The sequence below is a fragment of the Haplochromis burtoni genome, unplaced genomic scaffold (assembly GCF_018398535.1).
Source record: "Haplochromis burtoni strain Fernald_Lab_line unplaced genomic scaffold, NCSU_Asbu1 Contig_37, whole genome shotgun sequence".
In the NCBI taxonomy this organism is placed as follows: Eukaryota; Metazoa; Chordata; class Actinopteri; order Cichliformes; family Cichlidae; genus Haplochromis; species Haplochromis burtoni.
The window spans coordinates 155,294-226,094 of record NW_024582398.1 but is presented as its reverse complement, the minus strand read 5'-3'; the positions used below and the strand labels follow the sequence as shown (position 1 = coordinate 226,094).

Sequence of the window (70,801 nt, the reverse complement as noted above, 5' to 3'; positions counted from 1 at the left end):
TCTCAGATGCAAATCGTGCACATAACTGCACAGAGTCAAATAAAACACCATGTGCAATGTGTTTGTTTAAAAAAAACAAAACACTTGGTAGTTAAAAAATTAATGGAAATGTGAGCTAGTTTAGATAACTTTTATCCTCACCTGCTATGAGCAAGCCAGTCTATTTCTTGTTTTCGCCTTAATGCAATGAATTGTTATTGAATATTGCAAATTCTTTAAATTATGCCTTTCATCATCTCAGTCCTCCAACACTTTTACTTGACTCTGCCTTTACTTTAGTTCATTATAGCAATTCACCAACTCGTTTTTCACAAAGAGTCCTTTTAAGAAGAATAAAGGGTTTGCCTTTTAATGCACTTGCATGTGTACAGCTGCAGCCATGTGATCATGAACCATATCTGTAACTTTAACAATAATTTTGGGCTGCTGGGGTAGTTTATTTTTTATTTTTGCAGTTGGTTTGCTCATAGGGGGAAAAGCTTCTTCTACTCCTCTGTGGTATGAGAACACGAGCAGTTTCAAAGAGCTCTACGTTCCTTGTGCTCTTCTGCCACCCGGTGGCCACTGGGGAGAACAGAGAAAAATCTCCAAAGAGGTTTTGCCTGGAGAGGTTGATCATGTCTCATCCTGCATCAAAATCTCATGATTGCATCTTAGGAGATTCTTAGCCATCAGCCTGGAAGGCAAAAAATAAACCTCTCTTAACTCTCTTTTCTTCACATTCTTCTGTCTTCCCTTCTCTTTATGTCTTTGTCAGTGGCATGACAGCTGATACCCCTTTAAAGACTAAGACAATTAACTTTCTTGCGGGTGCAAAATAAGCAATAAGGGGCTTGCAGTGGGGGTGGGCTGGGACTCTTAAAGACAGAAAAGGAAGCTGTCTGTTTACCCACGTCATCATTAAAGTGACGACCAACACTCGCCCAATGGGCTCATCTGCATAATTGAATAGAGTTAAGAGTTTCACCAAAGCCCATGATTTCAGGCGCGCGTGTGTGTGTGTGTGTGTGCGTGTGTGTGGGTGTGTGTGTGGACTCTGGAGACTCAGTTTCTTCCTCTTGGTACAAACGTCATCATTAGACCTCCTTAGCCCAGCACATAACAAAGAGTTAGCTCATTACTGACAAAAATATCTTTGCTAATGTCCCCCTCGCTTTGTCCGTTTCTCTTCTAATCTGTCTTGGCACAAGTGACTTCAAATTCATGATGATAACATGGAGGAGAGAGCGAGAGAGGGGGAAAAAGAAGAGAAAAGAAATGTGCACAGAGGAACTGGAAGAGAAAAAGAAACAGCTTCAGTGACATGGCCACACTGTGTGTACAGAGATAGGCATGCCAAAATACAGAGAGAATAAAAAGAAATGAAAGAGCTTTCTTGCTGGCAATATTCCTGCCAACATCTGTCACAGGCAATGCTGGCTGTGTGAAGGTGTGTCTGTGTGCTATACAGTATGTGTCTTCCATGCGTATGGCTGTGTATTTGCTCCTTAATGCGAACGGAATACATATTCATGTCGCGCGAGAGCGTGTACATCTGTGTACGTATCCAGCAAACGTGTGTTTACGTGATTCCATCTGAATGTCTGCAGGAGTATGCATTCACACGCATGGGTACTTGTGCATGTACCTCCAAAGCCTCCCCTCCTCATTTCCTGCATATTTTGTATACGTGTGAGAACGAGAGACTGCAGTTTCTATGCGCGCGAGGCCGACCCATACATCCAAAGCTTCCTCATTTACCCCGTATTTGTAGGTGTGTGTCTGTGTGTGTGTAGGTTTTGCGCGTGGCGACGTGCATATGTGTGCGCACACTCCAGTATGCCATTAAGATGAGCTATGACAGCTGTAGCCTCTTCACCCTGCAGCCCTCCTTTCTGCTTCTCGAAATGTGCCTCCTGCTTGTCATAGAGGATCTTGGCCTCTCGCTACCACCACATATCAAACTGATGAACAGAGGTGGAGAGAGTGCAGCAATATTTTACTCAAGTACAATCACTGCAACTTCAGGAAGTGGCCCTTTTGAATAGTGTCGCAAGGCTGGCTTCAGTCAGAGCTGAATGAGATGATAGAAAAGTGCTTTTAAATGAATCACGGAGAAGTAGGCAGGAAAAAAAATAGGTTGTGTTACACTCAATAATGCTTTTCAAGGAAAATAAGAGATGAAATAACTAGTTAATTTCTACCTTTGGTCTTGAGTGTATCTAACAGACGAGAGGGGCTAAGAGGGGAAGTGAGGAATCTTGATCGCACACATCAGAAAATACAGATAAAAAAGGGCGCTATAAACGAAAGAAACGGATCTCATGAGAAGCATTGGATTTGTTATTTAGCGGCGATGTGAAAACAACTTATCACACCTTTTCTAGCTCTGTCACAATACCTGCAGCCAAAGGAAAGAATTTTAAGGTCAGTTATGAAAGATGTCAGAACGTCTGCTAAGCCGTTACTCAGAAATGAGGTATAAATTCCACTGAGCAGGGAGACGTTAAGAAAATGACAATTACAGCAAGGACGGTGGAATAACATCGTAAATTTTTAGGGCAGTAAACATCAAGCTTTCAAAACAGCTTTTTTGTGTATTCTATCAAAACTACAAGCGAGTCTGGCATGAATTACAGTATCTCTGACTCTGGATAGCCTTTAATGGGCCAATTTTTAATTTGACTGGCCAGATGTGAGCCTATCTTTTTGTCTGGACGTCCTTATTTGGCCTTATATCTGTTTGGTAGTGTTGGAGTAACAGGCACGAAGGTTATTCCTCATCAGGTCATGCATTGCATTCTCTTTTTTTCTTTCAGTACCAACCTTAATGCCTCTACCTCCCTCTGGGTGCTGTTCCTGCCCAGTTTGATCCAGAACTTTTTATCCATTTGTACCTTGCTTCTGATGTCCTGAACATCAAGAAGGACTGACATACCTTCATCTTCTAGGGTAGCCAACTCTTCCCTGTTCAAGGTGCTTTACTACATGTGAGACTAACTGACCACGTGTTTTATTAGTAGCATACTCTTTTCCTAGACCTGAGATTTAAAGTGCATCGCATAGTTTACCAGCTGTCTACAGTCAGCAGATTCGGTGGTAATTTAAATTTAGCGTTAGCGGAAGAGTTAGCATAAGCGCTGCAATGACGTTTTATCCAACTTAACTGGCTTTTTCTGCCCCCTAGTGGTCACTTTGCTAACTTCAGAACACTTACGTCAGTCTAGCAACACCTCAGCTGTTTGCTGTGCTCCTTTCAGATGTCTGGATAATCCGTGGGGATGATTGACATGAAGGCTTCTCTTACAGGTCAGGGAAAGTTCATGAACCTAACAACCAAGCAGTGCCTCAAAATGTGGAAAACAAATTTTACACTGTGGGCCACATGCAGCCCACTTTAATTTTGAATGGGCAGGTGTTCTGGGAATCCATCCTACCTGACAAACCATCCTACCTGTTGTTTCTACGCATGCACACAACAAGAAATTCAGTGGCGAACCGTCCTACCTTTGTGAATATAAGCTACAAACATACTCTGACGGGTAAAATTAAGTGCCAAACCATCCTACCTTTGTAAATGTGACGTACAAGCATACTTTAACAGCTATAATTAAGTGGCAAATCGTCCTACCTTTGTTAATATGAGCTAGAAGCATACTTTAACAGCTAAAATAAGTGGCGAACCATCCTACCTTTATGAATATGAGCTAGAAGCATAATTTTACAGCTAGAATTCAGTGGCAAATCATCTTACCTTTGTTAATAAGAGCTAGAAACATACTCTGACGGGTAAAATTACGTGCCAAACCATGCTACCTTTGTGAATGTGACCTACAAGCATACTTTAACGGGTAAAATGAAGTGGCAAACCATCCTGGCTTTATGAATGTGAGCTACAAGCATACTCTGATGGGCAAGGTTAAGTGGCAAACCGTCATACCTACTTACATTTGTGCTGGAATTACTCTGTGACAGCAGAAATGTACATAAACTGCTTATGGTAGGACATTTAGCCAAAGTAGGACGTTTTGTCAGAACACTGGACTAGTGAATTTACCGGTTTGGGCTTAAATTGTAAGAAATAACTGTGTAAAATTACAGAAAAAGTTCTCCTGTAATTATAAAACACAAATACTTTGTTAATTCACAGAAAATCTTTGTTTTTATTTTTACTGCAGTCATACATTTCTATAGTTTATAATTTAAAAAAAAAAGATTTTTCTGTAATTGTTTAACTGTTACTTAATTACGTTGTTGTAGTATGAATGGCAATGGGAAAGGTCTTTATAAGAAGAAAAGAACAGTAAAAAGTCCAAAATTTATGCACTCACTTTTTCCAAAGCCATCAAGTTGAATTAGTCTTTGCCTGGCCGATTCAAGCCCCCTGGGCCTTATGTTTGACGCCCCTGCCTTAAACAGTGAAGAGAGATGAATGAAGAGCTGCACACCTCTCAGGTTTCAGTCACAAATACTTCAACTAAATCCAAGTTTTCTCTGTATCTATACACTTAGTCTCAGGATCACAGTTTTCAAACAAAGTTATCCTTCTTTTCTCTTCTACCTTGTTAGCTAGCGCACATGAACTGTAACGTGAAGTAAACACATTGTGTATTTTAGCTAACATATTAACGGACTTTTCACAGAAAATGGTAATTTTTTTTAAGTACTGTACCGCTTTCAGTAGCTAAATTAAATGCAAACAATGGCAGAATAACTGTCATACAATATAGTGAGACAATACCAAAAGCTAGCTTCCACAGCGAGTTTCTCTGAAAGTGCTCGGCAAAAAAGTCAAAAATTCTCCACCTTCTCGCATAAATGAATGAACATAAAGAAGTAACAATTAACCACAACATGTTGCTAAGCTTATCGTGCTTTTTGTGCGGTAATTACCTTCATCAGGGGAAAACCAGAGAGGAGATGAGTGAAGAGATTACCACTGAGCTGAGATTCCTCCTACTGGAGCCCGAAGGCATTACCAATGGGTCAAAGCACAATCAAACCAGGTAAAACCCTGTATTAGCCATTTCTACTCTTTGAATTCTGGGTGCACACTTCTACAGCAGCACAGTCAAAGTAACTGTCAAGGTAACAGTAAAATTATGTTATGACATAAAAGGAACAAAATTATATATATATATATATATATATCCACCACACACAAGTGAATAACAGAGAGGGGTTTTCAAACGCACGGTGCTTGACATGGATGATGCTGAAACTTTGTTTTTAACGCTTCGCTTCACTTCAGCTCATCTTCATCTAGCACACAGACCAGGTTTACCGCATTTTTGTACACTGCATCCATCAATAGATGCTCTCTGCAGGTAGATGCAGGCACTACCACCACTAAACAACAATTTCTCCCGTTCATTGCTGAATTTCTCCTTGATTCATCTGAAAAATAATTTGGAGCTGTTGAAGACAAGGTAATGATAACGTACATACTACCTCGGTTCAGCCATTTAAAAATGAAAACAAACAAACAAAAAACGAAACAAAATTCCAAAACAGCTGAGTTGCTCTTTTTTCATTATTATTAAAATAGCATATTTATAGGTAGAGGCCTGATCTACCTTCCATTTCAGTTGGTGGCACTGTAATGTTGTTTCCAAACTGTCATTAAATTCAAGAATAAGAAGAAAACGGGTTAAAGTTTACGCAGACTTTATATGACCCTATACTCTTTGAATCGGTGAATGAGTAGAAGTTCCATTTACCACATGGTTCACTCGTTATAATGTCAGTATTTACTGTCAGGTTGAGTTCACTTACTCTAAAAGTAAGTAACTGTAACTGGAAAACACCGTGCCTACAATGTTACACACCGAGAAGCACATATCCAAGAAAGCCCTGGACATGTATTCACTGGAAAATAATAGATGCAGTTCTAGCAATCAATGGTAATAATGTTTTGATGATACCTGAGCATGTTAAGTTCATTTAAGCACTCTGTAATTTAACATCATTATTCTTTATAAACCTCATAAATTTCAGCAGATTATAAAATTAATGTAACTACTGTTATTTCATTTATTGCAAACCCTTCTGCTGTTACAAATAGTAATCCCATATGTGAAGATTGAGCTTGAACTCTAATCGATCATCATCGTTCACAAAGAGTCAATCAACACAGTGTTAAAATGAACATTTGATCCTGGTCACCAGGTCAGGTTTTAAAAATCCACACTCGAGCCTTTCCATCTATAAAAGCAGCCTCCTTCAACCCCAACCTGATCTTCTACACCCGGGTCGCCCATCGCAGAGCTCTTCAGCTCCAGCCGAGGTCTCTCTCCTCTCAGCCATCTCTAGTAGACAGCTGAGCTTCAGCTCCTCCTCTAAATGTCCATCTAAAAAGAGCAGACCTGGTGATCGTCTGGTGTCCTCTCGCCACACATCTCCCCTGTTCGAGAAAGCCTCAGTGCTTCCGCTGGGCTGATTGGCCGGCTCAGTGCAAGGACCAGATAGGATCTTTCTATTTGCCCAGCGGCAGGGCTGCCTCTCTATCAGCGCTACCTCTGGAGGGGGTTTATCTGGCCTGCTGATAACAATGTTTTCCCCTGCCTTGTTCCCCTCCCTGATGGTTTGTTACACTAGTAAATGGGAGTCAAGGCTGGGGCTGAGCTGCAGCAGCAGTCTGCAGTCCTACGCTACTCCTTGTAAACAAGATTGGCTCAGTTTGCTTTTACCGCTCAGTCATGTGTGTGTTTGTGTGTGTGTTTAAGAGAGAGAGAGAGGGAGATGGAGTGAACAAGAGATTAAAAGAGAAACTGTGAAGAAAAAAAATCTTTTACACAATAAACACTTCTTCAACACCAACACAAATTAGCCTGGATTACAAATTTGTGAACAGACTTTTCAGCATTCAGCATTATTTTTACACTCCTGCGCGGCGCAGTCTAAGTTCTGTTTTTGCTGCGCTGCTGCCAGTACATCTGTCGCTGGAGAGTCGCCAGCTTTACAAATCTGTGCAGAACAATATGCACCGGAGTTCACGGAAGCGGCACTAAATAGCGTCTGTGTCAGATGAAACCTTGGCCGGTGCAGGATATAGTACTTAGCAGAAGTGCACCAGAGTATAAGTTGTAGATCACTTTCCGAGCTTGGCTGGAGCAAAACCTTCAACATGCTTTTTCATTCATGGCGTGGTGGGAAAAGCCTCGTGTTCTCTGCATGGCCGAAACATCTGTAAGCTGTTGCAGAAACAGAGCCCAGAGGAAAACATTTACCTAACAGAATACTAATTCTTTCAGGCCCTCGTGTCAACACTTCATAAATAAACTTGCACATATGGTATTGTTTTCTTAAGGTTGGTCTGGGAGAACCATTCTGGCTGCTGTAATCTGCCACATCTACCCATGAGGTTTTCTGAATGTTGCTGCAAAGGTTCTTTTTTTTACTATAAACTGTCTCTCATACTGTGAACACCTGTCTGCTGCTCACAGTTCCTTCATGGATTGTTCTTGCTAAGACTGATTTAGAGTAAATCATAATCCTGTCTCTAGATGTGAAAATACTGAGGGCAGTGCCCATATAAGATGATGAAATGCTTATAAGTTTAATTAATTAATCAAAAAAAAAATCTACCTGCCACAACTTTTCCTTTTTTTCTTAAAATAAATGTTTAGCTACGCCACCGTTTTCTGTCCAGATGTGTATTATTTATATGTAAGAAAAGCTTTTGGTGTTAAAAAAAACAAAAGCAAAATCTTTCAAACGTGGGGTTTGAGACTGCAAGAATGGCATCCAGCTAATGGCCTACCATCACCATCTCTGTTGTAGCACAGTTAAAACTCTGCTTTTATGTTCCCACAATGAGTATGTGCATTCCTCTTTGGGATGACTGTCCTAGATTTAAAGGCTTGTCAGACACCACTAGCCCTTTTATTTTTCCATAAACTTTTTTTAATCTTTTGCATTTTACACTGGGGGATTGTTTCTGCTGGGATACTGTTGCAACGGATTATACGAAAAATGTCCACAACTGGGAGTTAAAATAGAAGCCTCCTTCATCTTTGCCTTGCAGCATCTTTTGTTGTGATGCCTGTGTGCTGCAGCACTGGAGTGCAAAAGTATTAAAATACACACGAATTACAGAGCTGCAGGTTTAATGTCAGGCACTGCAATGCGAGTAATCGCTTTACTGAAGGCATCACCGTGCAGCTGATAGTGCTAACAGTTAACAGCCTTTCGGTAAATGTCATAATTAGTTGTGAATCTGCAGCTAATCAGCGCTCCTTGGGAGCCAACTAGGTCACTGTTTGTCTGAGATGGAAAATGGAGATATTCAGCGCTGACAAGTAATTCTGTGATTGTGTCAGCAGCTAAGATACATAATTCAGTGCATTTAAACTGGACCTGTCTGGTGAAGTGAGTAGCGCCTGTGTTGTTGCTTCAGTACATCTGTCTCCTCGTCACTTCGGGAGTCTGACATCTCTCTCAGCGCCGTGGCACAATGGAGGAAAGTGCACTTCCGTGGCGCAGGTAAAAACCCGCCAAGGGATAGAAGGCCCCCTCATGAATAAATGATTGTGACACGCAGCAATAATTTGCATCCGTGTAAAAGTGACGCATCAGCGCTTTTGTCTGCCAAGAAGTCTAGAGGTGTGTTTTTTATTTTATTATTTAATGGAAAATGGCTTTCATTAACAGTGGCAAAGCAAAAGGTGTTGACAGCGATGCACCGACTTGTCAAGCCGATCACAGCCTGTTTTTCAAGCCGATCACAGCCTCTGCCTTTTTTTCTCTAATTAGGCATATGCTGGAGGCATCATAACAAACACTGAAACAGGTTTGTCCTTGCCTAATCCGGGGAACTAATTTTTAAGGTTATTATGCAAATCGATACTGTTTACAAACATGAAAGCCGGCGTCCTATTTTTGATCTGCCACATCGGTTTTCGATGGCTTAAAGCCCGCCTCAGCAGGTGTCATGTCAATAACAACCAGCAATCGATCAGCGGCCGTCTGAGGGGGATTGGGACAGCAGGGCCTTGAGGTGTGGAGGGGGATTTTCATCAGCTAAAGGCTCAGGCACAGCCACAACATTACATTGTTTCTTCGTGGACACGCAGACGACACTGTGGCCATTGTTATGTTAAAACAGCACAGATGTTTATGGTTTTGTGGGACTTCTCATTTCACTGTGGAGACTTAGGTCTAAGAAGGACCTAACATCATTTTAGGGTCACACAATTACGACTCTATGATCAATACTAGCCCCATGGCCTCGCATAGTGCTTACACGGACAATAAGATCTAGTTCAAGGTCTCAGGAAGATTAAAACATGCATTTGTTTGCTTATAAAATAAAGATAAAATTACATAAAACAATGCAAAACTGTGTTTTGGTGTGATATGACTTCAAATGATAAATATTCAAGCTAGCCTTGATACTTTTGGCAGCTCTTCTGTGGAGTTATCAATATCACTGGCCCCTGTTTCTTAGTGAAATCTGACATTGACTCTGTGATCCTGACGTCAGAGTTCAGCGAGGACTATACCCTCAGGTTCAGGACATCTATAGGTAGTTATTGCTTCACAAAATATGCATCTGTTTAGAAAAAACTGGTCGCGGAAGATGGCCTGAGGTTTCTTCCTGTTAAAAGGGAATTTTTCCTTCCCACTGTCACCCAACTCCTTGCTCATAGGGGATCATATGATTGTTGGACTTTTCTTTGTATATATTATTGTAGGGTCTTCCTTACACGATAAAACACCTTGAGGCAACTATTGTTGTGATTTAGTGCTGTATAAATAAAATTGATTTGAATTGAAAACTAGGCTAAATTTGAAATATACATACAGCAACAAAAATGCTCCGCCATATAGAAGAATGGTTTGTCCCATCAAGCAAATATTAAATATTTTTAAAATTCCCAGACAGAATAGTCTTAATAAGGTTGAAAGGAAATTTAATACAAGTGGCCTATATAATAGTCCCCATTTGGTTTACCTAAAATCCTCTGTTCTTATTTGTATTTATGTTTACAAAAGATAGAGAAAAGATATTTAAAGTCTGACTTAAAGGCTTTAAATAGTCCAAAATAGGAGACGGCACTTCTGAGATTATGGTCCATATGGTAATTGTTGAACCAGCACGAGACCTGGCTGTATGCCAGTGCTGTTTGCATTATTCTTTGCCCTTTGATGTATACCACATTAGCCATGTAATGCACTCGGAAAAGGTTTGAGGCAGGCATGGGAGTCAATCTACACTCAATTTACAATAAAACAAAAGCGCAAGTTGGGTTTGCAGCTGGTCTTTTTCTGAATTCTTGGACTTTACTTCGACCTGTTGTCAATTGTCACACGTGACGACTAAACATCTTCCTCGGCTTTTTCGGTTCTGCGAAAAGAGCAGAGCTCCTTTTGATCTGTGGTGCACCACAATGTGCACCTGCCCGTCACATGAAGGGATCAACAATGTACATCCATGATCAACACACACTGCAAGCTGTGTTGGCCAACGCTCAGCCTCCACTTTCCCTGGATCATACGTACCAGCCTTTAGCCTTCAGAACTTCAAAGCTCTAAAGGCTAAAGAGAGATGTATTGTGTATACTTCCTGCCTCCGACATGTTTGCCCTCCTTTCCCTTCAATGGTAAATACATGTTGATAACTTTTTTTATTCAGCCTGGAAACAAAAGGTCCAAAATGGGTCATGTTTAATTGTTAGTTTATCCTTTATTTTAAATAATATATATTACTTTACTTGAATATGTTATTAAAAATTTGGCCTGAATCCTAATGTAAGTGTTTTATGAGTTGCAATATTGCTGCAGTAATCATGTCTTTTTACCTCTCTGCCATGAAATTACATTTTTAGTTGTAAAAACTACAGATCAGTTCCCAGGTTTTAGCCTTTTCCTTAACTTCGATGTCAGACATTTCCTCGTAATTTCAGTAGAGCTTTTCATTAAATCAATCAAAACTCTGCTTTTCTGAATTTTTAAACTGCAAGTTTTCAGACTGAAACAAGAGCACTTCTTCTTCTTCCTTTTTTTACCCCTGCCTTTCCTCTACATGCTCGGTCAAGTTCACATCTTTGGTTTTCCTCCTGTGATTTCAGTCCAGCCATTCATTTACCAAGTAATTTATTCATACATTTTTTTGAAGCATCGCTCAATAGCATCTGACCCTGGTGCCCCATCATCCAACTCTCCCTTCCGAGACAGAGCACAAGTGTTCCCTCAAGAGTGAGGGAATGCGGGTCAGAGGCGGCGTTTACTTGGGGAGGAAGGAGAGGGGGGGGGGTGTGCACAATTTTCACATTGCGCCAGCGTTAAGCGGGTAATCATAATGTGATAGTGCTCTAGCTGCTGGGGTCATGTATGCTTATGAATGTTAAGGAGGACTGTTTTAAAGGCCTTCAAAATTACCCCTGATATCAAACACTGACCTTTTGTTGAGACTCCAACACACTATGATGATTAGAATTACAATGTGTGCAGTTTTTTTTGTTGTTGCCAAATCAGGGAACGCTAACCCCCCTTCAAACTTCCTTGTATTTATGTAAAAAAACTGTACATAGAAACAGATATTGACATATAGCTAGGTAGACACCTAGATAGCTAGAGGGATATGGATTTTAAACAATGTAACAAAAGTTGTAATAGTAGTTGGAAAGATATGCCCCATTAAACATCGACACATATTCACTGTCAACATGGGCGTTTACCAGAAGTAACTAAATGATCTCTCATTTGACACGGAGTGTCGGCACCGTCGCGAGGTTACCAATTAAGCTCCATGTGTCTTGAAAGTTTTACTCAACAGATCAAAACTCATGCTGCTATGTTGCACTTTAAATTAAAATACAAAGAGATTTATAGATCTATTTATAATATTCCGCATCACCTTGTTTTCTTTTTCTTTTTTTTCCCTTCACAGTAATCCCGCCTTCAAGTGCTATGAAACTGGGGCTTGGAAGTTAGAATACACAAGACTTTGTCACCAATGAAAACTTTCAGTTAACTCGACGAAGCACACTTCCAAAGGAGTTCAGCTCTTATCAGAGAGCAGGATAATTGTTGAAACAGGTGTAGATGTCGAAGTGTCAGCGTGCCGCTGTCTGTGTTCTGGTCCCTGAACCAACCTCTGCCTATGACTCCATCTCATAAGTCTTTCAGACAACCTTGGTGTGATTTCTTGACAAAAGCGCGCTCGCTCTCAAGGTGCACTCGAGAGCGATATAAAAAGGGACAAAGACAGAGCCTGAGAGAAGATAGGAGAAGAAATGGATTTCTTCTCTAATTATGCAAGAAAAAGAGACTTTGTGAAGATAAAGTTGGGTGACACAAGGGCATATTGAGGGACACACTCACTTTAGGAAGATTTTTCAAAGTGGGAGGCACAAATGGATGTTTGTGCTATAAGCTATTGCTGCTAATTGGTACAAACTTAATGAATGCAGGGTGCTGTGTGGAGACAGATGCTTTGTGCAATGTGGCAGATTTCAGTGGCTGCGCGTCTCTCTCCATCGCTGGAACATCAAGAAGAGGAGAACATTTGGCAGGTCACGAAATTATGCGAGGAAAAGGGGAAGCCCGGGAAAAAAAAAATGTAAACAGTTGTTTATTTTTTCGTTAATTTATGGGTGACTGTGTGTATGTGTACATTTGTGTGCGTGCGCGCGTGTGCGCTGAGCGTGAGAGTTAGCAGTTCTCAAGCGCTCGTCTATTTGTTTGAGCCCATCGCTTTTGTTTTGGCTTTCTTGCCTTGCCAGCTCTGTGGCTCTCAATTAGCGTGCAAGCCTCAGGGACCTAATTAACCAGTTCAATTAATAAATAATTTTCTTAAAAATCCCATACAAGCCATTCTGACATTTGTCAGCCACTCAGGAGCTGCTGTGTGTGTGTCTGTGAGAGAGAAAGAGAGAGGAAAGGAGGGGGAAAAGGACAGAATGATTAGCTTGTTTGCAAGCTCTGCTTATCCCCCAGGTGGCTTGATGCAGGGGACAGTGTGTGTGTTTGCATATGTGTGTGTGGCTGGATGGAGAGGGGCTTACTCACAGCGCTGGACCCCATAGCAGAGGAGGGCCCCCGTGACCTTTTATCGAGTGTCCAATCAATAATGTGCGAGCGTCCATCTCTTTGAGTTGCAGCTTGAGCCTGGGCTTCTGAAGGCCTGTGGCCAGCAGCAAAGCAGGATGGGAACAGGCTACACAGTGGGGCAAAAGAGTCCTTGGGGGGCCACGAGTGGAACAGAACCAACCGCCTCATGTCATTTACTCATAATGATGTCTTCCTTTGGTCGAAAAGGGAGGGGTGCATGGGATGGAGGAGGGGGCAGTGTCCCCCTCCTCCACTAGACACCGCAGATTCAGCCTCTCTCTTCCTTTGTCTGAATGGTGAAAGCATCCTCTTTGGTCTGTCACCGGGCTCTGTGATTAAGCAGCAGAAACAGACCCCAGCTTTTTTCACATTAGAATCCCATTTAGTGGTTCTTATCGCAGGCATCTATCCGGTCACATGTTGGGATGGAGTTATATTTCATTGTTTTGTGAACTGTAACGTATATTCCCTCGTGGGCACAATTGGACAGATGTGCTTGTTTAATTTGTAGCATTATCTCAAAACATCGACTTTACAGGATCCGGTTGTCACCGCCAAAGAGGCAGCGCTGATGGATCTGACTGTGTACCAGTGTTCATTAAACACACTCCAAACAGCCTTCAAACCGACTCTATTAGTGGCTGCCTCCAGAACAAGAGGCGCCTGAATGCAATTTTTGACCATGAAATGCTCTTTAAGCAGATGAACGAGACTTGAAAGATGAGCGGGACTTGAAGTTTCCTTTTTTTCCCCTTGAAAATGCCAGTGAGGAGTCAATCACTGGATATCAAAGCAGCGGGGACACGCACACAGACACACACGCAAGAAAATCCAGTGATAATAAAACGTAAGGCTTCCCACACCCACTGAAGCCCGCTAAGATGGCCATCACAAGTATGAGCGTCGACACAAAGAGCAGACATCGGCCTTTCAGCGAGCAGCTAGCTGTCGCTCTGCTTTAGCTGCAGGCATGCGACGACAGTTTGCGTGGAATCGAGATCCAGTTTTCCACGTAGCTGAGCAGGAAGAGACCAGAGACTTGTTCAAGATACTTGGCTGACCCACACTGCCTACAGCAGGCAACATATGGCTCCCTGGTCTGGCATTGTCTTGTTTATTATGTATGCTGCAATTTATTTCTGCACTGCTCTACTGAGAATACCCACACAAAATGAAGCTGCCTGACTAAGTGAGAAATATATTCTGGCAGCCAGATGAGATAAAAAAGTGAGTTAAATATACCAGCAGACAAATAACTATTAAAGTCTGCATGTTCATATTAAGCATCATCTGTGGTAGTCATTCCTTATCACAGCTGAGCTAGAGAGATTTCAGCCTATCGATCGGTAAAAGTAAGTGTGTGAAAGAGAGTATGAGTCAAAAGGGGATCTGAAGGTGGGCTGACAGATGCAATACACATGGAGGACCTAAAGATGGAGAGATCACGTTTGTTCTCTGTCAGGTTTGACCGAGGCCTTCTCTGCTCAGAGGTGACTGTTGCTCTTTCTGGTGCCCTCTAACACCCCCTTGGGATCCTTCCACTCAACTCCACTGCCTCCACTTTGATGCAAAAAAAAGAAGGGGGGTGGGGGGGGAGTTATTGTGTAAATATTTTGCTTGAGCATTTGAGCATCTTAATCTTCCATAAGGTGATCTTTGGAGTGGAGCAACATGGGGTGCTGATGTTCAGAGGAGCTCCCAGTTGTAGAAAGAAAGAGGGAGCGAAAGAGACAGAGAAGGGAGGGAGAGGAAGAAGAAGAAGGTCTGTGTACTTGCTGGAGTGCTGGGAGCTAGAGTTCACTACGGGGGCGTAAGTGTGTCAAGAAGAGCGCTTTTCCCCCATCCGCAAGCCCCGGGCCCTCTCCACAACATTAAAAAGCATAAACAGTCAATACTGAATGTAACTCAGAGAAAGAGCAAGAGAGGGAGCGTGGAAAAAAAAAGAAACAAGTACGAGAACGCAAGGGTGTTTCAAGCGTTACACAACATAGTGAGATCAGAGAAATGGAGGCTGGGCTATAGTGTATAGTTGCAAAGCTTTCTGATGGAGGAAGGGAGCCTCTCCAAGTGAATCATTCATTGCGGGCGGCAGGGGTGTAAATATGAAGGGGAGGGTTGAAGGAGAGCGGGATCAAGGAAATGCACACCTGGTGCAAGACAGGGGTCAGATTGGCCCTACACAAAAGGAAACGAAAGAGAAAAAGAGAATGAGTTGTTTGGCATACCTCTGTTTAGATAGCAGCAGTGCTTCTATCGGCGCGCTTGTGCAAAGCAGGACAGAATGGAGTAGGTAGAAGGTGCATATGGTGGTAGGCTGTCTGTGTCGATACACATGCTGAAAACACATGCTTTCTATGCCGATGAGAGGGAGGCTCGTCTTATTTATAAGGAAGAAAAAAAAAAGACTTTCAAACGTTCAACATTTTAGACTTCCAGTTTTGAGATGTGAGGGCTTGTTTATCTGTGGCACATTGTTCCTGCTCATAATCGCTCAAGAGTCTCAATCAGTCACTCCCTCTCTCTCCGTCTCTCACAAGTTTTTCAAACGACATCTCCCAAACACTCGACACCTGGCTGGCTGACTTCAGAGCCGAAATCAGCGGAGAAGTCTGTATGTCTCTGTGTTTCTTTTTTTTAATCATCCATTCAGTCGCTCCTCACATGTTCAAGCCTATGCATTCGGGGAGATCTTCCTCTATAGACAGATCATAAAGACTCAGAGCTTACTGGAAAGCAGGTGTGGGCAGGTTGGTACGTGACGGTATTGAGGACATGTGAATTGTTTGTATGTTTGAGATTAAAACCAGCCTCTGTTTTTATTTTTTCTTTAATTAACTAAAATGCTCACCATTCATTTTTAGCCCTAAAAGGAGATCTAAACTGTGAATACTAAAGGACGTGTCAGGTGAGAATTATTTAACAAGAAACTGTTTCTTTAAGAATAAAAAGTGCGTGTGGCATGTGTGTTTATTTTCAAGGTTCTCCACTTTATAGAGAACTTATGAACCGCTGCTTTCCTCTTAAAAACCAAGGACATTCAGACCACATGCTGTTTTTTTGTTGTTTTATTTCTCCTTGAGAGAATGTTCTCCTGGTTTATGGCCAAACAAAAGTTGCTTCAGTGCAAAGTACTGTTTGAGCCACTTCCCCTGCCAGAGCAAGACTCCATATTTTAAACATTTGGAGGAGGAAACAATATCTATGAAAAGTGTGAAATTTGATTTCTACCCCACGGAATAGGCCGTTTCCTTCTGTTGTCAAACAGAATGACTAAACATGCTCATTCACATGCTCCCATGGTAGGACGTTATTAATTTATCACTTCAGAGTTATCTGTGCTCTGTCTCTCACATGCACGCACACACACACACAAACACACACACACACACAAACACACACACACACACACTTTCGTACACGTTTGCTTCTTGATGATTGACAATGTGATAAATTTTATTTGAATATGGCTAACATGAATTATGTAACCATAGAGACTGGTGGCTTTGTTGCTTCCCTCTTGCTCTTCGCTTTTCCTCCAAGATAACATACAGTTGATAATTTACAGTAGAACACATTCTGAAACTATAAAGAAAGATATAGCGACAATGCCCCGCAGAGAACAAAACAGAGTGCTTCAGTGCAACCAGCCGAGCTGATTGTGAGAGTTGCAGAGGAGAGGAGAGCCGATGTTCATACTGTGGCAATGCTGCCATAAGATTAGGTGGTTGACACTTTGACACTGCTCTGATGGTAGCGATGAGGTCTCAGGGGAATGGGTTAGGCCAAGAGAAGAGAAAAAATAAACACAAATGAAAGGAGAAAAAAATCAGCACAGCACCCACGGTATCTGATGTTGATAGCTGTGGCGAAAGACAGTCTTTGAAAGGCTTGAGGGAAGTGACAATACAGTATGTTTTTTTCCTTGTTGATGCTCTTCCAGGCGGCTAACAAAAATACAAAAAAAAAGAAGAAGAAAAAAAACTCGTCTGATTGGTCTGAAAAGACTGTCAAATGTCAAGCAGTTATCAAACAGAAGACTTGTTTTCTTTTAAAAAGATACCAGCAGAAGGAAAAGCCTAACCTTTCAGCAAGTGAGTGGAAGTCACTCAACCCATCATGTGCGGTACTCTATACAAGCAAAAGCCCTCGCTCTTTACAAGGCTTACACTTTCCCCTCTGATTCAAATCCATAGCTGCTGACACAAGTTGTCGATGGCTGAAATAAATGGAACTCTAAAAATACCCGGTTCTGGGGAATTATTTATCGGTAGCTCACAACCGAGCAAAAGAAAAAAGAGGCCAAACTAACATTCACGCACAAAAAAGGGAGTTTTCTGTAGATGTGGGCACATAAAATTAAGTCATTTTACAGTAAGTAACCCACCCAGAACTCGTGTTTTCCCTCAATTCACGGTCACATTTAGATCTCAGATTTCAAGGTCCTTACTGCAGGTCCTTGCTCTTCCGTCTCATGTTTACATCTCAATAGGGCCCGTGCAGGATTTCACAGCACCGTCGACGACCCAGGCTGACAGAAACAGCTTGCTTAACACTGCACATACAGTTGTATTTCGGTGTTCCAGTTCCTGCAGCTGACGTTGTTCAACTCCCTTCACGCCGAGCCGCTCTTGCGTGAAAAGAGAGATGGGACGTTTTTTTTCTTTTTTTTGTCCTTGATTTTCAAAGCGCTGAGACTTGTTAATGCCCTCGTTTTTATGTAAACCACTGAATCAATCATCACCGCTCCATTGTACCGTTCAAACAAACTTCTGCACAACTTTCACATGAACCTGCGCTTCTGCTCTCATTATTTTTTGATTTTATTCGGAGGAAGTCTGCAGCTTTGTGCTCGCTGCACGGGGAGGTCAGAGATCAGGCTGGAGCTGGCAGCGATTCAGTGTCTTGCTCAAAGACACTCGAGCAGACTGGGTGCTCTGCTACTGTGGGCCCCGAGCTCAGCTACGCTGCCCTGCAACTCCAACACTGGCAGTTGATATGAATCTCAAAGACTGAATATTTTTATCCTAGACTTTTATTCTTGGGCTGTCTAGAGAGGCAGAGCGTAATCAGTGACTTTTATCTCAGAATAGGAAATTACAACATCCCTAGAAATGCTTAATCTGACCTGCAATTCAGCTACACAACAGCTCGAGTGAGGTAATTACCTAAGAAAGCAAACAGAAGCATCTTGCGTATCTGCCAAGTTTAAAAAAAGAATACTTTTTACTGGCGATGGAAATAGAGGTGAGGAAAATATCGGAGGCTTGTTGTCACACTCTTCTCCATCTATTAACTGGTGCATCACATCAGGTGAAGAGTTTTCTTCCTGAAGATGCTATTGTTAAGAATTGAGTTGACTCATATCCGTTATTCCAGTTATCAACACTCTAAAGAAAGAGGATTTTTGTATTCTTCCACCAGATCTTGGCACTATCGAGCTTTTATTTAAAGGGGAAAAAAACTACTGCAGACAAGGCCACAAGCATCACATCTTCAGTTTCAAACAAAGGTGAGTCCAGGACAAACTGTGTACTTTGGAATTTCTCTGCATTGAAGGGAGGTGAAAATGAACATTAATATGTACAGCTGGCTCTTTATATCACTCGTGCTGTGCTGCCTTTGGTGTCCTGTTGAGAGAGTGTCTAAGCAGTGTACCATCAATAGCAGGGAACAAACCCAAAGAAAATATCAAGTCTTTTTCCACAACTGCCTCCCTGCCTTGCTCTGCCTTAAGATTAATCTAATTTGGTCTTTATTGAGAAATGGGTAAGAGCAGTTTTGTTTTATTTATGTATGTTTTTTTTCCTCCTCTGCTCCTTTCCTTTGTTGCTTCTCCTCGGCTGCCTCTGACAAAAGACAACCAGCCTGCCAAGCCCGGTGTTGCTCTGGGACGGACCTGTCAATCACTCCTGACGGCACCCTGACAACATGTACGTTAAAATTTCAAACGGGACTCAAAGGCGGCGCGTGACAGCCGAGCCTTTGAAAGTGGCTGTAGCGCTCGGCGACAGCCAGAGGAGTACGGATGGAAAACAAACTAGAAAACAACAGTGCGGAGGGAAAAGAGAAATAGAGTCAGAGACTGAGAGGGAGAGGCGAGAGAGGAAAAAAACAAACCAAAAGTTAAAAGCAAAACAGTGAAGAATGTGGGTCTTGATGATGGGAACTGGCATTAGTTTCTCCCTTAGTGTATCGTTGTTTTTTAATTTGGTTGAAACTCCCCTGAGTGGAGCTTTCGGTCTTCCAGGGACTGTGCCGAGGGCCCGTTCTCTCCGCAGTCCAGGGACAGCAGCATCTCTCTCCTGCTCCTCCGAGGCCTCACTCAGATCAAGTCAAGCCTCACGTGCGTCTCGCTGCTACCCTTCAACGCAAAACAACTGTGCACCGATCTTAATAATATTCTTGATTCCACCTCGCATACATGCGCTTCATGGCTGCAATTAATTCCCAGTAGGAAAGAGAAAAACCAGCAGTTTTCACAAAGATAGGTATAGAATTTATAACTCTAAAACCTATAGTCTTCAATACCAACTAGAAAAAGGAGAACTCAATTTGGATTCTTTCCTTGCTATCCCAGAATGGCCAGGACAAAACACTTTTAAAGCAACATATCTGTGAAAACCTTTGCGGTTGCCATATGGAGTAAAATGCGCACGCACGAGCTTGAGGATGCACTTTTAAATGATCACCTGCCACAAAACAGAGAGAGAGAGCACCACCAGTCTCTTTACTGTGGCTAAATGAACAGTGTAAACGGTGTACGACACAAAAGGCCTGGGCTGTGCCAGACCCTATGGGAGAACTGCCATCTCTGCAGTCCTGCAGTTTGTGCACTGATCCTTCAGTCAGCATCCACATCTGCAGTTCAAAAACACACAGTGGCTTGAAACTGCTACAAAGCTAACTGTTCATTGTCTATCTGAGACTTTGTTTGACCATGCTGTGTGGGTGTGTGTGCGCACACAAGTGTGTGCCCGTCTAGTCAAAGTTTGTTTGAAACTAGCATTGTAAAACCAACTCTAGAGCGTGTGTGTTTGTGTGTACAGCGTGTGTGTTTGACTTCTACAAACAAGTGGACAAGCAGTGTGTGTGCTGAGGGACACGGGTCATGTCAGCCTGTTAGTGCTTTTATAAAGTTCTCCCCTGGTGGAGCCATGTTGGACCACTGATAGGCGTCAGTACAGACACGAGTCGTGGCACTGACTTACACGGAGCCGTACCACATGAAATTGTGCCATTGTCTAACTCGTGTCTATATACATGTGAGTCCAAGCTTACCTACTAATGTATAGATGCAAGCAAACAAACACACATCGAAGCAGCTCTGAGATATGGCTGTTGTATAAAGGACTTAAAAACAGCCACCAGGCAGCCAGATAATGCTTTAGCTTCCAGTGCCCTCTAGTGCTTGGAGCTGATTGGCAAATATCTTCTGAAACTGGCCAACTATCAAGACAAACTGAGCCCCACTGAAAAGTCCCAGTATAACAGAAAAACAAATCTGTATGTGTCTATAGATTTAATAGTAAAGTTTGAAAATATGTAGTCTTTTAGTGGATAAGAACAAAGAAGCAGCTATTGGAAATTTCCTAATAAGTACACTGGCATTAATACAGGGAGTAAAGCAGAGTTTTCAAATAACAATAAATATATGTATAAATATGTTCGCTGTGCAATAATATAAAATCGAATTATCACGTTTCAGGAAAACAACTGATTATTAATAGATTCAGATCATGAAGCAATCAATCTGGTTGTTAGTGTGTAAAATATTCTTAAACTTTAAAATAATCATTTCTTTCTTTCATTTCTTTCTTACTAAATTGCTGCTACTAATAAATGTTTGTCTAAAAATGATTTGGAAATTTTAAATCAAAACCAGTTTAAAAAATATACAATGTTATTTAAACGAAAAAAGGCTGTTTCATCTGTTCACTTTGTGATATTGATCTAATTTTTTTAAAAATCACATAGCTTTTAGTTTGTATTTACCTTTCTAAAAGGTCAGATTTGGGGCTTTTTTGGGGGATTTGACATTAGAACATAAAATAATCGAAATAAGCTCTCACTTTCTTTTACATGATAAGGTGGGAAAATCTTGAAATCAAATGAGCCAAAATCTTGTTTAGATTTCAGTAACTTAAATGCTTCTCAAAGCTGGGATGTAGGCAGTAACATAATAATACACATAAAATAAAAAGGCTTTATTAGCTATAACAGTTTGTTTAAACTGAGAGTGATAGAAGCGAGTCATCTAGGACTTTAGGTTATTTTAAACCATGGGCCCGTAAGCATACGCGTGAGTCGCGACAGAAAATAGACCCTGTTATTATGCTCTTTGTGTCTACTATCAGTGCTTGCCGCGCTCGACAACACACACACGACACACACACACACATCACTACACACCACACACACACACACACACACACACACACACACACAACAAACACACACACAAAAGTCTCTAAAAAAATATCTCAAAAAGATATATAAAAATGTAATATTGTTTGCTTAATCATGAAACTCATAGTTTTATTGTTTCTCTTTATAGCTTTATTATAGAGTTAAATAGTTATAATACACTTAAATCTCCCTTTTTGTCTTCAATTTCTTTATTCCTTCAAATGATTGAATTCCCTCACCTTTCCTCATTTTTGACACATTTGACATGTAAATATAGTCAATTATACTAAGGTCAGGTGGGCCAGTCACTTTACAGCAACTGGATCCTCCACGTGAAGATATTAACGTAGTTTTATATATACTGCCTAATTTAATATAGTAATGACAGGGTTTAGTAAATGATATGCATGCATTTTTGTGCATGCACGACAAAGCTGGCAGAGGTGGGATTTGAGAGGCACCTCAAAGGTATGATTATCCTGAGTGTCTCTGCTCAATAATGTTACCTGCTGGGACAGCAGCACTGCTCCTCTAAATAAATTGCAAGTGGCCTTGGGCAATAAGAGGAACCCTCCTTTGATCTGCCTGACTGCCAACGAGGAAAATGTGCAGGCAGTCAATCAAGCTCTTAAGGCTTTGCAACAATGAAGCTGACCCCACTTTATTATTTATTTTCTAAATTGATGTATTTCATTATCACAAGGTGTCTACTTGGTGGGGTAGTGGGGTGGGGGTGGGGTGGGGTGGAGGAGAGAGTGTGTGTGTGGGGGGGGGCAACATGATCAATAATTGATATGCGGTGTGAAAAAGCTGATTTGCTGCCTCTCCTCTGGTGCACTTGTCACTAGCTGTTGTCAGAACACATTTGCTTTGATGACAAATTTGAAGAAGTGAACAACAGCATCACATCTTATTATAAATTTAGTGAGTTGGTGAAAGGCACGGGGCCCTTCTCGCTGAGGCTCTGTTTGTTCAGGGCGCTCTGGAGGAATGACTACCAAGCTCTGAGGTGAGTTACAGTCTTGTAAGCAAAGAGATGAGAGGGGGGTTGAACTTTTTTGTCATGTGTCAGTAAACAGCGTGACTTGTTTGAAAGGCACCTGGATTACAGGGTGAAAAGTTGCTCTTTAAACCTTTAAAGCTCTGGGATACGGGAGACACGCCACGTCAAAAACAAAGTGTGAAGATGAGGAGTGAGAGCAACTAAAAGCCATCACTCCCCAAAGTGCGTCTGCTGAGAGACGAAGGAGTCGTCCTGCTTTTCACAGAGTTTGGGTCATGGCTGAGCATCTCAAACTGATCTCGTCAAATAAAGAAAGATGCTCGGTTCATTCGATCGGCACAGATTTGTAAAAAAACAAACAAACAAAGAACAAATATACAGATAAGGGAAATCAAACACTGAAGAGTGCTGCGAATAACCTCTAAGCTTAAATTTAATGTGTAAGCACAACACAGAAAGGAAGATCTGACATAGAGGTTGGAAAGTGTGGCCCAGGTATGAGAAAACTGCCACAGCAGATAAAACAGAAGGTCATAAAAAGTCATAAAAAGGTATAAACTAACATTAACAGTTGTATCTTTCTAATCACCTGTGGGCCATCAGCATCGCACTAAAACAAAATCTTTATGGTGATTTCATTGCTAAGAGAAGTTCTTAATTAGCCTACATATATTTTTTTAATTACATGTAGAGTCTGAAGATTTACTGCAAACTTTAAAACTAAATCCTGATGGAGAACAGTTCAACACAAAATCTCAGAGAAAGGAAAACAAACATATCAACAATTCAACATAATTGACAGCTGCATCCATTTGCTCATTCCAAGCCCCCGGCCCCTCCCTCCTCTCCTGCTTTTCCACTCTGTTCTTCCAACACCATTTCCTCTTTTAATTATCCCCCAGCAAAAAAGATGGAGCACATCAGACGCATCGCGGTAAATCCTGGGCCTGGCACGGGCTCACAGTGGCTCCTGCGTCTGGCAATCCCGATAGAGCCTGTGCGCTGGCAGTGACAAGACAGGGAGGATGCCTGGAGATTTTCTGACAGAAAGAATGGAGAGGATGATCTCTCAGCAAAAGAGAGGTCCTCATTCTACTCCCGGCGTGGGAGGCTTTTTGGCAAGCGCTTTCCCATCATACCACATTTTCAGCACCAGATTAGCCAGTTCTCAGGAGCAAAACTCACATAGAACCCTTGTTTACACCTCAGTACATAGTGTTTTTGTAATGACTGCACACTGCACACAAGCACGGCTGCTCTCCTATCTCCACCAGCAACATTTTAGGGGTGACACTTATTGTATGTATCAGGGTCAGAGAGACTATTGTCTGGATTAAGGGAATATGATTTGTTTCATACTGAAAGAAGTCTCCTCTGACCAAAAAAACTGTGTTTTACTGACTGAATTGCTCATTCAGATTCTAATTAGGTATCAGCAACACGAATGGGTTTTGCTTTGGGAAGCCAGATAGATGAAAAAGGTTGCAAGTTAACTAGTGTTGGGCTGCTATCTGTCAGAGTTTCTCCTCTATTCGTGGAGTGTGCATCAATCACTGAGGTCCCCAACTGACAGTCGTTCTGTGGGCTAATAGTGTCGTCATCTCCCATGCGATTACACAGATTGCGCAACGAGATCCTCGGACACAATGGAGCAGCGAATACAGCCCCCCCGTCTCCACCCCCATTCTGTTCCCCTCTACTTTCCTTTTCTTCCATCATTCTAAGATGAAGAGTGGAAAGCTCCGCAGCGGGTAGCTTTCTTCTCCTCCGGGGGGAACTAAGAAAGCAGGCAAGGGTCTCTGTGATGTTAGTTTCCCTTCAGGGTGGGGAGGAGATGTCTTGTAGCACAGCTAAAGATGATCATTTGAGAGCCCGTGAAACAAGGTGCCAAAGAGACATGGCGAGGTCCCGACTAATGAGTTAGGGTTAGCTGATGTTCCTCAATGATGAAAATGAGAACAATGACAGTAATGACAGTGGCAATCACTTTTTTCCCTCAGTTTAGACACTGTATTGCACCACAGTTACACGCTTCTCTCTGCAAATAGGTCAGGGGTCAGGCTTAGCTGTAGCCCAACTCAAAGACACCTCAGCACAAACAAAGAATAAATTCTAACAAATGCATCACGGTCTTAGAGCTTAAACGAGCATTTGACGGAGTACAATTTCTTGCCCTCTTGCAGCTAAAAAGGCTTTACGTTTAATTAGCGTGATGAAAGAAATGATTAATCTGTGAACATATGAGAAAAATCTAAACATGTTTCTTATGCATTCCGATAAAAACCTTTCTCCCAAAGTAAACATTTGCTCCAGAAACTCACAAAACAAAACAACATCCCATCTGATAATCTGCCACAATTACGCTACACAGCATGATGAAAGGATATCAATGGTCTACTTATGTCACAGAAAAAGAGAGGAGCTTCAAACATGAAACCTATTGAAGCCTATGAGAGTTTCGAGTCGATCAGTGATCAAAGGAGCAAAAGCTTATCAGTGCCGTTTCTTAGCATTGAAATAGTGTCATGTGGCTTTGGATATACTACCAGGGTAGGAGTGTTTATGCCTAGAAACATAATGGCTATTGTGTTTTCTGAAAACATTAGCCCTTTTTTTTTTCCAGAGTTAAAGCTGTAAAAAGCATACAGAGTGGAGAGGGGGCACGAGCTCTTTATCCCCATGAAAGGCTAAAGGATGGAACTGACCTTTCTGGCATCAGCTGGGCTTTGGGAGCACAATACATGGCGGCAACTCTTTCTGGCCTTTTCCCCTTCGGCTCTGGGCTATGCTTACAAGCCAAAGACTCAAGTCCAAACATCTATCATTTTATACAAAGACTCAAACGCACACATGCCCCGAACCCCTTCTTTTATATCATAAAAACACACACACACATACAAAAACAGACACACACTGAGCAGTCCTGTCTGTTCATCTGCAAACAGACCAGTCCCGTCTGACATCACAGTACAACTGCAGGCTATGGATGCAAAAAGAGACAACAAATCACTTTAGATTACATCAACTCAAAAGCCCAACTCAGTATCAACATCAACTCCCTTTAATGGAAACTGAGCAACAGTTAAATTAGAAGCTAAACCTCGTCGGTAATGCCCCGATCTAAACTTGAGCTGGGACCGGATGAAAAGCGACTGTTACAATGTGACATCCAAGCAAGACAAAATGAAAAGCATGACCTCATTGAGTACAACTTCAGCGAGTGCTCCGCAAAAATGACCTGAGCTGCTGTACACTTTAGACGCTTTGTTGTCAGGGGGGCCTCACACCCAAAGAGCCTTTGTGTTATATTTGAAAAGGCTACATCACAAGGTCATGGCGGAACAGGGGTCACGCAAATACAGAATAGCACTTGTGTGGTGGTCATTTTTGTGAGCGAGGGGGGGTTGCCAATTCTATAGGTAAACTCTAGCAGTTTGGAGATAAGTTACCCATAGGATATGAGACAAAAGAGAACAGTAGCTGGCATCTGAAAAGGTAAAGATAGTAGTCCCCAATGTGTCAGAGGCCTCATGTCAGGCAGGAGAGTATAAAAGGACCTCTAAGTGTGTCTAACTCTACGGTGCGCAAACATCCACAGTCCTACAACCATGGGAAAGGTATGAGCTCACCTGCAGTAAGGCAACAGCTTTGGACAGGTGGTGAAGGAGAAAATAGCATTAATTGAAAACATGCAGTCATGTATAGGAAGGAGATTCAGTGAAGGAGAAGACAGGGCAGCAGAAATACTCTTTTGTCTTTGTTTTGATGTGTTTGGATGGGACAAGCAGAAACCCCCCCCCCGCTCAAACAGTGGTTTTAGTTACCTTATTTTTCATCTGTTAAGCAGTGCAAATAAATGTGTAAAGAAGTGTAGAGGGTTGGTAAAGAGAGCCTATTCACGAGTCTATGAGATAGCATTTCTTTATGCCGAACATAAACTGTATTCTCTCTCTCTCCCTTCTCTCCTCAAGATCGTCTTCTACGAGGGCCGCAACTTCCAGGGCCGCCACTGGGAGTGCAGCAGTGACTGCATGGACACCTTTAGGCACTTCAACTACTGCAACTCCCTCCGTGTCAGCGGCGGCCACTGCGTGCTCTACGAGAAACCTCACTACATGGGATACCAGTACATTCTCAGCCCTGGCGAGTACCCTGACTACCACTGGTGGATGGGCTTCAACAACTGCATCCGCTCCTGCCAGATGTTCCCTCCTGTAAGTCAATCAAACAGACAGATAGAATTGGTAGCACCCTCCCACCCTCCCACCCCCCGCTACACTCACCTTGTACATCAAAAGCTGCTTTGGATATGGATGTCAATCACTGGCTTTTTGATGTCATTTACAGATACTCACACAGGTCATAGCATAAAAGTCTCTGCTGCAAGGCCCACAAAGGAGACCGAGTCAGCCTTTAAAAAGAATATGACATACCCCCCATAAGACTTGGTGCCTTCACTCTAATTCTGTTTGTCACATTGAGTGTTTCTGGCAGTTCAGGGAGGAGGAAAAAAACTAATTCTGTCATGCTCCGAAAGAGTTGTTGCTCAATCTCGTTTGTAGTTAAAGAAACCGAGTAGTGCGAGTACTGAATTAAAAAGTTAGCTCGTTGTGGGAAGAGTTCTCTAGAGATTACACCTATTGAAAATAACATAATAGTCATGATTACCCTGTTTTCTTTCACAATGCAGTATAGGGGATCCTACAGGATGAGGATCTACAACAGGCCAGACATGATGGGACACTCAATGGAGTTTATGGATGACTGCCCTAACGTGTATGACCGCTTCCGCTACCGTGACATTTTCTCCTGCAACATCATGGAGGGTTACTGGATCTTCTACGAGCACCCCAACTACAGGGGACGCCAGTATTTCCTTCGCCCTGGAGAGTACAGGGCCTGTGGCGACTGGGGCTGCCACAATCCCATGGTGGGCTCATTCAGGAGAATGAGGACTCTCATGTAAACTGCACCCGTGTGCATCTCAAATGAACATTAAACACAAAACTTTAAAATAATGATGTCCTTTGTGAGCTTTCTTTTTTGAACGTAGACATGAATGCAACGTGCAGTGACACTCTAGCAAGGCAGCATATTTGCTTCCTGATTATATTCAACCAACAAAGGCTGCTGCTTGAATGGGTTTAAAATACAAGTCAGATCTCAGACTGTTTGCTGCTCTGTCTAGCTTCACAGTCTGCATGCAGGTTTCAAACATTCATGCCATTAAAGGCAGATGTTTGCAACTCTTATTGTAGGCCTTTGAGAAAATGCAGTTGGACAGTATTTTCCATAGACAGACAGAGCTTTGACAGAGACAAAGCGGCTGCGGTGGCTCAACAGTGCCATAGTGTTGTGAAGTCTATAGAGCGCACTGTGCTGACACGACAAAGCTTTGTTTCACTATTGCAAAGCCCTGATCTAAGCAGGGTCTATAAAGAGGTCTGGGAGAGCCCCGCATCTGGTCTGGTCTGAACTTAACGCAGTTACAATGGGCAAGGTAAGGAAGAAATTTAACAAATGTAATGTTTCACTGATATTTGATGTGCGGTATACCGATTTGTGTAGTAAATATAGTGCTTTACAAATTTGTTAGATCACCTGTTATATATATATAAAGGAAAACACAAATATTTAAAAAGCATATTTTTATTTATTAGGAAATACCAAACTGAATTCACTTTTTCCCACTGGACTTCAAGCATAACATTTAACCACTAAAACAAAAGTTTATTTTCAGGAATGCAAGTAAATACCTATAATTTGGTAAAAAAATAAGACTTAATTTGGCTTTTTAGTAAGACTGTAGATTTAAAAATTAATGGAGAATAACAATAACTATATTTTAGCATTAAAAATATCATTTTATCATTACCAACACTGCCAATTTAGGGTAGCTGTGACAAAAAACTGACTTTGAGTCGTGATCTAATATATTTGTTAAGCACTATAGATAAATAATTAAGTTGAACTAATATATTCTGATAACGAGCAGTAAAAATATATACATCTTTTGGTCATATGAAACGTAAAAGACCTTTAAAGAGTAACAACGTATCGCTCTCTGGGTTAAACATACCATTAGTTCTTTAGGACTATTTACCATATTTACATAACCTATAAATTAATGTAAGAAATGCTAAAAGTGCAGGGAAATGTAATTCTTCTCTCAAGGATAGTAGAAGCCTCAAATATTTAACTGATCTTATAGTCCTATTTCCTGTGAAAACAGACAAAGAACTTGTGAAAAGTATTACACAGTTCATTCATTAAAATGTACCAAATGCTATACTTTATTTTATTCGGCTTTGCTTCTAGCACATCTTTTGGGACTTTTTTGTACTCCCTTAAGCTTATCTTTTTTTCAAATTTCTCCACTTACAAATGTTCTACTCAGAAACTTTTGTTAGATAAAACTAACTTTAAAAGTCTGGCTCAGAATACTGAACAGTGAACACTAAGCGTTCATGTTATTAGTGTTTAAGAGCCTGAAAACCTGACAGGTAACTACACGGTTACATTTTTGCAGTGGTCTTTGGAACATCTCTGTGGTGATACACTAATGCTGAGCCATCTGTTCTGTGCAGATTATCTTCTATGAAGACAGGAACTTCCAGGGTCGTCACTACGAGTGCAGTACTGACTGCCCCGAGATGCAAAACTACTTCAGCCGTTGTAACTCGATAAGAGTTGAGAGCGGTTGCTGGGTGGCCTACGAAAAGCCAAATTATGGCGGCTACCAGTACATGCTGCACAAGGGAGAGTACCCCGACTACCAGCGCTGGGCAGGCTTCAATGACTGTATCCGCTCCTGTCGTATGGTGCCTCCTGTGAGTTTAAACTCATTTTCTCTTCAGGATCATTTGGTTCTTATGTCTACTGCTGTTACTTGAAGCATCAATGCCAGTAGCCAGGATTATTTTAACACATCTCGAAGTGTAGACTGGGTAACTAGTCAGGATAATTTATCCTGGCTGACTGCAACAAAAAAGACATTTTTACCTTAATTTGTGGTATTATCTTTATTCTCTTATTTCTTCCCTAGTATAATGGGAACTACAGGATGAAGATCTTCGAGCGATCTGACTTTGGCGGTCAAAACATGGAGCTAATGGAAGACTGCCCAGACCTGAACGAGCGTTTCCACACCCGTGATATCTCCTCCGTCAATGTCATGGAGGGCTACTGGATGCTGCACGAACACCCCAACTATAGGGGACGCCAGTACTTCTTGCGTCCTGGAGAATACAGGAGGCACAGCGAGTGGGGAAGCGCCAGTCCCACCATTGGCTCTCTGAGACGTGTCACTGAGCTCAACTGATTCCCATTACTTTTATTTTTAACCCTTATTTAATCCCATCATTAAGAATACCACCCTTTTGTTCCCTTAATGGCTGTACTGTTTCAGTGTGGTCTCAACACTGTGATGTTCAAACCTGAAATCATACATTTTAATGATGCGGGTTTGGATGCGTCGGATGTTGGGGTTCCCGTTTTATTGCTTTGCATTGTTGGGTAAAATTACTACCCAACTTAGTGCTCAAGCAATGCTTTGGTCGTTCCATAGCAGAATGTTTTGCCTCGCCGGTCCCTAACCTCCTGTCCTCCTGGAATCACAATAAATGAAAACTTGATGAAAGTCAACTAAAGGAAGCCTTTGTTAATTTTCTATTGACTGCTACAGCTGTCACTGTCAAAAGATCAGGGGGATATAGCTTGTCATAAATCTGAGGGGTATTTTTCTCTTTAATATGGTGATTGAACTTTAGTTTCATCAGGCCACAGAGTTAGACACTGTAGTGGAATCACTGAGGTCCTAACAATACCAAGAGTTTCTACAGTTTTTCGTGATATTACAGATCCACATACACAAAGAAAAATTATCAAGGAAACAGAAGCTTATTCTTTGAAGTTCACTATTAAAGACCATAAAAAAGGGTATCTGAGGATGGGCATGTTGGAGTCTTTATGAGATCACATGGTACAGAGTAAGCGCTTTGGGTCCATGAAAGATGCCCATATTAGATCCACATCACAAGGCCAGTGCCAACTCAAAGAGTTGGAGTCAAAGTGGCCTGGTATTAGCCCCGAGCATCAAGCTCTCTCAGAACAAAAAACAAAACCCAGTCCATATCCCTGCTCATGCATTTTTCATCAGCCCAAGATACTGAACCCTTTCAGAACTAAATATCAATTATTGAAATTGTTAATTAGACACTACGTAATTGGCAAAGATACACATGAATAAATAACACTGACCATTAATTATTGATTCAAAAAAAATTGAACCCCAGCAGAGAGTGCATTTGAGAATCTCTTAAGATCAAGCACAACAAGAAATATGAGTTTTGGCCTTGAGTAATGTCCAATTAAAGGACTGTCAGCTTTGCTGTTCAAGTCCAGTGATTTGCCCTTATCATATTTTTTTTTATATCTGTGGACAACAATGCCCAGCAGACAACACAACATCAACAGAGTGCAACATGGGATCTGATCACCCGGGGTCTCAGGGCAAAGCCAGATAAGAGATGAGAGGAAATCTTACAGGCTGCCTAGCCTGACACATAACTGGAAGTTAATCCGAGGTCAAAAGGAACATCGACATCAGATATTTACAAAATTCAGTAAGGAAAGCATTTCAGGCATACATAGAACTACAGAAATAGCTCTGCATATAATGTTGCAGTTAAAAAAAAAGGGTGCATGCTAACCCCCCCTCCCCAAAACAAACAAACCCAAAACAATCATGCAAACAAACAAACAAAAAATAAATACTGCAAATGATCTTGCATAATATTCCATATAGTAAATTTTACTTCACTGTCCACTTTTAACATAACTGAAAAATCTACTTGGTAGATAAGGACAAAAGTTACAATACTTTCTCTATTTTTCTATATTTTCATCCATCCTTTTTCTTCCACTTTTCCAGTTCAGCGATATCACAGTATTTTCATTGTTGGTCATCCCAATATTTCTTCCTTTGAAAGCTTCAACCAAGTCAAAGCTTGAATTCAAAAACAAACCATACTGTGGAAAAATTTCAACCAGGCATCTGTAAAATACAAGGGCAAAGTTTTATCCATCCATGCATTCTTTGCCACTTATTTGGGTTTGGGTCGTAGGGGCAGCAGTCAAACTAGAGATTTATGCTTCAGTGGGAAATCTAAACCGTAGGTATGTTATAACTGCAAACCCTCTGGGCACCCTACTGCCTGATTTAAACTCCTTGGGTGAATCTTTGCAGAATCTACGATGTAACCTACACAGTCAGGCTGACCAAGCCAATCAGACCCTTTCTACAGCCTGACAGCTCCTTTGACTTCCAGTGTGACTGGGATTACTGCTACAATTGGCACCAGTTATCTTGCAGCTGCAGCTCCTGATGACACGATCACAAACCTCGATTACTGACTTGCACCTTAGCGTGTCTTGCTGCAATGTGCACTAATTGACATCTTATGCTTGATCAGTAATGGAAGGCAGTAACTCCCTAATCATACCCTGAAGTCAATCAGCAAGACAACGAAATCCCCACATTAAACACTCTGACACCCCACCAAAGCTGGGTACTCTGAACTGTCATTTGGCAGGTACACAAGAAAAACAATCAGGACCAGTCCTCTGACCTGAAGGTACAGGGAAGCAACCATCTTGTCCACTGGAAAATATCTTAACGTGCTGGCACCAAATTGGGGGGGATACAAGTATACTCTGCCAGTCGCATTACGCTTGGAGCAAGTCCAACTCCTCTCCACAAAACTGATTCCAGAGCCTAAATTGTGCGTTGAGCCAATACTGGATTAATATTGAATTAATATCCCTCAACCTCACGTACTGCACCAGTGAAGTAACATTGCATGCGTCACAATCCATATAGTACTGAACCCCTACAGCTCCTGTAGGTAGTGGGCCCACAGGAGGGCAGACCCATGTAGCTGCTTCAGGCTAAGGCCCAGCAACCAGACGTCTCTCCCATGTTAACCCTGTCCCAGGAAGGGTAAACTGGTCCTGCAAAGGTTTATGTCAATGCAAAATGGAAATTATATTTAAAATAGCAGTTTCAGTTAGTAACCTCCATGGTTCATAACAAAAACACTCCTCAGTGTTCCGTTACGTAGAAAACTCCTGTTACTACGTGAACTAGATGCACACACCTGCACTTCAATAGCTACTGTAACAAACAACTCTTTACACTTAAGAGATGGTAAAATACAATTCTATCAAACATTATGTATCAAAGAAGCAATACTGAATGTCCCTAGATTGTTCCTTCTCTACCTCCAGTCATTTAGATGATATTTTCAATCGCTCCACACATAAAAAGGACAAAAGAGTGAGATCCGAGTTTTGTCTCCCTCTTCATCTCTGAACCCTTTGGACTTGATGATGGGAAGCTGATTGAAGGGTAAGTAGTGCGTTTTGGAGAATGAATTCTTTAGATGATAGAAAAGAAAAAAGGAAAAAAGAAGAAACAGAGAAACCCAGAACATAAGACTGTGATTCCATTATTAGTCTCAGTTCTCCTTTTCTCCCTTTTCATTTCTGATGGCTGGATAATTAAACCTCTATAGTATTGTCTTCCATGTTACTTGCCCCACTTCCAGCAATGCGAATTCCCCTATGGGCAACTTTAAAAAGGGCCTTTTTAGACATCTGTTTTTCAGATCAGTATGACTTTTTTCCCCATTAATTTGTGTTCTTTGTGAAAGTAGAAAGACTAGTGCCAGGACAGAGATGAACATACATGTGAAAATGCTCAACATTTCATCTGCCAAAAAAAAAAAAGAAAAAAAGACAAAAGAAAGAAAAATATCCAAATATTCTTTTTCAACTTTTTATTCCACAATACTGCTATTAAATAACCCGAACTAATCCTTAAGTGTGCATTGCAAGACATCTGATAGCAGCTCAGAGGCTGGAATGTTACAAAGCTTAATTTAAAGGCAGTCGCATTCTCCCCTCCAGCTTGAAGGAGGCAGCTTGTCAATTACGATTCCCGCTCTGACAGAAGCTTTGAGCGCCAAAAGGAACAAGCAGGAAAGCAACAAAGCATGGAAAAATGAACACAACATGCAAAAATAATCAAATAAATAAAAAAATATGGGAATATATGGATGCATGTAAATTGGAGTGTATTTAAGTGTCATTATTGCAGAGAAAATCTCATTTTCTGATGTCCTAGAATTGCATATTTTTAATCCTATTAGGTAAGATTTTACGAATACATTTACAAGCTGCATGTCTGATAATGTCACGGGTATTTTCAAAAGACAACATATCAGAAACATACAGAAAGTTCATCCCAGAATTAAAGCAGGGGGTAGAACTATTGTTTGAACAAAGAAAGCACTTACAGTACAGTCAGTGTGAACCTCGTGGGTAATGAACCGATGTAATCCACTGAGCCCTTAGTCACTGAGAGGTTACAAATGTAAATTTAAATTAAATGATCATTTTACCATAGTAATACTGTAGTGGCTAGAGAGAAGCCATTAGCAATGTGTATCCATGACCACACATATAATAAAGTTGGGATAACTTCTAATGATAAACAAGTGCATTTTGTTATAAATATTTTTGGATATTTTTGATCAAACTGAAAAATCATGTTCTGTGATTGTTTAAAACACACTGCTAGGGGTTCTTTTTGATATATCAATTATAGCAATGAAGTGTTTTTCATAGGTTATTAGAGTAATGTGTAACTGTGAAGGTAGAGTCCATTACTAATGTGTGCTTAGAAAGATTCTTAGTTTGCACAGTTACTGTCAGAGTAATTAAACAGGGGCTCTGGCTTCTTGGTACCAGACATATGTTAGCTAATCAGAGTCACTGCAGACAGATGCATGCTAGTTATCTGTAATCAGCATACAGCCACACTTTTCATATAGATAGACAGGGACCATATGACCTGTCAGCTTAACCTCCTAAGACCCGAACTCTTCCACAGCATGCATTTTTAATTTCTCTTTGATATATGGGCATATTGGGGCCCGATGAATGTAAAAACAAAGAATTACCAGATTTTTTTTTTTTTACCTTATTTTTGTTTTTAAGAAAAATAAGAGCCACATTTGAGGATATTCATTTAAAATTTTGATATAACATTGGCAGTATAATGTCCTCGTAAGTGGATATCAGGCCCATGTAGAGCAAAATTGAGTATTTTGGTCTAAATAACCCAAAATGTGATGTCCACATATGTGGACGCCAGGTCCTAGGAGGTTAAAGTGGGAGAATAGTCAGACAACCATTATTAAAGTGAGATATTACCAGGAAATAAAGGAAAAAGAAATGACATCAAGCAAGGAATTTGAAGTTATTAAATAGATGTGTAAATAAATGAACAGTTTTAATATTGTTTTCTACCAAAATCTTTAAAAAAATAAATAAAGTAATTTAATTAAAAGATACCATTACTAAAATTAGTTTGCCCAGTGCAAATTCAAATGAGAAAATAATGACGAATCTCAATCTGTGTGAAGTATTTTTTTTGTATGGTTTAAACACCGTTTGGGGTTTTTGCATAGTTTAATATTGGGGCTTATTGACTTACCCAACCTAAGCAGAGGTAGAATATTTTCAGACTCTTAGTCCTTAAATAGGAACATCTTTTTAAATGTAGTAATAAAATGAACCATTGCTGTTTTGAGCAGCTATGTGCTTCAAAGGTTGAAGATAGTGAAAACAGTCAGGCCAAAGGAATGCTGTCAGACTCTCTGGCCTAGTTGCTGTCTCTCTGTCCAGCTAAAGGCTGCCCAGCAGGCAGGTTTTCATGCAGGTACTTCATGGTACCATGCTCCGAGAAGTCGGCTACTGTGTGTCCATCACCTCTCAGGACCCACTTGGTTGTGAGCAGGCCCTCCAGGCCTACAGGGCCTCGGGCATGTATACGAGCCGTGCTGATACCTACCTCTGCTCCTAGAGAAAAGTACAGAAAGAGTGCAAATAATGAGGACTACATGAAGAGAACATATCAGTGAAATATGAGTAAAAATATTCAGGCAGGTTTAGAGAAAACAACACAGAGGATGTCAACACAAGACCACCACATACCCAGTCCAAAGCGGTAGCCATCTGCAAAACGTGAACTAGCGTTCCAGAAAACACAGGCGCTGTCCAGCTGCTGAAGAAACTTCTCTGCTGTGTCCTCTGACAGAACAAAACATCTCATTAGTGCTATTGTGTCTGTAAACACTTTTGGGGCTTAATTTAAAGAAATGAGAATAGAAACTGCGCTAAACTGACACATTAATGCACTGAATGAGACTGAAAGCTTATATAAAACCTAAAACTATCATTTAAAGCAGGGGTGGAGAACTCCAGGGCTCAAGGTGTCCTGCAGGTTTTAAATATCACTTTGTGTCAGCACACCTGAATCAAATGAGAACTTCAAGACATGTTGAGGAGGTAATTTAGCCATTTAAATCAGCTGTGTTGGATCAAGGACACATCTAAAACCTGCAGGACACCAGCCCTTGAGGCCTGGAGTTCCCCCATCCCTGATTTTAAGGCTTTCCTGAAAACAAAGATATGTCCCCTGACATAATCTATGAAATTCACGTGAACCGTGCACATCCATCCAAAAATATATCTACAAGCAGGTTAATGAAGACAGCGTATTCACCATTTTTATCAATCTTCCTCTCTGATAATATCCGACTTTGATACAAACTGATTAGTCTGGAATTCACTGAGGTTCCTTCTGTAGTCACTAGATGGCAGCAACACATCCTCTACTGCACGTGAGATCATCCTCAAGGTGGAAATCTTACCAGTAAACACTTTGCTTTATTTTTTAAAAGTTAATTCTGACTGCCAGAATAAAAGCACATAATATTTTTAATATTTATATTTTCAAAGGAACGTGAACCTGAGTTTCTTTGCCTTACTGAAAAACTAAGCTCCCACCATTCAAACGATACTAAATAGTGTCCACATGTGAATAGAAAATTGTAAAATATATGAGACATCAGTTTTGTCCACATGGTAATGACCACAGCCTTAAAGTGAGAGAACACACTGGAAACTGCACAGGATAGCTTCTTTCAAGATGAGTTAAGGACACACAGCATGACGGCTCACTTCAAAGATAGAAGTGTGTCTGAGCATGTTTCAAAGTTATGAGAAGTCTTTTAAACTGTTAATCAGCTGCTCTACATTTTAAATGGGCTCCGTCCACAAAGGGAGGATGTGCACTCATCCTGACAACACCTTGTCACTGCTCATTAATTGCTATGGCAGAAAGTGAGACGTAAGGTGGACTGAATCCAACAGAGAGAGAAGGAAAACTTGATGAATATTAAGACACGGAACAAAAAAAGAATGACCAAACTGACAGGTGCTACTCAGTCATGGTGAGGTAAGATGTGACAGGAATTGTGAAACTACAAGGCAAAGGAATTAAAAAGCAAATTGGTAGAATGTATTTAAAAAGAGGGAGAGAGAAAGAGACTAGGCGAGAACAAAGTACTAACAGCGAGATATTGCATCACCTACCATTTTCCGTGATTATAACGTCTGTGTGAGAGCTGCCATACTTATGTATGTGCTCTACGGCCTCCTGCATGCTGTCCACCACCTCCATGCAGCACTCCAGCTCACCATACTCTGTCCGCATAGACTTTGCCTCTGAGGGGCTGAATGTCAGGTAGGAGGCAAACCGAGGGCCTGCGTGAATCTTCACCTAGTCACATCAGACAGAAATAAATTATTTCTAACTTTAATATATTATGACAAAAAACTTTTTCATTTTGTTGGATGACTAGTGATGTATCTAAAAATGAGTAACATTGAAAGTCTGCCGCAGTTTTTCTTAATTTATCAATCAGAATATTGACTTAGTGCATGTATTTGGCATTTTACCCGTTCAGTGCGGAGCATGTCGATAATTTGGTCGAACATAGGGGTCCTGAGGATGTCCCGGTGAATCAGCAGAGTTTCCATAGCATTACATGCAGCTGGGTAGTCACACTTGGAGTCTCTCACTAGAAGAGGAAAGCATTAGTCAGTCGCTGGCATGTTATGACTGACAGGCATTTATATGGGGGGGGGGGGACTGTTCTAACTGACCGATTTTTATGACTTTGTCAATGCTGGCTTCTGAGTCCACATAGACGTGACAGATTCCCTCGCTGTGACCCAGCACAGGAATGCCCTTGGCCGCTCGCTGAATGTCCTGCACCAGCTGGGATGAACCTCGGGGGACGATCAAGTCTATCATCTTATCCAGTCGGCACAGATCCTCCACTTCCTCACGGGTGCTCACCTGGGAAGAAATACGGGTTTGTGAATCACATCAGATAGAAGAGTGTGCGGTAAAGTGCTATAAAGATGGCACAAGGTTCTCACTGCTTTTTAATAAATATGCAGGAAATCAGTTTTACCATCTGCACAGCCTCCTTGACTCCATGCATGGAAAGAGCTTCCTGGGTGAGCTGGTGGAGGACATGGTTGGTGTTGGCTGCCTCTTTTCCTCCTTTCAGCAGGAGGGCATTGCCACTGGCTATTGCCAGTGTTGATACCTAGTTATTACAGGTGTTCCGAGAAAGTGACAAAGTACATTTATAAAAATGGAAACCAAAAAGTTAGCTAAGCATATAAAGCACAGGATGTGTTATGGTAAGTTCTGCAGAAATACAAGGTGTTATTATTTATTCATGTTAATCTCCTATTCATAGTAACTTCCCCATATATCCATTAAGCTCTAACATTTTAGTTTTATCCCAGTCTAATACATGTGTGTGATGAAATACAAGGACATTAAGAGGTCAAATATCAGCCTTGTCTTGATATTGTCCCATATGTAATTTTTTTCAACAATGTTCAAGTGTTTTATATGTTTTTGTTAAGATTTAAGTTCTTCTGCAGCAATACCTGCGGCAGGCAGTCGGGTCGGGCCTCAAATATGACCAGAAGCAACCCGATGGGTACAGTAATCTGCTCCAGCTCTAAATTATGAGCCACTCTGGTCCTGCGCAGCACTCGACCCACACTGTCCTGGGCGGCCATGGCTATCTGGCGGAGACCTACTGCCAAGCTGTTAAGTTTGGCCGGTGACAGACTGAGACGCTTCAGCATGGCTGGAGGCAAATGGCCTACAGAAAGAAGGCATAGCAGAGTTACACTTTGATAGCAGGTAGTGAGGTATAAAACTCATATGTAGAGAAAGGGAAAGTCGCCCTCTGGTGGCAACACATGAGAATGTCATGCCTTAGGTTCAATGTTGAAGTTATTGTAGCAACATACATGCAAAAGCTACTGAAGTCTGGAAATCAGTTACATACATGGCACATGAATTTATTATCCTTATTTTTTTAAGAGAATGTGAAAGCACTAGCACTGCAATACCAACATAAAACATCAAACAAAGAAAATGTCTCTGCAAGTCTAGTTTATATTTCAAAAACCAGACAGACTTGATGTGGTGTCCTGTTACCTGCACTGACAGCCAGGTCCATATCCATCTTGTTTGCAGCCAAAATCTCTTCCTTCCTTTCAGTCAGCAGATCTGCTAGATGGCAGATGATCTCACTCCTCTGACAAGTAAACAAAATAATTCAGTTTTTCTCTTTAAGTGATAAAGCACCCAAAGAGCTGTTTACATTTTTAATGTTTATAAAAGATATTGCCCGAGTCCTTTATCTAAAAACATGTGTCACCTGGTCTGGATGCAGAGATGCAAGGGCTCTTCCAGAACGGCGCGCCATTTCTGTCTGTTCCTCCACAGATGGGCCTGAAGGAGAGTCAGGACAGAATTAAACATCAGAGCCTGCAGATGCAGTTTTATAGCAATAAAAAAAAAATTATTCAGCTCAGGTAAACTCACCGGCAGGTTTAAATTCAGAGAAGAAGGTTCCTACTTTCTTGCCTTCCACAATGTCAGTGATGACATGGCCTGTTACTTTGGGGTTGGTGCCATTTGCAATAACCACTGAGGTGCCACCGTGCAAGGCCCAAAGGGCAGCTTTGACCTGCAGCCAAGCAGAGATTAAAAAAAAAAAATTGTATAAGATTTACTTAATTTTAATACTCAGTCCAATCAAACGTACAATCTTTTATCGCGTCCAATATGACATGCAAGCATTATCATATTGGAAGACACCATCTGAGAGTTGGGTCATCCCAACACGTTACATGTAATAACAAGCACAATCTGACCTCTTGTTGTTCATCTTATTTTATTTATCACCGCTCATATTTTAAGGATTTTTGCCCCCAGTCTGTGATATCTGCCCTGAGTTTTGTTGGTCGCTTGTATTTCTCATTTAGGTTTATGTAAAAGAATTTTCTGAAGAAAACTGATGCCAAAAAAAAAAAAAAAAAAAAAAGAAATGTACAGGAAAAACCTGAACTTTTCCTTATTGTAATGACTTGATGGGAAACTTCACCAACCTTGGCCTCCATGCCTCCGATCCCAACTCTAGACTTTGTACCATAGGTGATGGACTGCTGGTCTCCAGGGTAGAAGATGTCAATGAGCTTGGCATCATCTGTTCCGGGGGGGCTGTTGTATAGTCCTACAATATGACCATTACGCATATGACTTATTTGTTCGAGATGAAAATAACCAGCATTTACACATCAGCCTAAATTGTTCCCACATCCATTTTATTGCTAATGTTACTAAAGCCATAAACAAAGCTGGTGAATATAGTTTAGTTAGCAACAACAAAGCAAAGGTTATATCCTCAGAAACATCCCAAACACGTAATAATACAGATATAGAAAGAAACTGCAAGATCTCTGTTGATAAGAAAGCCCTATGTGATGATTGAAAGGTACTATTTTTGCATAAGTCAACCTCTTTAAAAGGAAAATCCTGGATAGTACCCTTTTATTGTGCATAATCATATGATAATTTACTATGATCACTCTTCTCTGCTGAAGTTTTGTTTTATTTAATATTCTAAAAGCCATCCAGATGATGCTGAATGACTGCAGCCGTGATTCTGTGTGTGCATGGACGCCATGTGTCAGCTCCATCAGCATTAGTTTCAAACACGAAGGCAGAAGGTGTGTGTTTGTCTTTCTCATATGGCTCTCCATTGACCCTGAGAGGGATGTTTTTTCCCCCCATCAGCAAAGTGACCAGACAGATGGTGTTGTTACCTAACAGCTGACCCAGAGTGTTGTTGCAGTGACACACATACCCTCCACATCAGAGAGTGCGATGAGCAGGTCAGCCTTCATCTCTACAGCTAGCCGTGCTGCCAGGCTGTCGTTGTCCTTAATGCTGATCACCTGCAGAAACAGAAAATTGCTCATGTAAGCTCCTGAAGGCAGAAAAGCGGCAGCAGAGAGTAACCCATGAGCTTATTTTTTAAAGACAGAATAAAGCAGATAAACTGAAACACAAATATGTTAATACATATGACTCTGCAACACTGTTGGCAGCAACATCTGGAAAATGTTAAACAGAGCTGATCAACTCAGAGACAAGCTTGTGAAGAGCTTTTTGATGCTTGAGGTTTGGCCTTTTTTGTTGTTTTTTTCCCCATCAGATGTGACTGCATTTGGACAGAGCTGTGAAGTTAACACTGACTCCTTTCAGGACAACCTAAAGTTAAACGATACAAAAGTGGGTGTGGCCACTCTAATAGCTGATTTAGACATTGGAGATGAATCTTTGTAGAGATTTTGGAAATCTCCCACCAGAAAATTAGTGTCCTTACATTGATGCTAAGATTATTATTCCTTACACTGAGGTAATGATTGTCATTTTCTCACTGATAAATTCAAAAACTGCAGCGGAAATGTAACGAAAAAAAGCACAAAATGAATCACAAGCACTGAACAGGCCAAACATTGTGATTACTAGGGAGGTGCACGCCAGGTTACAATGTAAGATTTGTAGTTGTGACATACATACAGTGTAGATTTCTCACCACGGCATAAATTTTAGCAGATAAATTACATAAAATAGGTAGTTATTTTTATTAAAATATCGATTTTGCTAGAAAGTTTTTTTTTCCGAAAACAACCGTTTTCTGTTAATTAAAGAAAACCTAAAGTTATACCACTGACTTATAAGTAGTAGTCTTCTAGCTGCCAAAGTCAATAATTAGTAATATTAATAATATAAATACAACGCAGTAGAAAGTGAAGCTAAATAATCTGATAAAAAGAGGTAAGTTATCCTCACAGGATGCCCGGTGATCACATGCACTGCTGTCTATCCCCTCCCTGCATACATATGCCTTTATGGTTGATTGCAGAGCTGACAAGGTAAGGTGGGGGTGGCAGAGGTGTTTCAGCGTGCGTGCGTGCGTGTGTGTGTGTGTAAGATAGAAAATGTTGTAGTTAATGAATAGTGGATGTTAAAAAAATAAAAATAAATCATAAACACCGTCTGCCACCCCTGCTGCCACCATCACTACAACCAGCGGTGCCCCCATGCTGTCTGTACCCACATTTACCCCCTGCAGGTCGCTGTTGGGCTCCGGAGGGGGCACCACAGCATCATTGGTGTTGATGATTGGCACGATGTTCATGTGCAGCAGCTCCCGCAGTGTGCTGTTCAGGTTCTGCCTCTTTTGGTCATCGTGGAAATCCAGATTTGTCACCAGGACCTGATGGCACAAAATCAGAAAATGTAGTGAGGGGGAAATTTAAACAGTAGTAATTAATTAAGCAAGAATTTTGCAAAGCACCTGTGCTGTACAAGTGCTGTACTGGGTGAACATGGCTTCATACAGGGCCATCAGGCCGCTCTGTCCAGCTGCAGCACAGGCTCGGGCCTCCAGCACCGGCAAAGACTGAAACACAAACAAACACAAAGACAAATTACACCACACCGACCAAGTGCAATTTATAAGCTAGACAGAAAAGTGTGACCAACACACTCTATACACAAAGAAGAATAAATGTAAGCTAGTGCAACATATGATAGTATTTGCACTGAAGTGCACGTGTTTGTTCAAGTGAACTGTCTGATAAAGCACCATAGCATAAACATAAAGTTTTAATTAACTGTAAACAATGAGCTTCAAAATAATAGAAATTATTGTGGGATTATATTGGGATGATATTTCATTGTATTTTCACACTGAAGAAAATCTAAAGCATTTGGTGAAGATTTGAGTTACCTTGTCAGCAAAGTGGCAAAGTTTTCAGCTAACATCAGCATCTTTATTTTCTGAGATACCCTAAGTTCCCATCTTTTCTCACCATGTCATTGAGTTGACTGTGTCCAGAGTGGAGCGCCTGCCGAACACTCTGGGACAGCAGGATCTCATGTCTCAGTCTTTGCTTGCCGAAGGCCACAGCTCCACTGGTGACAATCATCATCTCCCTGCCTTGATTCTGCAACATAGCCACCTGCGCGACAACGGACCCATTTAGTTTCACTGCTGGGGCTATTTTCTTCCTCTTCAGGCTCACTAATGATTTTGATTTAAAGCTCAGTTTTAACCAATTATGAACCCATACATTCTGTAACTTGGTGATAAATGTCCATTTTGTACTATCTGTAGCAAGTACTACAGTACATGTGTCTACAGAGAGATAGAAAATGAGTTGAATCAAAGGAAAAAGGGACATTAAAACATCATCAGTAGATGGGAAACATGAAAACCCACAGATTGGTTTCCACGTCACTGAATTTTAAAACAGTTAGGTCAAAGCTTGTGTTACCTGATTTTTACCCCCGTGTCAAGAATTTTCTACACAATAATCTTTAAAATGTATAGAGTGCATCATTGTATTTGTTTTTTCACCTGCTCCACAATCGAGGCCAGCCTCCCAAGAGCCAAGCCACACTCATCTCCACGTGTAACGACGGCACTGCCGAGCTTAACTACGATCCTCTTGGCCTGACGCAGCTCACTGCGGTGTGCGAAGGAGCTGCTATGAGCCCTGCCCTGGCCACCTGGAAGATATTTTTCTGCTTATTAATCACACTTAACTTTTCAGTACTGTGCTTAATAAGAGCTGCTAACATAATGTTCATGATGCTGCCCACTAGACTAAATACTAAGATGATCTCATAATGCCTGATTACATTCACTCAGCATTCACTTTGCGAGGTACAGCTAGCAAAATGCAGTTACCTAATCAGCCAGTCACATGGCAGCAACTAAATGCATTTAGGCATGTAGACACGGTCATGATGACCTGCTGGAGTTTAAAGTGAATATTAGGTGATTTAAGTGGCTTTCAATGTTGCATAGTTGTTGGCGATGGATGAGCTGGTTTGAGTATTTCAAAAACTGCTGATCTAGTTGACAGAGAATGGTCAGAAAAAGAGAAAATATCCGGTGAGTGGAGAGTTCCCTGGGAAAAAAAATCCCCTGTTAATGTCAGAGATCAGAGCAGAATATCCAGACAGTTTTGAGCTGAAAGGAAGGCAACAGTAATACAAATAAATATTTGTCACAACCAAGGCATGCAGAAGGGCATCATGAATGTGGAGCGGACAAATCTGCAGCAAATGCATGATGCTATCTATGCCACAAAGAATTAAGGCAGATCTGAAGGTAAGGAGTCCAACTCAGTACAAGCACGGTGTAACAAATATGTGGCAAGTGAGTGTACATCTCTTTACTTATTGTAGTTTAAAAATGTCTCCCTTCCACATTTGCTGATGTAACACTATCTGGGTAAATATTTTTCCTTTAACTGACCACTTCAAACAACCATTTTTTTTTTTTTTTTTTTTTGCTGGGTTTCCGTTTCATTGATTACATGAATGAAGCAAACAGTGTGAGGCCCTTCCACACATCCATTTGCAACCTGGGAAACAGATAATCACAGCCTTCAAACTGCCACATCAGCAGGACACTCAGAGAAAGCCTGTGCTGACATTACACATCTCTGTGGAGCAATCAGGCGCGTGAGAGAGGTGGGCAGAGAGAGCGCACCAAAAAAAGGAAAAAAAGGAGAAAGAGAGCAGCCGGTGACATCTTTTACAGAGTAGAGCAGGTCAGAAACTGCCCTGACCTACAAAAGCAAATCGTTTAATGTTTGAGCATGTGACCAATACACTATAAAAACTTTTTAGCTTGCTAAGATCACTTTAATTATCATTTCATTTGTGATTATTTGTTTAATTCTGGATCAATCACTGGTCTATATGTGTGATGATTAACCGAAACAACAGTCACAATATATACTTATTGTCTTTAAAATGTCTGTTTTCATAACCAATTCTTAGACAGTCCTCTGGGAAAAAAGATTTGCATGAAGAATTAATATTTTGAAGTGATTTACCACATATCAAAAAGTTTCTGTCCTGGGATTAATAAAGCAATTGACATATTACATTTACTTGCTGGTGTTCGACTGCCAAAAAGAGATTTTTAATGTTTTTGTGTGTTTTCTATGTGTAACAGCTTTGCTTATATTAGTAAACAGACAGTCAACAGGTTTTACAGAGGGGTTATAAATAAAACAAGGAAAACTATTTGTTATACAAGTTTTTTTTTCCATGACTCTGTGTTATTGTACCTACATTATAATCAATACAGTCCTTTTTGGTCACTTAAAATATCTTTATAGGACTGTGATGGTATATCTGATGTCATTTGCCCTGTTTTCATGGACGGATTTCCATTGAAAAAATACATTTTATATGTCAATTTACACATTTTACCCTCCAAAAATAAAGGATATATAAAAGTGACTTTGCCAAAAACCAGCTGAGGCTTCTATATTGAGACAAAAATGTTCTTTCTGGCTCAAAATGCTTTTCATCATTCATTAGAGATAAATATGTTTCACATATGTTTGACAGATTACAGGGCATCAAGACACAAGTTTAAATTTGTTTTGGTCTTTTTGGGGGGAAAATACCAGAAATAACTTTTTTGATACAGCCCAGACTGCCACAATATTATCTTAACACATAGAATAATCTATTCCTTTAACTGTCCCACAAGGGGAAATTTGGTTAAGGCACATAAAGCACTGAATTACTTGCCTTGTGTCAGTTTTCTGGAGAGCAGCTGGCTTAAGTGTCTTGGTGAATCCGGGGGGATCTTTGAACACAGGGTGAGCCTCAGCAGCAGCATGATCATTTTTATGGTCTTTAATAGAGACAGAAACACCAGTAGGACAAATACATCAACTTTTCCCATCCACCTAAGACGTCTTCTTGCATAGCAACATGAAACCTGATTGCTTGCATCCACGTGCACAGTCAAAATATAAATAAACCTCCTGCTCCATGCATATTAAGATGTTTCTTCTTACTTAACCTCCTGAAGTCCCGGTATATGTTGTCCTGCGTGCGAACCAGCCCCTGTCTTCTGTTAATTCTTGTTCACCTTCTTCTTCTTTAAGCTTTGATTCCTTCATTTATCACAGCAGTGCTCTGAACACAGACGGACACGGCTCCTCCCCTAAGTGATGAAACTTTTGCTGCAGCTTACAGCAAAGAGAATGAACACGGAGCGTTTCGCTAACGTTTAAAAAATATTCGTTAAAGATATTATACTGATAACTACAATAAACTAATAACTCTCACTCTGTAGTCTGATATTTAAAAATAAAAACCGACGCCTTGTACATTGGCTGTGAAGTGGTAGGAGATGACGTCAGGCCGGCCGGCGAAATGCGGAAGAAGAACGGAAGACGGTAATTTTTTTCACTTTTCAAAATAAACCCCTGCCACCCGACAGTCATGCTGTCGTACAATGCTGTTAGTCACTACTGTAATACTGACAGTGCTCTATTCCAGTGACATTGGTGGAGGAGCACCAGAGGTAAGGGGTGATGAATAGGTAAGAGTTTCTAGTAAAACAAAAGATAGATCATCAAAAATAAATTGTGTTGTTTAATAAAAATTCTGACTTGTGTGTTGATGGTGACTTAAGGAATCTATATATTCTAAATGCTTTTCCAACCCATAACCTCACATTAGGACTTGTAATGATACAGAGGGCCACAGCAGTTTGAAACGAAAATATTTTTCATTAAATGCGTCCTTTATTATTCTCATTTAGTCAATTTAAAAGTAACTGGAAGTGGTGGATGCTGAAATCATGTCCTGCACTTCTATAATTACCGTGTCACCTATATTTCTGTTACTCCATATATCAAAACATGAATTTATTTTGCTTTTGTATTTTTGTAATTACACTATTGTGCTTCAACAAAATAGAGTAACCCTGAGGAGACTTGACTCACACTGTTGAACCCCCACTGCCCCTGGGACTATAGATAACTAAATTGACTCCTGTTGTTCTGGCTAAGTGTGTATTATTCCATTATACCTGACCTGTTCTTTTCTCTGTTGTCTGTTTTATCCCTTTTATCTGTTCTTCCATGTTCCTCCTCTCCTTTGCTCTATTATCTGTCTATCTGACTCAGGGGAAGGAACTGACCCTTACCGTACTCCTGCCTGCACTAATCCACAAACGTGTCTGTGCGAGTGGGTGGTGCAACATTTTAATTCTGTTTATTTTTGGCTCTTTTTAACTCTTTTTTTAAACTATTTTTGTGTTATCCACAACGATTTCATGGAATTATTAGGACATACACATTCACGTCGCCCTCTTGATAACTACTAGGGTATATCAACCTCAGGTGTACTTTGTCTTCAGTTCTTGTTAGAAGTGTTAGCATCGTGAAATATTTAACAGTTTTGAGCAGACTGCACATTATACCTGCATAACCTCAACGTGTTTTTATTTGAACTGTGAGCAGTGTACCGATATTCACATTTACCTCTAAACATTGAGTATAGCCCGAGTAAAAGTGCACACTGATATGATTGAATCTTGTCATGTTCAGAATACAAAGCAATAAGACCCTCTCCTCCCAAACTTATACAGACATATACAGTGGTGTTAGGGAATAAACACTGGTCAAAAAAAAATTAAAGAACACATTTTAATCAGTGATCAGTGTAGCATCAACTTTGTGTTTCCATCTGTCTGACCCCAACAGGTTGCACCTCAGACCATCCAGGAGTGTCAGACATGCAAATAAACATCTAGACGACAAACAAACTGTAAACCATTTTTGATTGCTGCTGAAACTTTGGCATAAAAAAAGCCTGGTACATCTTTTTTTTCCACTTTGGTTTTCAAGCTATCTTTTAACTTAGCCACTGTAGGATGATCATTTTCATTTCCTTAAAACGTCTTAACACATTACCCAGTCATACCAGTACAGGGAGTGCAGAATTATTAGGCAAATGAGTATTTTGTCCACATCATCCTCTTCATGCATGTTGTCTTACTCCAAGCTGTATAGGCTCGAAAGCCTACTACCAATTAAGCATATTAGGTGATGTGCATCTCTGTAATGAGAAGGGGTGTGGTCTAATGACATCAACACCCTATATCAGGTGTGCATAATTATTAGGCAACGTCCTTTCCTTTGGCAAAATGGGTCAAAAGAAGGACTTGACAGGCTCAGAAAAGTCAAAAATAGTGAGATATCTTGCAGAGGGATGCAGCAGTCTCAAAATTGCAAAGCTTCTGAAGCGTGATCATCGAACAATCAAGCGTTTCATTCAAAATAGTCAACAGGGTCGCAAGAAGCGTGTGGAAAAACCAAGGCGCCAAATAACTGCCCATGAACTGAGAAAAGTCAAGCGTGCAGCTGCCAAGATGCCACTTGCCACCAGTTTGGCCATATTTCAGAGCTGCAACATCACTGGAGTGCCCAAAAGCACAAGGTGTGCAATACTCAGAGACATGGCCAAGGTAAGAAAGGCTGAAAGACGACCACCACTGAACAAGACACACAAGCTGAAACGTCAAGACTGGGCCAAGAAATATCTCAAGACTGGTTTTTCTAAGGTTTTATGGACTGATGAAATGAGAGTGAGTCTTGATGGGCCAGATGGATGGGCCCGTGGCTGGATTGGTAAAGGGCAGAGAGCTCCAGTCCGACTCAGACGCCAGCAAGGTGGAGGTGGAGTACTGGTTTGGGCTGGTATCATCAAAGATGAGCTTGTGGGGCCTTTTCGGGTTGAGGATGGAGTCAAGCTCAACTCCCAGTCCTACTGCCAGTTTCTGGAAGACACCTTCTTCAAGCAGTGGTACAGGAAGAAGTCTGCATCCTTCAAGAAAAACATGATTTTCATGCAGGACAATGCTCCATCACACGCGTCCAAGTACTCCACAGCGTGGCTGGCAAGAAAGGGTATAAAAGAAGAAAAACTAATGACATGGCCTCCTTGTTCACCTGATCTGAACCCCATTGAGAACCTGTGGTCCATCATCAAATGTGAGATTTACAAGGAGGGAAAACAGTACACCTCTCTGAACAGTGTCTGGGAGGCTGTGGTTGCTGCTGCACGCAATGTTGATGGTGAACAGATCAAAACACTGACAGAATCCATGGATGGCAGGCTTTTGAGTGTCCTTGCAAAGAAAGGTGGCTATATTGGTCGCTGATTTGTTTTTGTTTTGTTTTTGAATGTCAGAAATGTATATTTGTGAATGTGGAGATGTTATATTGGTTTCACTGGTAAAAATAAATAATTGAAATGGGTATATATTTGTTTTTTGTTAAGTTGCCTAATAATTATGCACAGTAATAGTCACCTGCACACACAGATATCCCCCTAAAATAGCTAAAACTAAAAACTACTTCCAAAAACATTCAGCTTTGATATTAATGAGTTTTTTGGGTTCATTGAGAACATGGTTGTTGTTCAATAATAAAATTATTCCTCAAAAAAAAAACTTGCCTAATAATTCTGCACTCCCTGTACATATCCAGCAGGATTTTCTCTCCCATTGATATCTGTTTTCAGAGTATTTGTTTATTTTTTTTAAGTAGTAGAAACTTAGTTACAGAATGTTTAATGTGCATTTTATATATTATTATGTCTGATAACTTTAGTGGAAACATATTTTTATATTTCCAGTCCCGGTGGTTTTTATATTGTTGTGGATTGTGTGTGATTTAGCAGCCCTGATGCATCTGATACCTTTGCATTGTTTTTTCTGGTTGGTACTGGAATTTCACCTGGATTTTATACATTGTGATTGTTGTTTGTCTTAAACAATGCTGATCACAGATAAATGCTGAATGCATCTGTCTTTGTCGTTTTCTTTTCAGACAGTATCAGTATTTTCTTTCTTTTCTCAGTCATAATTAACCATTTACATATTCTAATGAATTTAAATTTAAAGGATTAAATTGCAAAGTATTTATTAAATAAATCTTTCATTACACTGCTGATTAATACCCACAAACCTAATTAGCTTTATTAAAATGGGGCTCTTACATGTGTTAGACTCAACCTAACGATAATAGCAGAGCTTCACAACTATTTACATATTTTGAACTAATAACAATCCAAATAGTCTCAACGTGTGTTACAGTCTCCAGAGTGTGAAATGTCTGTGGACACTCAGGGGACAGAGGAATGCTTTGAGGTGAGCAAGAGAAAGATTTTCTGTTTGAGTGTATATATAAAAATATTTCAAGAGCATTGTAATTATATTTATATTATATATATATATTATATTGTAATTATATTTTTTAAAGCTTTATTTTAAAAACCGTAAGATTGTTTGTCTTGCTAAGATTGTTAGCAAGACAACAATCTTTGCATTATCCTTTTTTTGTGAGTGTCAGTGAAAGACTTTACAAGTTTCAAACTTCTTTTTGAATCTTTGACTTCCTATGTGAGGCATACGTAAAGAGGCAGTCTTCCCCGCCTTTACTTTGCAACCACTTGATATTTCTTATCTCTGCAGCTCAGTGCCAAAATCACAAAGCGAAATGGCCAACGAAGACAGAGACAAACTTGTTTGTCTTTGAGACAGACCTGTTTGTATTTTCGAAAGGGGTTGCCTAAGAACAAACCTGCTCAGTGCCATTTAACTCCAAAAGGCCCTTTGGAATGATTGTGTAGATATGAGAGGCTTTTGAAAGGTGGGTGAAGGAGCTAAAAGCCATATGAGGAGTCCATTATTGGGTCTAGTGTTGGAGGAAGCCCCCTGATCTGATGGTATCAGTGCCTTAGGGCAGGGAAAGTGAACAGAACAAATGCTATCAGGCAGCATCGACTAAAAAAAGAGGATCTCTATCTCTGTCCATGAAACTCAGAGTAGCCCAAAGCAAAAGCACACGCATAATACCACAGATACACCCACACAGAGACACACAGACACAAGTATATAATTCAGCTCAAGGGGTCTCAGCAGCTTACCTGAAGACTGACCAGCCAAAACAGACGTGCAAGGTATCGCAGCAGAGAAAGCAGGATGATGGAAGAAAAAGGAAGAGAGAATGGAGTGGCAGCCATGAAAGCCTGCTACCGGAGATTTGATCCTGCTGCGTATCTACAGTACAACTACACTCCACCACGGGCTGACTTCACAAGAAAAGACAGTATTGTGCCGTGGAAACTGGCATGCCTGCACAGAGCTTTTACTGAAGGTAAGGAGGTTCTGGCGTATTTTGTTTCAGAAATGCAATAAAAATTTGCTTTATCACTCATTTGCTTCTTCATCTCCCCATTTTTCCTTCTCCTAGTTTGTAGCAGAAAACAAATAGAGCCTTGGGTGGGTCCAAGCACCGCTGAAGAGCTTGTCCCTAATAAAAATAATAATTTTTAAAAAAGGCAACTAAACCTCTTTTTCTTTTCCTATAAGGTTACTTAATGAATGATCACTTTTATTTTACTGAGTGATTCAGTGTCAGGATCTTTACATCTAATATGATAATGTTTTAACCAAGAAAACTTTCCTTCATGATCTCACTTTGCTCTTTTTTTCTCCCCTCTTCCCAGGTGATATGAGTGGTGAGCTCCTCGTGGACATAGGTTCAGGTCCCACCTTGTACCAGGTGATGAGTGGCTGTGAGGTTTTTAGTAAAGTGCTCCTGACAGACTTCCTGGAGGTGAACCGGCAGGAGCTGAGGCGCTGGCTGCAGGATGAGGGACAATGCAGTCTTGACTGGACACCATACCTACAGCACGTCTGCAAACTGGAGGGACGACGGTATGGAAAAGATCACTTTGAACTATAGCTAAAGACTTGGTACAGCTTAAAATGATGGTTACTAAGATTCAGTGAACATTAGATACCTGGTATTTTGTATGGCTAACCAAAGACAGAGAGAAAGAAAAACAAGATCACATATTTTCCTCTTTCTTGTTGATTTTCTTGAAGCAACACTCTTTTCTTGCACAGTCCTCAGAATGAAGTTGCCTTCTGTGTCATAACAATTTATTTTGGGTTCTATCATGGAGCGTTCTTCTTAATAATAAGACAAGAAAAAAGTGTCTAAGTTAGAATAAAATACCTGCCAGTTTAATGATAATGATAAAAAATCATGCACTGATTAGAATATGGTGCCAGTCTGAAAGAGCTGTTTTATACAGTTTGATGATTCACTCAAACAGGCCCTCAGCGTGGACTGAGAAAGCTGCAAAGTTACGTCAGGTCGTCGCGGACATCCTCCCCATTGACGTGCACTGCTCTCAGCCCCTGGCTCCTGACGCCCTTCCTTCGGTAGGGGCCGACTGTCTGGTGTCCTGCTTCTGCCTGGAGAGTGTCAGCCCTGACCTCGCTGCCTTCACCAGGGCCCTTGGCCACATCGGGAAGCTCCTGCGCCCTGGTGGTCACCTCATGCTCATCGGAGCCCTCGGGGAGAGTTATTATTTTGCGGGGCCTGGGGTGAGGATCCCAGTGGTCCCACTGAATGAGGCCCAGGTCTGTACTAGTTTGAAGGAGAGTGGATACACTCTGATCCGACTGGAGGTTTACACACTGACTCAGGATATGAGGGTGGGGGTTGATGATGTGACTGGAGTGTTTTTTGTAAAGGCAAAGAAGGATTAACAAGGGAGAAAGTAAACAAGTGAGAGAAAAGCAAAGAAGGCAGATAAAAGAAATCTCAAAGAAGAAATTAAATTAGTCACTATTCAGACTGAAATAATATAGATTAAGCCTGGGTAAATGTTTAGCAGTTATTTAGAAAGTGGATTGCTGATAATGCTGAGAATAAAATGCACACATATTTCTGTTTTGAGTTAGAGCCTGTGCTTTAGTCATTTTAAGGTATTCCAGTTTCCACACGAATGACATGTTTCACTTTATTCCACCACATTTTTTCGCATTTTCATCATGTTACTCTGGACCTCCGTCTGTCTTTCTAAGAGCGAAAGTAAACGAGAGACTATTTTGCTGCAGAAGCACTTATTGGTTTAGTAAAGGCAGCCACCTCCTGCAGTTTCTACAGCATCAAGAATGTAAACATTAGTCCTACAGTAGGCATATCACATAAAATCCCCACAGGAATTACCCAGCTGTATGTAAACAGCATGTGTTTATCTTCATTCAGCTGCTAATTACTCAAAAGGTTGAGATGATTTTTGATTGTATGAATAAAAATGCAATGCTTATTTATTTTTCTTGGTACTATGTGCTATTTTAGGGAATCATTTTATATTGCCATCTAGAAACGTCTTTGTGTAATTAGAAGGATTGAACACAAGGTGTCGCTACTTGATCATCTTGAGCTGCTCCTCAAATCTCATCATGGGCCTTAACACATCTCTTTAGTAAAGAGATATCATTGCTGTTGTTGTTGTTGTTCTTCTTCTTCTTATTATTATTGCTGCAAAACGGTTACTAATTGTACTCTAAATTAATTACAATGTGTAAAGACACTATTAATAGCTTATTTTGTGTTCCCCTAACATTAAAAAAAGCTTAACAAAACTAACTTGTTGCCTTGGGTATTACGTATTACTCTCACATGTTCATTTTGCCTTGAGAACTGTTTTAATTTGTCATAGTAAAGATTCAACAGGATGCTGGAAACATTCTTCAGAGATTTTGGTTTTATGTGTGAGGCAAATCTTCTGTTTTACCATATGCACAGGACCTAACACAGAACTCTGGGCCCTATACACCACATTTAATAATAATCTAGGATATGCACAGTTTGACAGTTTGAAATCTCCATCTTCAACCCTTGTTTCTCAGCAAATTCTGTTGTTTGCGTCACATTGTCACTATCAGCAACAAAATAAGTGTCCAAACTTATATGTGTTTATGAAACACTAAATTAGAGGTACCTTAGTTGAGAGCAACTAATAATAGTAATAAATTTTATGAAAATACACTTAAAAGTCAAAAAATCTGGGCCCCGGCCTTAAGTTTGATACCCTTGTTTTAAATGTTATCACAACACAAATGTTAGTGATGCCATATAGTAGCAGTAACATTTATAATCCAGAAATTCAATTTGCCCCTTTGGGCAGCTTTCAGATAAACAGAACCACAACAATAAAGATGTCACAGTTACAAACATCACAGATATTAACAAGATGGGCCTGAAACATCACCCAGAATCAAAGCACAGCTATGTGCAAATGACACTCTCGACGTTACACCTGGATTTATTCAACAATTACACTGCAAAGCATAAAAAACTTCTGGCACAAGAAGTTTGCAGAGGTGGAACCCCATACATTTGTCCTGATGGTAGGAAGTTATACTCACTATAAAAAAGGTGCGTCACTGAGGATGTCTCTCCACTTTTATACCTCTTAGGACTATAGAGTGAAAAATGCTAGACAATAAAGCAGAAATTAGAATTACTCTCCACCACTGAATAATAAAGACAAACCAGAATGTGTTAAAAGTCAAAAGCATATAAATCAAAAAGGGACAAATATGCACATTTTGGTACATTTATCCACTTTTGAAATATTATGCAGGGATCTGCTGCACTGTAATGCTGCCCCATGGTTTTTAATTAGAACTATTTGAAGTTTAATAAATGATACCTTGGCGATTAGAAGATATAACTGACTACCTACAACCTTTTCTTTTCTTTTAATTCATAAGAAGTGTCATTTTAGTATTTTAAAATGCTGTTTTATCAGCATGAAACGCAGTGGCTTCCTTAAAATACCTCACAGTTAAGAACTGGCGGTCCAACATACAGTAAAGCGTAGTGCTAAGCTTTTGGTTGAGACTGCACTCGATATAGATGAGAACACAAGCTCCCACTGCTTCACTTTTTGGCTGTTCCTGGAATTAAGGACCTTGAGTTTCCTGGAGTTAAGTTGTTTTTAACAACTGGTAATAGCCAAACCATTCTTAACCCATTAGTTATGGTCTGGTCACATCTGTTTTGAAAGAGCTGGCTTCCTTCAGCTTGTTTGTAAGTGATGAACGTTTGAGGAATCAAAGTTCATTCACCCAACTAATTTATTCAAGCAATTTAATTGTAGCACATATTTATTAGGGGCAAAAAATTGCAAGAAAAAGCTTTTCATTCTGGGTTTACACGCTCTCTTCTACTACTGGGGCTCTGTGTAGTCGGTACCACTTTTCCTCCCACATCTGGTGACTGTCGAGATTATTTTAGTACAGGAAACTCATTGTCATGCCAACAAACCAGGCTTGGAATATTTGAGCTTTGTGACATGACACGTTATCCTACTGAAAGGAGCCAGATGATGGGTACACTGTGGGTACGCAGAAAAGGATGGATATAGTCAAAAACAATATTGAGGTAGGCTCTGGCTTTAAACAAGGATTCATTGATACTAAAGTGGCCCGAAGTGTGGCAAGAAATATTACCCATACTATTACACCACCACACCAGCCTGAACCATCAACGGGTTGGATACAGGCTTGTTTACACTAGATTCTGAAAAATCAGTACTCATCAGATCAGACAGCATTTTTCCATGGTGAGCAAATTTTTGCCTCAGTTTCTTGTTCTTAGCCGACAGTAACAGCACAGGTGTGGTCTCTGTAAACCATCTGATTCAAATTTTAACCTGTTGTGCACTCAGTGATGTTCTTCTGTAAACTTTGTTTGACAACAAGGCATTTTCACCCAGAGCTGCAGGTCAGTGAATATTTTCTCTCTTTCAGACCATGACTGTATCCTCTTGAGATGGTTGCATGGGACAGTTCCAGTAGATCAGCAGTTTATGAAATATCCAGATTCACTTATAATCAACCATCTTTCCTCCTCATTCTGATGCTCAGTTTGAACTTCAGCAGGTCTTCGCGATTATGTCTACATGCCTAAATGTATTTAGTTACTGCATTGTGATTGGCTAGTCAGATATTTGCATTAATAAGCAGTTGAGCAGGTGAACGCAATAAACTGGCAGGTGAGTGCTGATAAAGAACACAAATACTCTTGGTTAAATCCCACAAACATTAAAAAAATGTTTGAGCTTAAGCTACATATGGCCTAAATATGGTGACATGGTTTGGTTTGAATAAAAATCAAATGAAATATGTCTTTCAAGGAAAAGAAGCATTAGGCATACAAACACACAAACACCAACAGCCTCATAAATGATTTATTATCAACCGGCACGAAACAGTGTTTATGTACAGGGTCATGAATGAACCTTCATATGTGATGTTTCTGAAAATCAGGTAGATTTTATTTCACTATCAAGCTAACATGTGTGGCATCCCAAACATATCATGTCCGCTAATCTCCATGTTACAAAAAAACAAAAAACCCCAGTTTAAAATATCTAGCCTGAAACAGTTTGCTGCATTATCGTGATTAGTTGGATTAATCTGTTAGGATATAATCTGGTCTACTGTGACTGCGCTGAATTTGTCTGTAATCCTCCGTCTTTTGATTTCTTGACCTTGCAGACAAATGTCTGAAAGACTGGGGAAAGCAAACTTCAGAGATGGACATAACTCTGAAAGCAGTGTCACAGTTTCTGAGCTAAAATCCAGTTGAAACTGGCTATGGTCATCGCACTGCAGTCTGTTACTGTCTGCACAGATACTACATACAAAATATAATCTTGTGCATTTGTACAACACACACATTAGCTGCAGATGTATCTTCATTACCCACTGTGACATTTGGCATTTGATTTTTTTTATGTACTTCTTTTGCTTCTAATCGGACGTGAACTGTAAATTTAGCACCCGTGTCACTTCAGCTCATGCCCCTTTTACATGATGTCAACAAAGCCTATTTAAATTCTAATTCTTCAAACTCAGATGTCTCACAGTATTCCCAGACCTTCAAAGTGAATAAAACAGAACAAAAACAAAACACCTTTTTGAACTAATGAATGCTTTGTGAAAATACGAGAGTTCTTAGCTATTCTTATATTTCTTGTGCAGCGTCCTTGGCTGATTGGAATTTAGCCCTCGTTTCTTTGGCTGACGGCGACACAGTTTCCTTCACAAGTCTCCAGCTAAAGATTTCCTCTGTCAGCTCAATGATATTCTGACCTTCATCATATAATCTCTGTTGTGTTTCTCTTTTTTCTCCACATTCCTCTTTTACACTGTATGTTTCCACAAACCTACAGACCCAATTAATACACACTCATACACATATCCATACACGCATATGTACGGCACACACATGTGCTATGCATATTGATTCATCATAAAACTGTCTCGATCAGGGCTCTCTTCATTTGTCATTCTGCATTTCCTTCCTCTCTTTCTTTGGCATCCTCTTTGTCTTTGTTGCGATGACCTTCTGTCAGACTGTCCAGGAGACCACGCTGATCCCTCTGTGCCTTGCTTTCTTCTTTTAGATCCAACATGAAAAGAAATTTCCAAAGTGTAAGTGTCCATACTTGGTATAGTTGCCAGCAAAAATCCAAAAATGGGAAAGCCTATCCTAGCTTACCCACCTGAGGCTTTCTGCTGCCTTTCCTCATCATGTTGCTCCTCTTCTTCCCCTGAAGAGGACTCTGTGTCTACAGACTTCATGTCAAGTGAGGACAAATGGGCCTGTGCCATCTTCTGGACAGCTGAAAATACAAATCAGTTATGATGAATGAAGTTACACTGCAAACATTTTACTAACAAAAATACCACATTTTCCAATCATCTGTCCATTGTCCTCTAGAGGACAAAGAATAGGTTGATAAAAGAGATTATTGTGTTTGGATTTGTATATCTAGAGTTGTAATGTTACACATCAACTGTGTGCAATGTGTGTGAAATCTAACACTTGCTCTTTACTAATTTTGGCTTTGATTGATTGACTTAACAAATGATATCCCCTTTGCTCTATTACCGCTATAACAGGATCCTTTGGTTATTTTGGTATGAAACTGGGTGAACAGAACCAGCCATGTGGACCTCATTCAGTTGAGCAGGGTGTGTGTTGTAATTCTACTAAGGGGAAGAGGCTGGGTTTTTGGTATTCCAGTGGTATATAGGGAGTCACAGAGTCATTTTGATGACTACCACTGTTTAGTTAATATTTCTGGATGAACTTCCAAAACTAAATCATCTATCAGTTGCCCTAACCTCCCATCTACAATAAGACCTGTACCATGTTTAAATGAAATACCCTCTCTGATTTTTATTGGGTTAGTTGATGAGGAAGAAGATCTGATGATGTTTTGTCTCCAGATGCAGATTCAGACTTTGAAGATCCATTATCCAGTAGTTCATTTGTCCTCCAGTTATTCACTAAGCAAGAGTTTAATGAATTAGTAAGAGATTCGGTTATGCCAAAGGACGCACTTGAGTTTTTTGTGTCTATGCTTTTTCTTTTAATAAGAATCATGAAAAGGATCCTAATCGATTCTTTGAAATGTTCTTTAGATAGAAATAGAATAGCCCTTTATTGCAAATGTATGAGAAAATAGAATAGCCCTTGTATGAGAAATTCTGGAAAATGTGCATTGGCAGCAGTGGGATTCGAACCCACGCCCCCGAAGAGACTGGAGCCTTAATCCAGCGCCTTAGACCGCTCGGCCACGCTACCATTGCTGGCAGACCACTGGGTGCAATGTGTTATAAGTACAATGCAGATGAGTGGAGGTTATTCATTGACAGCTCGAAACAGGACCTATAATGTGTCCTAGTGCATGCACGCCAAATGGCTATTATGTCTTGTTAAAAGAAACATATGAAAATTTATCTAATGATCAATATCCACAGGAAAGGACTATGTCATCTGCATATAGAGACAACAAGTTAATGCCAAGGTAAAGATAAATAATGTTCTATGAAGCAATGAGAATATAACAAACTCATGAAGCTTTTGAGCTATTCAAATAAAGTAAAAATCAATTTTAAAATTTTGTTACATTTTTTTAATGTGGATTTTCAATTTTAAAATATACATGCATGTCTTATGAAAGGAAAAATTTTTTGTTATATAAAATTATAAATGCTAAACATCACTCAAATAAAACGAGCAAAGTGATGAGTGGCAACTGTCATGACTGCAGGTGCCAAAGCCACAATTTCCACAAAATAGAAGACGCATAAAAACGTATGTTGTATAGATATTTATAACAACAGAGTTGGTTTTTTTGTGTGTATTTAAGTCTGTGTGACTCTGGTTGCATCTGATAGTGTGTGTGCATGTGCCAGCGAGTGGGTGAGACCGTGTTACAGCTGTGCAGCCATTCTATAATCCAGGATGATCCAGAACAGACTCACAGCTGCCACTGCTCCTAATCTTACATGACACACGCATGCACACACACACACTCTCATTGTGGTTTTTGGATATGTGCGTAGTCCAGACAGATAGAGACCACATGGTGGTTGCCACAGCAGAATTAGGTCTCCCAAATTCTTTCATTTGGTGTCATTTGTTATATAAACAAGAAAAACCAGTGTGTGGGTACAAGGGAAAAACACACACAAAATGATTCGAGTCAGGGTTCATTTACCTTTAAGAGATGGCGGCTGGTAGGTTGACATGTGAACCAGTTTGGCTTTCAAAGCTCCATTTTCCCCAAGAACCCACTGCTGAAATAAAAAATGCAAACCAGGGTTTACAGCTAAAAGTGTACGCAACACTTTTTTGTCTTATTGTTGCCTCAAACAAATGATACAATATAAGAAATCTAATAATCGCTCCTTTCCAGTTGCAAGGATTAGAGCAGAAAGGCAGTAATGCACAATGTGCAGGTTTGTCAGCAATAGTCAATGAAAAGATAAAACAAAACGTAAAAGCACTTTCATACTTGTAACAGGTAATTATGGAGTAAAGCATAAATAAAAACGTCATCACTTATTCACATATTTGTTGCATTATTAAGTGAAGATGCAGAATTAGTTGTCACTGTAATGTACATAATGTAAATAATCGAATTTGACATTTCCTATGAAAGCTTTTCTGCAGCTGTTTTAGAAACAGCTTGAAAATGTAGAAGCTGGTTTCAAAACAGAAAAAAAAATTTCATCATCAATAAGTCAAAATTTCAAGTTATTATTTCAATTTAATAACTTGGAAATTAAAGTTATTTTTTCAGTCTCTAATTCTTTCCTCAGACGTTTGAGTTAGGAAGTGAAATGTTTGAGATACCTATCTGGAAACTTTGACATAATAACCTGAAACTTTGACTTAAATAGCAAAATGTGGGCTTAATGATAACAAAAAAAACTAAAGAGACATTCACAATGCACATAGAAAGTCGAAACACCACCTTTCCAATTATTTCAGAGGCCACGATTGCATTGTACTGTGGTCTTTTGGAACTTATGACTACTGTATCGTTGAAATTTGATTCAAACCTTTTACTGCTGGATCTTTAACTTGTATAATTCACATGCATATCTACCTGATGTGGGCTGCTGTCTTCTTCTGGTGATGGTGGGTCCGTCAATCTGAACAGCGTGGCAGGTGTCGGCCTCCGACGACGAATCTGCAGAAAGAGAGATACAAGAGGTTTTTTTCTTTAGGGCTTCACTGCTTCAATAATCAGCATTCATTTATTCTAAACTGTGGTTTATGGCATGTATGCAGAGGACTTGTTCTTTGAAAGTTAGATGCATTAAAAAAATAAATGCATATCATTATGCAACAACATTCAAGAGACTGTCCAGCTTGTTTGTGAATGAGGATTACGTTTTATGATAGAAGGCAGAAGGATTATTTAAATTATAAATAAATCTAAATAAGGATTATTTAAATTTATTTCCTTTTCTGCTACAAGTTCCTATCGCTTGGATGAAATCACAGTTCTTTTGTAACATGTTTACAGTATGTCTCCATCATACAAGGCAGCCGGTACTTCTTCATCTCCTTGTCTTTTATGTGTGAAGCAGGGAGAGTCAAAGTAACCACAAAACACACAAAACATTAAATATACACCCAACTGCCAAATTGTTAGGCACACCTGTTCAACTGCTAGTTAATGCAAATATTTAATCAGCCAATCACATGACAGTGCATTTATGCATAAAAACATACGGAAATAAAGTTCAAGCCTTTCTTTACGTTTCTTGAAGAAAGATGATTTAAGTAACTAGAGTTAAGTTTAACTAGAGTTTACAGAGACTATGAAAAGAAAATATGCCTTGTTAATGTCAGAGGTCAGAGCGGAATAGTCAGACTGCTTTGAGCTGAAAGGAATGCAGCAGTAACTCAAATGAAAACTTGCTACAACCAAGGCAGCATTGAAGAGCAGAAGAAGAACTTTGGGCACCTTAGTACCAACTGAGTATTGTTCAAACGCCACCGCCTCTGTGTTGTTGCTGAGTGTGTCTGTCCCTTTATGACCACATGTATTTTCCAGCACCTTGTAGGGTCTATTCAACGAAAAATGAAGGCAGTTCTGAAGGTATAAGAGGGCCCAACTCAGTACTAGCAAGTGTCCGATGAGTGTTTATCTACAGCATATCCCGACCTGTCACATTCCTCTGATAGTTGGGCATTACAAAACTAAGCCTGTCAGTAATATGACTTGTAAATGAACTCTCTAACTTTTAATTTGGTTCAAAAAGATGCAATTTGAGGCCACGGGGCAAAATTTTGCTGTATTCGTCACCTCCTGTGACACGTGAATACATTGTATTAGAAATGCTCTTGTATTCTTGGACCTTCAGTTTATATTTTACTTTCCCATAACATTTCAAAGTGAAATAATGTACTTTTTCATGCACTATTTCTGGATAGTTTTCAGATTAAGATTTTAAAGCAGAGTTGTTAAGGTCATTTCCAGGTTTCAAAGATCCAAAAGCAAAATACATAACACCTGGGTAAATAAATTACTGATTGAAAATACCATATTTACAAATCTGCTCCACACTAAATAAAGTAGGCACAATTAAGAATTTATTTTATAGAAACAGCAAAAATCCAATAATATAACACTGTTAGGATCCTTATTGTGTCCTTTCATAGAATTTTTACTTGTAATTAGATTGATTACATTTTCTCACCATTATTTTTATAACTTGTTATTTATGGAAAACACACACTATACTCATCGCCGGCTCTATTTTGTGATGTGTGATGGTGATAACATTGTTATGAGATACAAGTGGCTGCCAAGCCAATCACAGCGAAGAGTGTAGGCATTGAAATGTGTGGGCAGCTTTCACTCTGGAGTAACTCTCACAGCTTCTGCTTCCCTTTGTGCACTGCATTCATCCATATTCATGAGTCACACACTAGAATTAAATATGCAGCCCCTTTTTTGGGGGGGGGGGGGGCATCCTATTAGAGGTTAAAGATGTGTTAACATGAAAATATGAGTGTGGCAATCCAATAAACACATAAAACATGTGCACACAGCACTCAGGAGGGGAAAAAAGGCATGTGGGGCCAAAGGACCAAACCACATTTGGAGCACCTGTCTGAAAGCCTCTTCAGACATAGTGGCCTATGTTTTGTTAACACTGTAGTCGGAAGGTCAAGCACCTGCAGGGAACATATTTTATTTTCATCAGATCCTTGTTGTGCATGTCTGAAATTCCTGTAAATACCACTGATTGCTCAGTGTGGCTGCAGTGGACGTTTGATTTCACTGGAAACAAATTAATGTTTCATAGTTCCTCCTCACATGCTGGGCTTATTGTGTTTGTTATTTTAGAATAATAAATAATTTTAACATTGTATTTTATAATATGGACCTTATTATTTAGGTGATATTCTATTCTTCAGGTTTTTAAAAACTGTATTACCCAAAGCGTTTTTTGAAAATGCATTTTATTGGTCCAATAATGTCTTAAACCAGTGAGGTCCAAGTTATCATGTTATCATTGATGATAAGAAGTAACCTTAACCCTAAAAAATGCAAAGTTTGTTTTTGACATCAGCTGTTGGTTTTATGATATTTATCTTTTATCCCCTGATTGCTTTTTGAGACTTCTGAGGCGACTTTTCAGGGGACAAAGTCCCTCTGACATGTTCTGATAGCATAGGGTTAAGGCTGAGGATTAGGATACTGATAGAGGGACAATAAAGATAGCAACGCACAAAACTGAGTGAGGGGTCTGACAAAAATTTGGAAAACAAAAAGCAGAAGGAGAGTTCTTTAAAGAAGTTTGGGCTTGTTTAAAACATAACAGAAACCTCTCTAAATGAATTATGTCTAACATTTCCTTTAAATAGCTAACTCTTTACTCTGTACTTATCAATATCCAGAAAAGGTCAACTTATTGATCATATTTTTCAATCCACTTAGAAATGTAATGTGTTTTAAATGTTACTGGAACTCGTTGATCGATGCTTTGGGGTTATAAGAAGCCTTTTTCTGTTGCAGCTACCATCAAAACACAGACACGTCTAGAAAGGCAAATTTAAGCAGCAGCATGGGTTCTAAGTTTAGTGGTCATGTAGTAAATCATTAATCCCACACCCCATTTTTTTGTAGGTCAGATGACCTTTAGTTGCATAACATTCAACTCCAATGCGTCATACTGGATGTTTAAATGAACAATGACAACACTGAGTGGGGGGTAGTGACCTAAAAAGCCTTTTACGCAAAAATAACTTCTGTGCTTAATGATTAAATGCATGCACTAAAAGTATAAAACTGTGTACACAAAACACTTTTCAGGGAATAATCCTTTGCAGAACTTGATTTGACCACAACACGACTCATGACTTCGGACTTTTGACCTGTTTTTTTTGTGTAGCGTTGGCCTGGATAGTGGAGAACAGGAGCTGAACCCACACAAATTAAAGAAAACACAATTAATGCACTTGAAAATAGAAACTTCCCATTGGAAGACTGGAACTGTCTTGTTTATTTTATTCTCCTGCTACCACCTCCCTTTGTCAGCTACAGTCACTTCATCTAGGTCTGAAGATTTACCAATATTAAGACCAATATTAAGCCATCAGCCCACTCTGTAAATAGCATTAATGATTAACAGGGGTGCGTATGCTGGGTTTGTAAGAATAAGACCCTATTAGACTTTAGAGCTTTTTATTTGTGCTCTTGGCAGGAGCTGCCCTCGCCCTTGATTCATTCCTCAGTCATCCACAGCTAATCTCTTTCTTTTTAATCAGTCGTCTCCTTGGCTGATGATTTTCCTCCTTTTGAGTGTCTTGTTCGGCTTCTGTCAGCTATCTTTGTCTCTTTTCTTCTGCCGTTTTTCCCTTTCCAGCTCAATGTGTTCCGTTTATTCCTGCCTTTATTTTGATTTATTCTAGATGTTTCAGTCGCTATCGACGGGCGGCATTTCTCAAGGACCACAAAAGGACAAGAAACTCTTGATGAGACCTCACAAGACAGTAAGAGAAGGTGGCTATCAAAAGTGAAAACAACCTTCTTGGAACCTAAAACCTCAGTAAACCAAAATCTCAAGGACAGAAAAGAAAAAATACACTTCAGCACTGCTCCTGCAGCTCTCCACTTGTTTTTTGAAGCAAATTCCACCACTGGACGGAAACAGAAGTATTACAAGACAGATCGTATTAACTAGTCATGCTGTTGCACTCACACATGCATACAGTAGAGGCTCAAGACTGTTTGGTGGCAGCTCATCTACTTGTCATAGTAGAAAGATTTAGGTAAGCAAGCTGATATTGTCCATAACATGAATTAGCATGTTGTGTGTGCTCTGATGTGCTCTGTTGGCACACTGGAAGAGCTGTTAATGATGCCAAAATATCATGTGACTTTGTGCATGTGTAGCTCAGGTGTAACTTATAATCAAAATGCTTTTAAAATCAAAGTAAGCACAATTTATTTTTAAGCATTAAAAAAAATCAGCTCTGACTGCCTATTATGCTCTTGCAATTTTGGATTTAAAGTTATTACTCTCTCCTCTTTCACTCATGGGACCTTAAAAAAAAACTGTCAAAATAACTGCCTGAGTCATTACTAGGATCGCTGCCAGGGTACAAGACTTCCTTACAGAGGAAATTTGCTGAATATAAGTCATTGCTGAGGTCTGGCCTCACAGCATTTGAATCTCCTCTTTTTCTACTTGTTGTTGTGTCACTTTTACTGTATGTATGAATTTGAAATCACTTCCTTTTATGTGTGTGTACACTGATGCCGAAGACGGTCATTTCTAGTTTAGCTTTTTAAAAAGTGATCAAGAAATTCAGCCGATGAGGTGCTATCAAGGTCTTTCGAGCTAGGAACCCATTCCCAGAAGGACTTGCTACATGTTGGGTTAAGTTATCGATGAGAGTTGTGGTTTTAAGCATTCCTACAAGTCTCATTCCACATGATATGACCACAGGGCATTTTTGGTCAGTTAGAAAGAAGAAATTCGAAGATTATGATACAGTTTTCCAAAACTATAGATCACAAAGCTCTTTTTGCAGGTGAATATTTATCTCCTCAGACTGTTTCCTTGTATCTCTGTGTGTGCAGGACTTCCTTAGTTTGATCTCGTCCCTCTTATTTTCATCAACAGATGCCTGAGGATTATTATTTTGTGCACACTGTTCCAGCAGACTTATGGTCACTTTGGTGACGTGATGGCTTCAGAAACACAGAAAATGAAGCCCTGTAACCTTACTCCTACTTTGAAGGAAATGTGCTTCTTCAGGGTCCTCCTGATATATAATGTCTCTGGCTTCTTGCAGTCTTATTTAATCAGTGGAGGAAGATTGCCATAATCTTACTAAGATCTGAGCTGATAAAACTGCCAGAGCATCTTATAGACAAAACGAGTGAAGAAGTGAACAAGTCTATCAGGTAGAGTATAGCAACTGATTAGCATCAGACTGTATTTAAATTAAAATATCACTCAGAATTGTGCCATCATTGTGCATGGGCTTGCTTAGAAAAGCAAATAAATGATCCCTTCTGTACTGGACAGGGTATGAATCAAGCAAACAGAAAACCCAGAGACCAAGAGTGGGCTGTAAACAGCAGATGCAGCAGAAAATATCTGCCCAGAACTTATTGATTTATTAGGCTGAAACAAGCTTTCCAAACAGATGCCATTTGAAATTTTTCAAATCTCCTACTTGGAAAAAAAAGAACATTTCTTACTCTGCACCTGGTCTCCAGTGAAACTTCCCTTAAGGGAGCGACTGAAGAAATGAACATCTCCTGCACAAGGAATGGATAAGCCTGTCATTTGCTGCTTTTTGTGTCCAAATATTACCTCATTGGCAACTTTGTGACCTTTATGGGCTCTTGTCTTTAACACCACCAATAACATATGAACATCTCTGCTCATACTGTACAGCATAATACCTTCCCTCTTCACCCTGCTCTGCACTGTTTGCATTGACCAGCGCTCGCTTTGGGATGATTCAGCATAAGCAACAGATAACGGATCTGACTTTACATAATATGCTCACCACCTCCACGAGCGTATGAGTAATACCTTCTACATTTTGCTTCTTGTGTGTGGTAAAGGATTTATTACTCTGGCGCAACTAATTTTTAATGCCACAAATGGTCCTTTATCCCTCACCTCCTCCTCCTCCTCCTCTTCCTCCTCCATTCGGATAGAAGGGCAAAGAAATCTCATCAACTTTAAGGACTCCAAAAAAAATCTGTAGCTGCAGAGCTCTGCTTAATTCCAGCACTGTCCATACCCTGCTGCCCACAGAGTAACATACAAACATCAAAACACAGTTTTGCAAAGTCTTGCTAGAGCAGTCTGTCAGCCTCCGTGTTAAGCACTGATGCCCCTGTAGAATCATTAATGATGGAACTGCAGGCGAGCACGTCTTAGATATTTACTTTTAAAATGTACAGATGCAGTTACCCAGCCTGAGCTTAACAATCCTTCCACACACTCACTCATCTCCACAACCACTGTCATCATCCGTGTAGGCTACAGCCACACTCCCTCAGATCTCACCATCTCCACCTGTCGCGGGTCCAGCTGGGTGGGCACGGAGGAAGGCACGGAAAATTGGATCTTCCTCCTCGCATCCGCGTCTGCCTCTCGGTCCATCACCTCCGTCTCTGCGGGGAACAGCAGCAGCAGCAGCAGCAGCAGCAACGAGTCCCGCCTGTCACCTCCGCAGCCGAGCGCACAAACCTAAAGTCCAGACGAGGTCAGCTTCAGTGGAACCGCCTGTGGAAAAACTGCAGTAAAGTGCTTATACTTGACAAAAGTCAGTGAGTAAACAGCGGCATCTCTCTCTGTCCCGGCGATCCTCTGGTCTCTGGAGTTCCGTTTAACAGCAGCGATCAGCTCCTCTTCCCCGCCTCCCCGCCAGTCTCCCCTCCCCTTCCTCTCACACTTTGTCCGCTGACCTTAATGCGTGAGGAGGAAAGAAGAGCAGTGAAGGTTTTGTTGCCTTTACTGGAGCCGGAAACTTTGCGCATTTGCATTTTAAAGTTGCCCGATAAAGAAATCTACCCGAATGAAGGGGAAATTGAAAAAAAAAAAGCGAGGAAGTTGCACAACTTCAAAGAATTTCACAAACTGATAAACAACTAAAGTCAGCATCGAGTCATAGTGAACTAAAAGAAACGAATTTTAAGATATTAAGAAGATGCCACTCACTGCTATCTTAGCAAAAATGTGCCGAATCCTGGTTGGGAAGAAATAGATTTTTTAATTTTAATTAATTAACGAAGTAATTAATTTTAGGTAGGCACTTAAGGTCGTATTTTATTGCACTGACGTTGAGTGCAAATTTGCGTGCTCACTTTGAGGACGATCAACAAACTGGAAATATAAATAAATAAAGATCTAATCGCTTCCCCCTTCCAGAGGCAAAAGTATTAACCTCTGCTTTCGCCGGTGCCCACCTTGGCTTTACCATATGCACAGCGAATATCTGCGAGGCACTCAGTTGCCATGACAACAGCTTTTCTTCTTAGAGAGCTGGCAGTGCAGGAAGTGTGTTGGAGTGTGTGCTTCGGCATAAGTTCGAGGAGAGGCAGGGCAAGAGAGGACAAATGCATTTGTCAGCGCGCAACACAATCAGCGGCCAAGCTGTCACGAACTGTCATTTATTTGTACGTGGGATCCCCCCGAGCATGTAGGCTGTTTCAGGCGGAAGTGTCCTATTTTTCATGTGTCATGCAATTCGTAAAGAAGTGGAAAAAGGTAAACTTTCACCCAAATCATTATGTTTTTCTAAAAGTCAAACAACAGGATACATTGGGTGACTAAATATAACCAAAAGAAGATTGAAAAATAAAAACTTTTCTAAAGGCTTTCTCCTTGTGGTGTATATTGGAAAACGAGCCAGATGCCCCTGTAAGCAGAGGGCCCCATGCTTGATCCCACTTGCCACAAGCCCAAGGGTTCACCCTCTACTGAAGTACTGGACTTGAGAAAAGCTCTGGACATCTGCCAGCTTCAGGAAGAGTTGCTAATGACAGCAAACTCAGGCCTGCTGGGCGAGGTCTGCAGATAAAAGAGCTCGCCACCTTGGACATTTTAAAAGAGCCCATCTGTGGCTCAGCTCCGTTTCAGTTCGTCTGTCGTCCTTGAAAACATAATGTATGTTTGCGAGCACTTTCAACAACACGTGACACCAAGCAACACTGGGATGACTAGTCAGCACCATCTTATGGCCAAAAGTAAAGAAATCACTTCACTGAGGGGAGGTTTGAATGCAAGTAAATATATGATAGTCCAAACTCACGACACAGCACAAAAATGAGCAGAGCTGAAGGTGAAATATTTATAAGATTATTGTGTTATTATAAATGTAAAGTAGAATCCACAACAGATCATATATGTGAGCGTTCCTGTGTGGCACTGTGTAGTTACTGAAACCACAAGAAGGTGGCGACAACTGCTAAGAAAAAGCAGCCATTTCTAATTTCTTATGACTGACGTTTGCACAGAGCAATATTTAAATTTTTACATTTATAGTTCAAAGTATTGAAATAACAAGAATATTTATTTGCAATATTTAAAAATATGAATATTTCAATATATTTCACAAAACCTCAAAGCAATAAAACATGATGCAAATATCCACAGATTTACTTCTGCTGAAGAAGGTAATTATTTGGCTGTGTTTATTTACAACGCACTCTAAATTAAAAACGTCGTTCCATCCTCTTTTGGAAAAGCTGAAAATGCGTAATTTTATTATATTTTACCGAGGACGTCGTGTATTTGCTTTCTATTACCAGCAGGTGTCACCCATACATAACTGTGGAAAGAGTAGTCACTGAGAATTTCAGTGATATGTGAACCGAGCCGTAAAATATAGATGTTTATAAGATTGATAGAACCAAAGGCTTGGCAGTTCAGGACATATGAGGCCAAATTAACTTTAAAGCTTCTCCTAATCTCTTCATTTTCCTCTTTAAATATAATAACTCAAGGCAGATATAGAATAAACAAAACTATACAATACTCTTCTCCAGGTTTTAAACCTTTTCAATCATAGCGGAGGGGAAAATGCATTTATTTGTTCATTTAGTTCGTACTTTTAATCTGAGCTGTGACATGACGCCTTTGGTGACTCCTAAAACCGAGAATCTCGAACTCTCCTTTTGCCTGTAGGATAATGTAATGATATGATGATATGCATGACGTGTCTTCATTATTTAAATGTCCATTTGATGTAAGTGTATGTTTGGCATTTAATAGTGAAAGAAAAATAGCATGAAATTCTTCTTATTGGGTTTGAGCTTTTGTTATTAACCTAAAGGACTCCTGAAAATGACACATAATATCTCTCATTAACCTCCATTCACATTTGTGCCCGTGTATGACTTTTATCAGAGATTTAAATGTGTGAAACAATAAAAAATAAAAATACTTGTCTGTCAGGCACTTTGGTTTTTCCACTGAGAATGCACAAATTACACAGCGGTCAGTCGAGTGAGGCTCAATAGCATGATGATGATGATGATGCTGATAAGCCTCCCCACCACCCACCCCGCCTTTCGTTCTTAGTTGCTTCTCTCTACCTCTTGCCTTGCCCCATCTTCTGGCCCCTCTCTGCAATCTGTGCCTTCGCCACCTTTGGCGTCAGTCCGGCCGCTGGCACCTGTGCCAGTCCTGGCAACCCAAACCAAGACGCCTTGCTAAGCTCAGTTCAACTGATTCGTTTAGGCAATTGCACTCTGACTCTGATCTGTATGAACGGCAACTTACTCATCCCAGACCTTTGTGTGGGGTGTGGGCACGCTGGTTTGCTCAAGTTTCTGTTGATGGAATCGGGGATGAGTTCAGTTGCTGTTTGTTTTTTTGGGCCACTAATACTGTTTCACTGAAATACTTCCAAAATGTTCCCATATGTGGATGATTTCCATCATCATGATTTTCTTATCCTACACAGCTCATTTTAGATCTCCGCGCTGGGGATATTTGTTGTGGCGTAGCCAACTATATGAATGCTATTACATGTATATTACAATTAATGCTATATGGGGATTTTCCTACATCTTCTATACGAGATTAACCCAATTTTCCCCAAAGATGGAGGTTAAGAGAAGCAGCCTGAATCCTACGTTTCTTTTTTTTGTGCCATCCTCTCCTTATTCCATTTTCTCTTTCAGCTCAGTGACAGATGGCGAGTCCCTCTCCCCCAGGGGAAGCCAGTCTCTGTGAATGCGGCCGCATGTCAATCACCGGCTCTCATGTGATGGCTCTTGCCAATGACGTGCCAGCCATATGGGCCTGGCATCAGAGCTGGTATGTAACCCACCCAGTCCTGCCTCTGAGGTGCCACACGGCTCCCTCCTCGCGTTTGGGCTGAGGATAGCAGCAGCAGACAGAGCAGGGTGGCAGGAGAGGAGAGAGAGGTGTGAGAGCAGAACGCAGCGCCTCGCTCGCACAAGCATCCGTGCAGGGCGTGTGGATGTGATGCCCACCCGGAGAGAGATGGTGTAAACAAACCCGCTTTGCCCCGTCACTGAGCTCCACCACGGAGGTAGGTTGCACAATTCTAGTCAGTAGACTATCAGATAATGATCCAGATTTGTTTTTGTCTTTGTGCTGATGTCTCTTACAGCCACGGTTAGGGGAGGGTAATTTGGGTTTCGATGCCAGATTGAGATAATGTAATGCTTTAAACCTGTTTTGGAAGAAGGGTGCAGTTTTCCTGGCTCTTTTTGATCATTGTATCGCAAACGATATGATCAGATTGGGCTTGTAATCTTTTTTTAAGGCTTTTTCATTTTTGTTATATATATATATATATATATTAATGTTTTTATTATCGGAGGACATCGATCATTCTGTGTTTCATAGATTTCGTTTAAATAAATCCACACTGACCCTCAAGAGATAGGTTCTACTTGTCACTTTTGGCATTCATAATTTGCATTTTATTGTCTTAGAAAATGAACAGCATGTGTGTGTGTGTGTG

General features: G+C 40.4%; 6 protein-coding genes and 1 non-coding gene across 11 annotated transcripts in view; 4 read left to right on the top strand and 3 right to left on the bottom strand.

Annotated features, from left to right (window-relative positions):
• The first annotated feature begins 25,914 nt into the window (after positions 1–25,914).
• crygmxl2 (crystallin, gamma MX, like 2) lies at positions 25,915–27,462 on the top strand. The gene is made up of 3 exons (XM_005919660.2): positions 25,915–26,061; positions 26,416–26,658; positions 27,135–27,462. The coding sequence occupies exons 1-3, from the start codon at positions 26,053–26,055 to the stop codon at positions 27,408–27,410; spliced, it is 528 nt and encodes a 175-aa protein (XP_005919722.1). The 5' UTR covers positions 25,915–26,052; the 3' UTR covers positions 27,411–27,462.
• A 374-nt stretch (positions 27,463–27,836) lies between these two features.
• Positions 27,837–30,088, top strand: crygmx (crystallin, gamma MX). Its single transcript, XM_005919661.2, has 3 exons — positions 27,837–27,944; positions 29,032–29,274; positions 29,490–30,088. The coding sequence occupies exons 1-3, from the start codon at positions 27,936–27,938 to the stop codon at positions 29,763–29,765; spliced, it is 528 nt and encodes a 175-aa protein (XP_005919723.1). The 5' UTR covers positions 27,837–27,935; the 3' UTR covers positions 29,766–30,088.
• Positions 30,089–34,561: 4,473 nt separating this feature from the next.
• aldh18a1 (aldehyde dehydrogenase 18 family, member A1) lies at positions 34,562–50,660 on the bottom strand. Of its 3 annotated transcripts, none has more exons than XM_042219704.1 (18): positions 50,565–50,660; positions 45,366–45,471; positions 43,165–43,316; positions 42,617–42,766; positions 42,100–42,204; positions 41,860–42,018; positions 40,600–40,690; positions 39,842–39,966; positions 39,276–39,420; positions 39,109–39,182; positions 38,886–38,985; positions 38,324–38,544; positions 37,834–37,971; positions 37,520–37,715; positions 37,313–37,434; positions 36,947–37,133; positions 35,504–35,599; positions 34,562–35,368 (listed from the first exon to the last, which is right to left on the bottom strand). In XM_042219704.1, the coding sequence occupies exons 1-18, from the start codon at positions 50,658–50,660 to the stop codon at positions 35,172–35,174; spliced, it is 2,460 nt and encodes an 819-aa protein (XP_042075638.1). In that variant the 3' UTR covers positions 34,562–35,171. The 3 variants fall into 3 exon arrangements, with proteins under 3 accessions (XP_042075638.1, XP_042075639.1, XP_005919724.1); XM_042219705.1 differs by having other exon boundaries at positions 41,866–42,018; XM_005919662.2 differs by lacking the exon at positions 50,565–50,660 and adding an exon at positions 45,638–45,965.
• Positions 50,620–53,082, top strand: LOC102304119 (phenylethanolamine N-methyltransferase). The gene is made up of 3 exons (XM_005919664.3): positions 50,620–50,794; positions 51,147–51,357; positions 51,762–53,082. Exons 1-3 carry the CDS (start codon positions 50,620–50,622, stop codon positions 52,198–52,200), a joined length of 825 nt encoding a protein of 274 aa, XP_005919726.1. The 3' UTR covers positions 52,201–53,082.
• Positions 53,083–55,683: 2,601 nt separating this feature from the next.
• LOC102304433 (protein phosphatase 1 regulatory subunit 1B) lies at positions 55,684–66,733 on the bottom strand. Of its 3 annotated transcripts, none has more exons than XM_005919665.3 (5): positions 66,367–66,733; positions 59,919–60,002; positions 59,025–59,103; positions 57,018–57,137; positions 55,684–56,911 (listed from the first exon to the last, which is right to left on the bottom strand). In XM_005919665.3, the coding sequence occupies exons 1-5, from the start codon at positions 66,460–66,462 to the stop codon at positions 56,799–56,801; spliced, it is 492 nt and encodes a 163-aa protein (XP_005919727.1). In that variant the 5' UTR covers positions 66,463–66,733; the 3' UTR covers positions 55,684–56,798. The 3 variants fall into 3 exon arrangements, with proteins under 3 accessions (XP_005919727.1, XP_005919728.1, XP_042075640.1); XM_005919666.3 differs by having other exon boundaries at positions 55,684–56,908; XM_042219706.1 differs by having other exon boundaries at positions 59,025–59,100.
• On the bottom strand, positions 58,024–58,105 carry trnal-aag. The gene has a single exon. It is a non-coding gene; the product is annotated as a tRNA-Leu (tRNA).
• A 3,292-nt stretch (positions 66,734–70,025) lies between the features above and the next one.
• Positions 70,026–70,801, top strand: part of LOC102304932 (neurogenic differentiation factor 2) — a 3,829-nt gene continuing 3,053 nt past the window's right edge. The window contains exon 1 of the mRNA XM_005919667.3: positions 70,026–70,363. The gene's annotated coding sequence lies outside the window, so the exon portion shown is untranslated. The remainder of the gene's footprint in view (positions 70,364–70,801) is intronic.

Bases quoted from the DNA above. Each gene is read 5' to 3' on its own strand.
- crygmxl2 (XM_005919660.2), top strand. The intron at 26,659-27,134 runs GTAAGTCAATCA...TTCACAATGCAG, and splicing joins CCTGCCAGATGTTCCCTCCT to TATAGGGGATCCTACAGGAT.
- crygmx (XM_005919661.2), top strand. The intron at 29,275-29,489 runs GTGAGTTTAAAC...TTTCTTCCCTAG, and splicing joins CCTGTCGTATGGTGCCTCCT to TATAATGGGAACTACAGGAT.
- LOC102304119 (XM_005919664.3), top strand. From the start codon at position 50,620: ATGATGGAAGAAAAAGGAAGAGAGAATGGAGTGGCAGCCATGAAAGCC. The intron at 50,795-51,146 runs GTAAGGAGGTTC...CCCTCTTCCCAG, and splicing joins GCACAGAGCTTTTACTGAAG to GTGATATGAGTGGTGAGCTC. The intron at 51,358-51,761 runs GTATGGAAAAGA...TCACTCAAACAG, and splicing joins TGCAAACTGGAGGGACGACG to GCCCTCAGCGTGGACTGAGA.
- aldh18a1 (XM_042219704.1), bottom strand. From the start codon at position 50,660: ATGGCTGCCACTCCATTCTCTCTTCCTTTTTCTTCCATCATCCTGCTT. The intron at 39,967-40,599 runs GTATGTGTGTCA...GTCATATTGTAG, and splicing joins CGCACTCTCTGATGTGGAGG to GACTATACAACAGCCCCCCC. The intron at 37,134-37,312 runs GTAAAATGCCAA...TGATGTGACTAG, and splicing joins ACATGCTCCGCACTGAACGG to GTGAAGATTCACGCAGGCCC.
- LOC102304433 (XM_005919665.3), bottom strand. From the start codon at position 66,462: ATGGACCGAGAGGCAGACGCGGATGCGAGGAGGAAGATCCAATTTTCC. The intron at 59,104-59,918 runs GTAGATATGCAT...TTTTTATTTCAG, and splicing joins AAGACAGCAGCCCACATCAG to CAGTGGGTTCTTGGGGAAAA. The intron at 57,138-59,024 runs GTAAATGAACCC...TTGTATTTTCAG, and splicing joins CCAGCCGCCATCTCTTAAAG to CTGTCCAGAAGATGGCACAG.